A 69,472-nucleotide genomic window follows, 5' to 3' on the forward strand; every position below is an offset into this window, starting at 1 on the left:
ATTTTTCACTCACTGCTCAAGACTCTTCCCCTGAGATTTTGCAAAGGGTTTTATGGTTCTGTTCTCCCTGCCACATCTAAGGAATAAACAGGAAAATCTGTGTTTGATAGAATGATTACTGACACTAAAAGTTAATGTTCAACCCTGGAAAATGACTCTTCCTTCCCAGGAGCTTTCTGAAGCCAGGGCTGGGAGCTCCCCCCGGGGCTGGGCATTTATAGCTTTGCATGTTACAGTTCACGAAATGCTCTCAACTTCTTGAAAAGCTGGTTTGGGTTTTTTCCTCTTGGGAGGGGCTGACTCTACCCTTTATGAGAATTCCAAGTGCCCTGCCCACTGGGAAACACCTCTATCTCTGCTGCTCTATAAAGTTCCCAGGTGGCCCCAAGGGAGGACTTCTGCAGCACAGCAGCCTCCCCAGGTCGCGAGGTTCCTGGCTCGCCACCATGAGGCTTCTAATCCTCACCAGCCTGCTCTGCATCCTGCTTCTCTGCTTGTCCGTCTTCTCCGCAGAAGGTAGGACTCTCCCCTGTCCCCGCCCAGGGTGCCGGTCCCTGAGCAGGGATTCTCTGGTCTGGGATGGTGGGAATCAGGAAATGTTGGAGGGCAGGCAGTCCTGGGCCCTGAAAGACGTCACCCTTGAACCCATATGGCACCTCTATTCACAGCAGCAGCACCAGAGGGAGGCTCAGAAGCCTTAAACCCCGCAACCTGTCCACAGTGCCAGGTCCCCGCACACGCACGCACTAAGTAACAGGAAGAGGTTTTGTGTCTGTGTGGTGAGCACGCTGCTTCTACTGCGCCTAATTCCTACCTCACTGGAAGCTTTGGAGCCACTCTGATACACGTGAATAATGCAGTCAATCTGTGTTGAACGAGTGAATACATTGATTAGTAGACCATCTGGTCTGAACACCCCCAAATCTCATGCAAACACCTGTGGCAGATGGGGTGAGAATGTGGTGGGGAGGCATGTTCATTTAGAACTGGGGCACACGGCCCTTGCACCTTTACAGATATGAGTGTTTAGCGCTCCTATCTTTTTCAATTCAGATTGCTGAATATTTTGAACTTTTTCTCTTGCCTAACCCTCTAAAAACTGCTTACTGTGTGTGTGTTTTTTTTTTAACAGTTATGGTTATTTTAACATTTATCTGAATTTGGGGATATAGAAATAAATACTGGAGTGAAAAACACCCATAATTTCATTACTCAAGAATAGCCATGTTCAACATTTTGTTTATTTCTTTTCAGTATGCTTACAAGCATCTTTGTAATGGATATCTCTCTGTATGTTTGCTCTTGTATCCGTTTTGTTTATCACTGTATTATTATAGTCACCAAAAATATTTACAATTGAAATCTGGAAGCATTTACACCAGAATGTCAACAGCAGCCATCTCTGCCTGAGCAGTAGGATTATCGAAAGTATTCACTTTCTAAAGTTTCTGCAGTGAACATTGCCACATAAACACAGCCCATAGCAACATGATTTATCAGACCTCTTCTGTTGGACATGTTAGAGATCGCCAATGCTGCCTTGATGACATTTCAGTGAAGAGGAATGTCTTTCCTCATTAAGCTTCCTATCCTAGGAGTGTCTCTACCAGATTCCCCAAAATGGGGTTATTTAACTAATAATTTTAGGTATAACTCGCCACTACATGAATGTACTGTGATGAATTTACATGTTTAGATATTTAAATGATTCACAACTTTGAGCTATTTTACGTATACAGTAAAAAGCATGGTCTACATAAAACATTTCCTATATTTCGGCTGATTGTCCTAGATTGCCCAGGGGAGAGAATTACTATGTCAAAGGGTATAGATGATTCTTAAACAAACATTTACTCTTTTAGTGTGGCTGCACCAGGTCTCAGTTGCCACCTGCACACTCTTAGCTGCAACATGAGGGATCTCGTTCTTTGACCAGGGATGGAACCTGGGTCCCCGACATTGGGAGCACAGAATCGTAGTCCCTGGACCACCACGGAAGTCCCAAGGGCATAGATACTTCTGAGTGATGGTGCTGAACTGTTTCTTGGGCAGGAAGATGAGGAAGACATATTCTGAGGGCAGAGTGTCTCCCCACATTGACTTTGTTATTTATGGAAAAGAGACAGCCTCAAGGCCCACTCTCCCTGGATCCTCCTGTAGCCTGACCCATCCTGAGTTTCCCTGAATAAATATTCCCAAGCCCTTGGCCTTGGGTCCTGAAGTTCCCTCCTGTCACTCCTGTACAGACCCTGTCCCCAGTGTCCCCAAGTGTGCTAAGGGAGGGACTCTGTTCCTGTGTCCCCTCTCAGGGAGAAGTCACCTGAGGCATCATGCCAAGCCCGGAAAAGGCAAGCCCTGCTGTCCCCGAATTCCTGGCCCTGACCTGATGACCCAGAAAGGTAAGCACCGCACAACTGCCCAGGTATAAGGAAATGCTCTATGGAGGCTGTGGGACAGGCTGTGTATGTCCCCCCTGCCCACCCGCCCTCCATTCCTGGCATCAGGCCCTTTTGTGGAGAAGCCATGAGCAGACGTGATCTTGGCCTCATGGATCTTTCTAGTCTAGTGGGGGAAACTGACCTGCCCCCCCCAAAAAAAGTCAACAGATTAATCACCTTGGATTGAATACATTCCCTCAAGAGAAAGAACAGGATGCAATTAGAAAATGGGATGGAGAAGGTCCTTACCCTGGGTGGGAGGCATCAGAGGCGCCAAACTTTGTGAGACGCGAAAGACCAAGGAACTGGCAGAAGGAGTGTGGAAGGGATGGCGCAGGAGGGGAAACAGCAGGCATGAATACAGAGCAGATGGGGAGCGCGAGGTGCTCAGAGAAGCTACGAGCCAAGGCAGGGCTGGCCTGGTGAGTGAGCTGGCCCATGAGGTGGGGTGGCAGAGGGGATGGGGTGCACAGATCCAAGGAGTCCCGAGCTGCAGGCAGGCAGCACGCATCCCAGGCGGCAGGCTAGGGGTGCAGAGCTGGACTCCCTGCCAGGGTGAGGCCGCGAAGAACAAGGCTGCCCTCTCCTACAAGGCCTGGGGGGCAGGGGGATTGAGGGGTGAGGAGACAGGCCAACAGAGGGCTACAGGCTCCCAGCTCACAGTACTGGGGCACCAGGACAGGGCAGGCTGATGCATGGGAGTTACCTAACCCAGGATGCAAGGTTGGGATGGCTGAACCTTGGCTGGCCTTTGGTAGAAGGTCCTAGGGCCTGGGGCAGTCAGAGTCCCCAGGGGAAAAGCCAGCCAGGCCTGACACAAACCCAGGGTTCCTGTCCCCCATCCCCCACTTAGTCTCTGCAGCCTAAGGAAGGCCCCATCTCAGGTGTCTAAGAAGGCCCAGCTCTGCTGACTCCTCTGGGGCCATGGCTCAGGGAGCCCGTGACCAGAGCTGGAGCCTCCACACCCCGCCTGATTATCAAGAGTTCTGTGTGCCAAAGGGAGGCCTGGATGTGAAGCAGAGGGAGGGAGGCAGGCTGCATGGCTCAGCCTCGGGCCACTTCTCTGGAGAAGCTGACAGCCCCCCTTTCCAGAGTGGCATCACATCCCACTGGGGCTGGGTAAAAATAACCGGTTCTCACACCCTGAACCCGAGTGTAAGGCCCCCACCCGGGCTGGCTGACTGGCTGCAGCCTGGCTCTCCCTGGAGGCTCCAGCCTGGCAGAGGAGGGCTGTTTCCCTGAGTCTCTCTGCACCGGGAGGCCAGGCTGGGCTCAGACCCTGCAACGCCCTCCCCAGAATGGACTTGCTCAGGAGCACTTGTCAATGAAAATAATTAATAAACAATCAAAAGTAAGAATAGAAAAGAGTTTTATTTGAGCCAAACTGAAGACTAGCCAGAAGCCTGCTTCCCAGTTGACTCTTGAGAAACTGCCCAAGAGAAGCAGAGTTTTCACCAGTTTCATATCTTGTCAGAATAAGACAATTAAACAAGTCAGGGTCACATTTCTTCAAGGTTTTTTTTAGAAAAAAATAAAAAAACAGACCAACCTGTACACAGCAAATCAGTATGGCCTTGGTACCTGGGAAGTGACTCTTATCATCAGAGAATTAGCATTGGTGTCCTAGGAAGGGGAGCGTTTAATCTACACTTTAAACATGGACATTCTTTACTTCTGGTCAATGTGCCCTTTTTTAAAAATATTCAAAGTAGATGTACAATGTATGTTTGATAGGCACACAAAGGCTATTTTATTGAGCGTAAAATTCAAGTTAGCTCATGTATGAGCCAGAATGACTTCCCACAACACTGAAAGCCCAGAATCCTAACCACTAAGCCACCAGGGAATTCCCTGTGAAAATGTTTTTTATTACAATAAAGAAAAGAGAAGTTGAAGATGTATGTGCATGCACGCACACACGACTCATAGGAAACAGCAGCATTAACTCCTTGTGCACAGCACAAGGGTAGCTCTCTTTTTTTGAGTCACACAATACTTCAGAATAATCTAAGTGTGTGGCTCCCATGCTGAGTCTGGATTTCTATCAGTGTACATAGCTTTTAAATTCCACTGCAGGGATCTGCAAGCAACTTAGAACAAGAAGGGCAAGGCAAGCATTTTTACTAGGTCCCTACCATGCAGTCTCATTTAAATCCTTGGTACCATCCCAGGGCAGCATGGTCCATTTTACAGATTTGAAACTGAAGCTCAGAAAGGTTATGAGGCAGAGCCAGAAACTTGTGTCTGTCCATGTATTTCCATTGCAACAACTGCCTCCTGCATAGAAAGGACTTTCCTCATCACATTATGAAGACATGCAGGTGCCTGAGGGAGAACGCAGACTTCCGGCAAGGGAAGCTCTGTCTGCGTTGGAATCTCAGCTCCACCACTGGCTAGATATGCATCCTTGAGCAGCTTCAGCTCTGCTAAGCCTCAGTCTTCTCCCCTGTGAATGGGTATAACAATAGACTCTATGATCACAATCTATTACCCCATAGTCAGTGAGGTTGTGACTATAAAGCCAGGCACTGGCATGGCACCAGCTACCTGGTAAACTTGCTCTCTGTGGCTACAGAGGAAGTCTGAGCATGCCCAGGTGTAGTGGTTCCACCCTTACAGCGTCTTCTGGGGCTGACCCTGCGGCTCACTCAGCACTGTGGAGTAAACAGCAGGGGCGCCGGGTGTGCCGGGCTCTGGGAATTTGGCCTCTTGTACCCTGGTTCACTGACACAGGAGAGCCTGTGCCCTGTCTGCTGAAAGAGAAAGTGGCCTAGGCTGCCTGGAGGATGTCCCTGAGCTGCCAACACCAGCTGTGACACACACAGGCCCGTATCGCCCACTGTCCAGTCTAAGATGTCTTTCGGGAGCATGGCTTTGCCTAAGTGCTGTGCTAGGCCCGTGGCAGTGACATGAAGTGGCAAGCATGGGACTCTGGGTTAATTCTAGAAAGCCATCATCAAAAATCAACGTGTTGAGTGGCCAGTTTGCTGAACTTACCACAATTGGTAAATTGTTTCAGATCAGATCAGATGAGATCAGTCGCTCAGTCATGTCCGACTCTTTGCAACCCCATGAATCTCAGCACACCAGGCCTCCCTGTCCATCACCAACTCCCGGAGTTCACTCAGACTCACGTCCATCGAGTCAGTGATGCCATCCAGCCATCTCATCCTCTGTCGTCCCCTTCTCCTCCTGCCCCCAATCCCTCCCAGCATCAGAGTCTTTTCCAATGAGTCAACTCTTCCCAGGAGGTGGCCAAAGTACTGGAGTTTCAGCTTTAGCATCATTCCTTCCAAAGAAATCCCAGGGCTGATCTCCTTCAGAATGGACTGGTTGGATCTCCTTGCAGTCCAAGGGACTCTCAAGAGTCTTCTCCAACACCACAGTTCAAAAGCATCAATTCTTTGGCACTCAGCTTTCTTCACAGTCCAACTCTCACATCCATACATGACCACAGGAAAAACCATAGCCTTGACTAGACGGACCTTTGTTGGCAAAGTAATGTCTCTGCTTTTGAATATACTATCTAGGTTGGTCATAACTTTCCTTCCAAGGAGTAAGCGTCTTTTAATTTCATGGCTGCAGTCACCATCTGCAGTGATTTTGGAGCCCCCCCAAAATAAAGTCTGACACTGTTTTCACTGTTTCCCCATCTATTTCCCATGAAGTGATGGGACCGGATGTCATGATCTTCGTTTTCTGAATGTTGAGCTTTAAGCCAACTTTTTCACTCTCCACTTTCACTTTCATCAAGAGGCTTTTGAGTTCCTCTTCACTTTCTGCCATAAGGGTGGTGTCATCTGCATATCTGAGGTGATTGATATTTCTCCCGGCAATCTTGATTCCAGCTTGTGTTTCTTCCAGTCCAGCGTTTCTCATGATGTACTCTGCAAAGAAGTTAAATAAGCAGGGTGACAATATACAGCCTTGACCTACTCCTTTTCCTATTTGGAACCAGTCTGTTGTTCCATGTCCAGTTCTAACTGTTGCTTCCTGACCTGCATACAAATTTCTCAAGAGGCAAATCAGGTGGTCTGGTATTCCCATCTCTTTCAGAATTTTCCACAATTTACTGTGATCCACACAGTCAAAGGCTTTGGCATAGTCAATAAAGCAGAAATAGATGCTTTTCTGGAACTCTCTTGCTTTTTCCATGATTCAGCGGATGTTGGCAATTTGATCTCTGGTTCCTCTGCCTTTTCTAAAACCAGCTTGAACATCAGAAAGTTCACGGTTCACATATTGCTGAAGCCTGGCTTAGAGAATTTTGAGCATTACTTTACTAGTGTGTGAGATGAGTGCAATTGTGGAGTAGTTTGAGCATTCTTTGGCATTGCCTTTCTTTGGGATTGGAATGAAAACTGACCTTTTCCAGTCAAAAAAAAAAATGGGCTTTCTCTAAAGCATTTGAGAAGTTGGTAACCATCTATATGGCAGCATTGTTTTAAAGGAATGTTCCATTTGTTGGTTCTCTTGGGACTTGAGGGGTCTCAGGTTTAGGTGTGGTCAGACAGACAGCTGTCCAGGCCTCACCAGCCAGGAAACTCCGTGACACTGAGCTTCTGTCAGGCTGCGCTCCTTCCATGGGTCCTGAGGCTGTCAGCGAGGGGACTCCTGGGGAGGGCTGGAGAGGCCTTGTGGGAGGGTCCTTGGGGTCTGAGAGAGTGCCTGTACATCCTGCAGGCTTCCTAGGGCCTGAGAGCTCCATGCCACCTTCCCCGCTTTGAAGCCTCACACAGTGACTTGAATTATAGTGGGAGGCAGGGGCTGAAAGGGACACAGAGATATTCCTCCCCACCATGGGGTTTCCCCTGTCTTCAGAAAGGAGCCTAGACTACAGAGACAAAGGTTATCCACTGAAGACCTTGAGTGTGATAACATGAGGGTTTTGGCAACTTTGGAAGGTAGCAAGGTGGACACCAGGGCTCAGTGCAACAGATGGAGGAGGTGGAGAGGGTGCGCATCCTGCCCAGTGGACTCATCAGAGGGGCTCAGATTAGCGGTCTTGTTCCTTGTAATTACACCTGTCAGCCACGGCTGCATAATAAAACACCTCCAGCTTCAGTGGCCCAAAACAATATGTAGATATCATCTGCTATGAGTCTATAGGTCAGCTGAACCATTCTTCCAGTCTTGGATGGGCTCATTCATTTTTCCAAGGGTTTGGATAGGTACTTCTGCTGAGCCTCTCTGGGCTCTCTCACATGTTTGGGGGGTCAGTGGGATGAAGCTAGGATGGTCTCAGTTGAGTGACTGAACTCTCTTCCACAAGGCATGGAAGAGTCATCCTCTGACAGGCTAACTCAGGCTTGTTCACCTGGGGACTGCAGGGCTCCACCTACAGAAGGGAAGTACCTAAGGCCTCTTTAGGCCTCAGAACTGATCCATCTTCATTTCCACTTCATTCTCTGGGCCAAAGCAAGTCACCAGACCAGATTCAAGGAGCAGAGAAATAGACCCCTTGTCGTGATGGGAAAAGATGCAAAGTCACATTGCAAAGGAAGGTCAGAGAACTCTATCCTTACTTGCACTCAGTTAACGACAGAGGATGAGATGGCTGGATGGCATCACTGACTCGATGGATGTGAGTTTGAGTGAACTCAGGGAGTTGGTGATGGACAGGGAGGCCTGGCGTGCTGCAATTCATGGGGTCACAGCGTTGGACACGACTGAGCGAGTGAACTGAACTGAACTGAACCACATTATTTATTGTAGGAACCAGAGAAGAGAGTCTTGGGGCTTGAGGGTGGGGATAGGGGGTAGAGCGGAAGCAGTGGTCAGGAAATCATGGTTCTCCATCAGAAATGCTAGTAGAAAACTCTCACAATACAATATTAATAGAAAGGAGTAGTTAACACTGTATATTACTATGATTATCACTATGGGAAGGCAAAAGCACTTTCAAATAGGAAGAAAAAGAAAATTACACCAATATTAGCACTTATTTATGATTAAGACATGAAGCTATGGAAGAATTATGATAATTAAATTTATTTTTTGTATAGCTGGTAATTATATAGCAACTACGGCATGGCACTTACATCTGCTAACTCATTCAACCCTCACAATAATCCAAAGAGTTAGATACTATTGCTATTCTTATTACAGACAAGGCACCAACGCACAGAGAAGTTTAGTCAGCTGTTGAAGGTCACCCAGCTAGTAAGTAAGGGGTAGAGCGGGGCTTTGAATCCGAGTAATCTGCTCCAGAGGCTATGTTCTTAACTAGTATACCACCTTGCATATAGTAATAATCCAGAAACTAAAACAGAAAAAAGAATATTATCATAATTTAATAACCATCTCATTCATATTTCCTTTTTTCATGCAAACATGTTTACCTAGCTTTATTTTTATTATACCTTGTTTTTTTTTCAATTTTTAAAATTAACATTGTACTGTATGTGTTTTTCTTCAAGGTGCTGTATAGTCTTCATAGCCACAGGGCTTTATCCCAGTTAAACATTTTTTTCATCACAACATATCATTTAGTAATTAACCATTTCTCTACCACAGGATATTCAGACTGTTTCCAGAATTTTTTTCTGCTGCTAAAAACAAAACTATGAAGACTAGCTTAATGCGTGCAGGTTTTGCTTTCCTTATGGATTATCCCTCCCACAAATGGGACTGGTTCATCAAAAGATGCAAACCAAGCCTTGAGACACACATTACCTGAGAAAGAGGAGACAGCTGAGGGTTCAAGGGTGAACCCTCTCACCACCCCCATCAGAAACAGACCTTCCAGACCCCTCAATTTTAGTGGACTCTGCTCTTGACAGAGACGGCTGAACAGATAAACTACCTTGCCTCCATCTTCTGCTAATAAATAAGATTTCTCCCCGATGGGATAGAAATAGCCCGGGCTGGTCATGTTTGCCATGAAAGACCCCCTCTGGGCACCCCTCTGGGCATCCCAGAAAGAGGGTAAGATCTGACACTTGCTTTGATTTTTTTTTAAACATATCTTCCTATCTAAAAAGTAATCTTAATTGTGTTTCTCCCTTTCCCCCACCTTGACTCTGTCTGCCTCTCTGCCTCTTGTCTGATCTTGTCTGTTCTTGTCTGCCCGCTGCATCTTCCTAGGACACCGTACGAGAAACTGCAGACCATGCAAACTCAAGTCAAAGCACCGCTTTTGGGTGGTTCCTGGGGCACTCCCACAGGTGTAGTGCGCCCCCAAACAGGCTCCATACCCCTGAGACCCTCACGATTAATTCTTAAGGCACCCAGAAGCCTTAGGTTCCCCCAGGGTGCTCCCCTCAAAGTCGGGACTGATGACAAAGCCTCTGCCCATGAACCTGAGCTTCCTTTCTTAAAGACACAGCATTTCTTGCCTACTGTGTTGGACTGTGCTCATGATTTTTTTAGAAAAGCCTGAACTAGAATCTTCTGAAAACCACACCATAGATTCGAAAGTCCAAGCTCTGGAATGCCTGTTTCTTGCTGTATGGTTTTGGGCAAGTAACTTAGTCCCTCTGGGCTCAGGCTGGCTTCAGAGATACAAACTCCAGTGAGAGAAGACATCCAAGGAAGGCGCCAACGGGCTTCACTTACCCCTTTCAAGCCTCATGGCAGTGAGCTAAGGTGTTAGAGGGCTTCATCTCAGGCAGCAAAGGCCCTGGCATAGTTCCAGAACTCCAGATCCTGGTATCAATCATCCACCAACCTTCAGAGTCATTGTGAGCCAGGTCCAGCCCACCCAGCCTCAGTCTCCATCTGGCCACTTGCACACGGATAATCAAGACTCCATCGTGACCTGAAGAGCTGCAAATCCAGAGACTTCTGAGCCTGCTAGAGTGAAGGGTAACAGGGACCCAAGAATGGCCAACCAGCAATGCAGAGGCTCAGCTGACCCAAGACACACCTAAGCTCCTAGCTGTCCCACATCCCATGGCCCCTGCAGGAACCCTTGCCTGATTTTCTGATGTGAGTCTGCTGTAAAGAGCACGCAATGAAACAAACTGTAAATAAATAAACAAAATACACGGCACGTGGTTGTTTGAGAAAACCGGGGGTAGGACCTTTGGTAGGACCTTGGGCTTCCCTGGTAGCTCAGACGCTGAAGAATCTGCCTGCAATGTGGGAGGCCTGGGTTCGACCCTTGGTTTGGGAAGATCCCCTGGAGGAGGGCATTGCAACTCACTCCAGTCTTCTTGCCTGAAGAATTCCATTTACAGAGGAACCTGGCGGGCTACAGTCTGTGGGGTCACAAAGAGTCAGATACGACTAAGCACAGCACCGCACAGGAGGCAGGACCTGAGTGAGACACAGCTGTCTGCTGCAGGAAACCCACTCGCTGAGGCCTCTCCTGCAGGCAACACCCTCATCACAGCACAACCTAACCATGAAAGGGGGCAGGGCTGGGGAGTGAGGAACTGACAGGAGCAAGGGTCTCTGGTGTGCCGGTTTGACACACCAGCACTCCCCAGGATTTTCATGTGATCTGGTCAAGTCAGTTCCCATTTCTGTAAAATGGAGAGTCCAAGGCCTATTCAGAGAAGCTAACGTGAGGCCCCAACAAGTAGACAGATGTAAAGTGCCCACAAGGGGCCCGGCACAAACAGAGGAGCTTGGTTCCAGAAAGCCCCTCCCTGCCTTCCCTGCCCCCATCCTGGAGGGAATGTTTATGTCCAAGTGAACACGCAACTGTGGAGAGGAGGCTCAGAGGGAACAGATGGCCCACGTCTAAGAGGCTTATCCCTCAATAAATTTCCTTCTAATCTGCTTCTCCTGGCAAGGTGAGAAGCCCCTCCCTACATCATCCCACGGCTGTCTGAAAATGCCAGACCCACCAGGTGTGAGGCTGATGAGCAGAGGTTCCCTGGCACCCGGGAGTGGGGACAGTGGTCCCAGGGCAAGCCCAGGGTCCTCACCTCATCCTAGGCCAGACCTTTCTGTTCCTGCCAGAAACTTAATTTGCGAGCTCATCCACTCACCCACTCAGTCACCCATTCCTGGGGTAGGTAACTGTCAGAATGTGCTAGTTCCAGGGCTCAGAGACAAGCAGATTCAGTCCTTGAGGGCTGAGAAGCCTTCACTGCTCTGCACAGTGAGGTAACAACAGAGGACTGGGCTCAGGAGTGGACCTGAAAAGAGGAAGCGCTGATGCCTGTGCTGATTCTGGGAGAGTTCTAGCTGGAGAAGAGACGGATGTGTGTGTGTGTGTGTGTGCGCGCGCGCACGCACGTGCGTGCTGGGGTAAAGCAGGGGTAAGACTTGAGTGTTTGAGAGGAATCCAGCAACTGGACAGCAAAATGGGGAACACTGGGGAGGTTTCAGTCTGGGACCATAAGAGCACCCAAAGTTATCAGGTATTTTGAGCTTATCCTGAGGACAATGGAGCGGGAGAAAACGCAGGTAGGAAGAACCATTAGGAGGAGATGGAATGAGGTAGAACTAAGGCAGGGCAGCGAGGAAGATACAGAGGCGAGGGATTTGAGGTATTGAGTGGACAGGGAGAGTCTTAGGAATAACGCTATTCAAGGCTCTCAGGGGGCTTCCCTGGTGGTCCAGTGGTTAGGATTCCATGCTTCTAATGCAGAGGGTGTGTGTTCGATCCTTGCTTAGGGAACTAAGAGCCCACATGCCACAGGCATGGCCAAAAAAGTGGGTGTGGGGAGGGGGGAAGGCTCTTGGGGACCTAAGAGGATACAAAGAAAACCAGACATGTGGAAGTGGCTTTGCATTACAGAACTGGAATTCTTCTGTCTCCTTAATGATCCCCTTGAAGAATCCTAACATACTGGCATGTGACAGTAGTGTCACTAGAGGAAGTGTGCCGTCTCCATGGCAACTGAAGGGGCCCACGTGCCCTGACTGGGTAGGGCCCCACTGCAATTGGCAAGGCACAGGTTTCTCAGACAGACTTGGGCTCAAAGGATGACTCTGTCACGTGTCCTCTGTCATGCGACATCAGGAAGTTCAGATGACCTCTCAGAGTCTCTGGTTTCCCATCTGGAAATGAGGCTAAGACTGCCTATCAGAGGCCCATGAGGGAGAGGAAATCAGGAAGTAAAGAATGTCTGGCTCTGAAATAGTAGCCTCATTTGCTTCCACTAAACTGAACACATCCAGGACTCTCCACCTCTCCACCTCCACTCAAGACTAGGTCCTCCAGGACCAATTCCATCCCCAGCTATGGCAGAACTTCCTGTTGGAAACCACACACGCTTTACAGCCCTGCGTGCCCACTCACTCTGCTGATTCACCTGAGCTTATCTCTGGGCAGACTGTCCAGGCTGAACCAGGTTCTGGAGTCCCGGCTGGTTAATGTTCACGCTGGACCCCACATGTGACTCCCCCGACTGTGCAGCCGCTTGCCCAGTCATGGAAGCATCATAAAACTTCTAGAATCTGGGTGTGTCTAGGTATATAGTCTGGCCTCCCAAGTGGTGGCTGGACCTTGCCTGCTTACAAGCAGTCCAGTAACGTGTGGCCAGCTCCAGAAGCAGGCTTGTTATCAGTAGCTCCATCTCTGCGTGAGGTCATTGGTTTATCTGCTGTTTAATCTGTCCAATTGCCCTGCCTCTCAGGATTTGCAAAGTATGAGCCAGAGAGTGGAAGTTGTCAAGCTGTCAGAACTGAAAAGTTCCTTACACACATAAAAATGCAACCCTTTCACTTGTTCAACTCAGGGCTTAAATATGCTCCGGATATGGGCGCTTATACATGTGCAGTAGTCCCCTACAGCCTTTCCCTCAACTACTTCACACTTTTCCATGTCTTGCCTGGCTCAGCAGGCATTTCATTGTATCCCCTTTGGCTACTCCACTCTACCAGTTTATGGATGGATGGAGGGGGTGGAGCATTTCAAAGGCCTGCAGAATGTCAGCTGTTGACTAGAACCAGGAACCAGGACTCAAAATACTCTCAAGTGTCTGTTCATTGATTCATGTACTCAGTCATCATTCACCCAGTCAACAACTGCTCATTGAGGACCTCCTGAGGGACAGGTCCTGTGTGGATACTAAAGCAACCTATGCATGAAACACGGTCGCTCCCCTAAATGATTCATGGCACCCTGGGGGAGACACCAAAGCAGACAGATTACACACTGGATTCTTTCAAGGGCCCTGTCAAGGTCCTAAGGAGGGACCAGTTCTGTCTGGGGGCAGAAGCATGCCAGGGGGGAAAAAAAGCTTTCTGGAGGAGAAGACATTCTTGGGAGTGTCCTTACCCAGGCTCAGCCATGTGGCAGGCTGCGAGAACAATGGAGACTGCTATAAGGTGAAAATAGGTGACGTCAGGGCTGGAGCCTTTGCCCACCTGTGTGGATGCCACAGTGACCAAGAGCCAGCATTACCGCACAGGATCCCAGCCAGTGGGTACTAGCTCCAGCTAGATGGGGACCGGGGAAATAGAGGGCAGCCCCAGATTCCTGCCCCCTAGAGAAGGAAATGGCAACCCACTCCAGTACTCTTGCCTAGAGAAACCCATAGACGGAGGAGCCTGGTGCAGGCTACAGTCCATCCGGCCGCAAAGAGTTGGACATGACTGAGCGACTTCACTTTCACTTTCACTTTCTTTCCAGATTCCTGCAGAGTCTCTCAGTTAGGGGAACAAGTCAGGCTTTAGACAGATAAGAAGAGGAATGCCATCTCCATGTGAGAGGAAACGGAGGCCGCCACCCTACACCTGGCCTGGACACAGCAAGGGGACAGAGGGTGGCCACACTTCACAGCAAACAATGTCCAGAACTCCCCAGCCCTGCAGAACCCCTGCTGTGGGAAGCAACTCCCCAGTTTCAGCCAGCTGAGGACACCTGGTCCAGACCTGTAGAGGACTGTCCTCAGGGCTTCACCTGAGCTGAGACGGGCGGAGCCTCACAGTCACGTTCAAACAGGGTTCATCCCCTGATTCCATGTCTTCGTCCTCAGGACCAAATCCTACCTTGGACCACAGCTTCCAGGCCAGGTGTAGGGTGGCTGCCTCCGTTTCCTCTCACATGGAGATGGCATTCCTCTTCTTATCTGTCTGAAACCTGACTTGTTCCCCTAACTGAGAGACTCTGCAGGAATCTTGAAAGAAAGTGAAAGTGAAAGTGAAGTCGCTCAGTCATGTCCAACTCAGTCAGTTTTGTGGGAACTCAGCAACTGGACAGAAGAGCCCAGGATGCCAAGTACCAAGGGCAGATGTCTGTCTCTAGATGGTCTCATCCCAGACAGCTGGGATAGTAGCAGGGTGCTGGAGGCCTACCCTTCCCCCTTCCAGAGCAGGGTCATTAGGAAGATGAGCCTGGAAGCAGGCATCTGCTTCTCCCCACAGCCTCAACACCAGAAGCTGGGAGAACCTTTTACCCAACATCTCCTGGTGCACGTGTGCACATATGACCTGGGCATGCACGTTTACATGAGGAAACATGGGCGATGCACTGGTGTATTGGTGTGCACATATGTGTGCACAAATGGGACTAGAACTCACATGTGTTTGGGGGCAGCTGTGTGAATGTGTATGAGTACGGGGGAAGGCACTCAGATCAGATATGAGCAAAGAGGTCATAAGAGCCTAACCTGGCATATTGGCAGATGGGGCTAGAACACACATGTGTGCCCAGGCTGGCAGCTGGCACTCAAATTCCCACTAACAGCTGGACCAGCTGTTGTACATCTACCTGAGGAAGAGCCCTTGGAACCTGCCCTAGAGATGACTGATGAGATATTTCACAGCAGGTGCCGTGGTGGGGAGGCCCAGAGGAGAGGAGCATGTCACCCTGCATGGGGTGATGGGCATGTAGAGGACAAGGCAATGCGTGTGCCGAGACTGCCCAGGGCATTTGGGTGAGGGCCACACCACCTGTCTCAGGACAGGTGGGACCTTCCTTCCCAGCTATGAGCAACTGAGATCTCCAGGCCGTTTCCAGACTCTCGGTACCACAATGTCAAGATCAGGGTCCAGGGTGAGAATCTCCATCAAGACCTGCTGTTTTCCTTGGTTCTCGGGCACTTTGTTTGAGGACTGGTGCCAGCCCAGAGTGACCAACTCCTTCCAGTTAACCTTAAATCTTACTGGTTCTAGCACTGAAAATCCAATATCCCTGGAAATCCCTTCAGTCCCAGGCAAACCAGGCTGCTAGTCACTCTAGCAGATCTAAACAGGTACAACTGAAGGGGGACAGTCTTTTTAAGAAAAAGAATATAAACTATAAATACAAAGCTGGGCTATGGAAGGACCAAGCGTGAGCAAGGGGCTCAAGAACTGAAGCGTCAGGAGCTTCATGGTGATTGTACTCTGCCATGGAAAGAGTTTCAACTATTTTTGCAGCCAGGCTAAACTGGGCATGAACCCACACTCTTTCTCCCACTGGCTGTGTGAGCCTGGGCAAGTGACTTACCCTCCCTGTGCTTTAACTTATTCATTTGAAAGCAGGGCCACTCACACCACACACGCACACAACGTGTGGAGTATTCCTCTATCCCTCTCTAGTACAAGTCTGTTGACTGGCACTGTCTCGGCATTTTGTAACACAAAGTTGCAGAAATGTCTGTGCAATTTAAAGTGCATCTTTTCAGCAGACTCACAGATATACAGAATAAGCTAGTGGTTACCAGTGGGGAAAGAGGAGGGGGTAGGCAATGTAGCGGCAGGAAATTAAGAGGTGCAAACTATTAGATACAAAATATTGTACAACACAAGGAATATAGCCAATATCTTATAATAATTATAAATAACTTTAAAAATTGTGACTCACTATATTGTACACCTATCAGTTCAGTTCAGTCACTCAGTCGTGTCTGACTCTTTGCAACCCCATGAACTGCAGCACACCAGGCTTCCCTGTCCATTGCCAGCTCCCGGAGTTTATTAAACTCATGTCCATTGAGTCGGTGATGCCATCCAACCATCTCTTCCTCTATTGTCCCCTTCTCCTCCCACCTTCAATCTTTCCCAGCATCAGGGTCTTTTCCAATGAGTCAGTTCTTCGCATCAGGTGGCCAAAGTATTGGAGTTTCAGCTTCAGCATCAGTCCTTCCAATGAATATTCAGGACTGATTTTCTTTAGGATGGACTGGTTGGATCTCCTTGCAGTCCAGGGGATTCTCAAGAGTTTTCTCCACACAGTTCAAAAGCATCAATTCTTTGGTGCTCAGCTTTCTTTATAGTCCAACTCTTACATCCATACATGACTACTGGAAAAACCATAACTTTGACTAGATGTACCTTTGTTGGCAAAGTAATGTCTCTGCTTTTTAATATGCCATCTAGGTTGGTCATAACTTTTATTCCAAGGAGGAAGCATCTTTTAATTTCATGGCTGCAGTCACCATCTGCAGTGACTTTGGAGCCCCCAAAAATAAAGTCTCTCACTGTTTCTACTGTTTCCCCATCTATTTGCCATGAAGTGATGGGGCCAGATGCCATGATCTCAGTTTTCTGAATGTTGAGCTTTAAGCTAATTTTTTCACTCTCCTCTTTCACTTTCATCAAGAGGCTCTTTAGTTATTCTTCACCTTCTGCCATAAGAGTGGTGTCATCTCATATCTGAGGTTATTAATATTTCTCCCAGCAATCTTGATTCCAGCTTGTGCTTCATCCAGCCCAGCGTTTCTCATGATGTACTCTGCTGCTGCTGCTAAGTCGCTTCAGTCATGTCTGACTCTGTGTGACCCCATAGATGGCAGCCCACCAGACTCCCCTGTCCCTGGGATTCTCCAGGCAAGAACACTGGAGTGGGTTGCCATTTCCTTTTCCAATGCAGGAAAGTGAAAAGTGAAAGTGAAGTCGGTCAGTCATGTCCGACTCTTAGCGATCCCATGGACTGCACCCTACCAGGCTCCTCTGTCCATGGGATTTTCAGGCAAGAGTATTGGAGTGGATTGTCACTGCCTTCTCCGATGTACTCTGCATATAAGTTAAATAAGCAGAGTGACAATATACAGCCTTGATGTACTCCTTTCCTTACTTGTAATCAGTACACCTATACCTTATATAACATTGTACATCAACTATATGTCAATAAAATAAAAATTACTGTTATAACTTTTCAAAAATTAAATAAATAAAGTACGTTTTTCCAGCCACAGGGCCAAGCCCGAGGGGATTGAACAAGAAAGGTTTCGGCTAATGGGGCCTAAAAATTGCCCAGCATTCTAGGACTGCTCATTAACCTTCTCCTTGGCCTGAATCCCTATCTTGCTAACAGTAGATGGAGGGGGTCTGCTACAGGGGGATGGAGGAGGGGTAGTCTGGGCCCCCCTCCCGCCCCACTGCCCTCGCCCCTGCTGGGAGCCGGTTCCCTTCAGCTCTGCACCCACTAATTGGTCTCATTAGGAGGCGGGCGGGAGGCTCCAGCGGCGCCGATCCGAGCTGTGTCATCCGCTTAGCGCCCTTGCACTCCCGCCCGCGCCCCCTCCCGCCGCCGCCGCCCCCGTCGTCAGCTCTGCACTCGTCGTGCGCCCAGGGCATGCTCCGCGCTCCGGAGCCCGGCCTCGGCTGCGGGGAGCCGCACCACCCGCCCGCGGAGACATGGGGCGCGGCCCGCCGGCCGTCCTGGCCCCGTGGATGCTGTTCCTCAGCCTGGGTGAGTGGCCGCAGCGTCCAGCGGGCCCGATGGGGACGAGAAATGGGTGCCAGCTCCACCCGGGTGGACCTAGGGACAGCGCTGGACCTTTCGCTTCCAGAGTGGGGCTGGGGACCGGGGACGGGGACGGGGACGGGGACCGGGCGGGGGGAATGGGAACTCTCGCTGCTCTTTGCTTCTTCAGAAGCAGTTTTGGCGGCTGCACTGGGGGCTGTGGGAGGGTATCCCCACTCCCCGTGTGACCTTGGCCAGGGACCTGTCCCTCTCTGGGTCTGCCCACCGATGAGGCTGAAATCGGCCGCTGCCTAGGTCCCAGACACCCCAGATGGTGCGTGTCCCTGGCAAGTCCAGCCCAGTCCGAGCGCACGGGCGGTGGTAGCCGCGGGACCTGGTGGGTGCGCTGGGATCGGGGAGTGGGTACCGCCTGCCCACTTGTGGGGCCAGACGGCGCGACCAGCGGGTGCGAAGCTGTCCCTCCGCGTTCCCAGCGGTCCTGTGTCTGTGTTCTCTCCCTAGCTCAGGCCAACTTCGCCCCCCACTTCTTCGACAACGGGGCGGGCAGCACCAACGGAAACATGGCCCTGTTCAGCCTCCCGGAGGACACGCCGGTGGGTGAGTAGCCCTGGCGCCTGCCCCGCATAGTCTCCCAGAGGAGCGGCCCACGTTCCCCTGGACACAGGGACCGAACCCTTGACTCCTCCGAACCTATCGGGAGGCCGAGCGCCAGGCGGCAGGCGCTCCCGGGGCGCCCGGTTTGCGCTCTGAATCCCCCGGGGCTGTAGCGGGAAAGGTCTCCACGCAGTCGTGGAGACCCGAGCCCGGGCAGTTCTAGAGATCCAGCCGCCAGCCCAGAGACATGACCAGCCCCAAGAGGTAGGTGGAGGTCGCCAGATCCGGGGCTCCTGACCCTCTGTATTTATGACCTTGAACAAAGCACTTACTCCCAGAGCCCCATGGCTTCAGGCTTTAAAACGGCCCAAGAACAGTGAATTCACTGGGATCTGCAGAGATGGGGGAGGAGGAGGGAGATTCGCACTTCCTCTCCTTCACTGGATGGGCAGAACCCTGAGAATAAGGACAAGCGCCTTTTCTTGTGTAAAGTGTACTAAGTGTAAGAGGAGCACCTGCTGAGAATTCTCTGAAGAACTCGTCCAAGCTGGGGAACACTGCTGCGGTTGGCTCTCCGCTCCACCTTAATGACTCCTCCCTTTTCCCTCCTCCGCCATCCCCAGTCTTGGCTCCAGGCAGAGACCCTAGAGTTAAACCCAGCAGCCCTGAAGCCCTCCGTAATCTATATTCTAGATTACAATCTGTAAAGCAGTGGCTACTGCCTGCTAACTGATAGCTGGGAAGAATAAAGAGGAAGAGAGGGAAGCAGCCAGTGCTCAGCGTGTCCCCTCTTCTTCCAGGCTCTCATGTGTACACCCTGAATGGAACAGACCCGGAGGGAGACCCTGTCTCCTACCACATCAGCTTTAACCCCAGCGCTAGAAGCGTCTTTTCAGTTGACCCCAATTTGGGGAACATCACCCTGATTGAAGAGCTGGACAGAGAGGTAGGGGGACCTGGGAGGAACATTGCCTGCAGGTGTGCAGACGACCTCGGTGGGCTGGAAGGTTCCCTCAAGAGCATCCTTGGAGAGGTCTCATAAGTCACAGAAAATTCAGCCAGCAGATCAGCCCTGGTTTTAAGGGCAGGTCTGACTTGGGTAAAAGTACGACCCTCTGTGCGCTCTGAGCCTGCGGGGGACAGGCTGTGTTTCTCTTGTGAGACCCCATGCCAGGCAGGGGAGCCAGCTGCCTGGACCCCAGCTGTGGGGTGCTCCCAGCAGACTCCCCCAGCCCAGAGAAAGGAAACGGTGGGGACACAGCAGAGGAGGTGCGACAGTGCTGCCCCTGCCTGTCAACCCAGGGCAGGACCAGGGGACCTCGACACCCTTCCTCACTGAGGCCCCTCCGTGTCCCGGGAAGGGTTTGAGACACCACGGACCTGGATCTCTGAGGAACCGTAGGATACAGACCAGTGCAGCAGAGATGAAAGGGAGAAAGAGGAAAATTTTTAAAAGGATGAAAAACCCCTTCCTGCGTCCTCCAGCATACCAGTTAGCAACTCTCCTAGCAGGAGGGTGCAATCTGTTGGCACCCAAGCCCCCTGAGTTTATAACTCCTGATGGGTTAAACCCCAAACCTGGTCTCAAGCATGAGCGTGGCCAGAGGTAGCGGAGGAAGCTTTTGGCCACCTCGCCCTGCTCCAGGGCCCCTCTGATGTGCCCAGCTTCAGGGGTCCTCAGGGCACCTCCGACTCCCGGATCCTCACTCTGCCCTTGTGCTTCACAGAGGGAAGATGAGATTGAAGCCATTATCAGCATTTCTGATGGGCTGAACCTGGTGAGTGCACACTGCAGCAACCCCCCCCCCCACACACACACACACCCACTCCACCCCCCTCACCACCGCCCCCCCCCACCCCGCCTCTGAGCACTATGCCCTCCCCCAGGGGCTGGGGGTGGGGGCTCCCAGATGAAGTCCAACAAAATCTGCCCCAGTGAGCTCTTAGGAGAGAGGGGATGGAAGGGAGAGAGCGGGAAGAGACAGACCTGCCTGCTGCCCTTCTGACGGAGCACCCCACATTCCTCAAGCAGCGCCTCCTCTATCCTGTGCCCCCTCACTCCTCCAGCCTGGCTCTTGGCTCCATCCTCATCGCACAAGCTGAATACCTGGGCACGCATCCCTCCTCCCTACCTCTTCCTACACAGCTTCCACTTGCACCAATCCCTTTTTAGTGCTTCTCAGATAATCCCAGGGGCTCCCCTCCCTCCAAGGCTCCCAGACCCCAATCTGGAGCCACCACTGTGCAACACAGTCCTGCGTGGCCACAGTCCCCTGGCTCAGAAGGTGCTACCAGCTGCTCCCCACTACCCTCAGGATGGAATCCTAGTTTCAGACTGGCATTCGGAACACCCTCAGCCTCAACCAGCTTCTCTCCCACATTCACCCTACCAGCCGTCTGGCCCTAAATCTGCTTCCATTCTGTTCTCTGAACTCACCTGGCTTTTCACTTTGCATTTTGCCCCTGCTGCTGCTGCTTCCTGACATACCTTCCACCCCCTTTTCCCTCTCACCCGACAATGGCTTGCTTCCCAGGCCTCCCTGGTGTCCTCCACTAGGCTGGGTCAGATGCCTCTTCTCGGAGCCCCTGGATGCAGCCACCTAGACCGGTGCCTTTAGCTAGGTTGGGGTGCATGGTGCCCCCAGAGTCGTGCGGTGCAGGCCCTTGCCCTCAGCTCCCAGCATGTCGCTGTTGTCAGGCTGAATGATAACACGCTTGTACATGCTGATCTTTGCCCACCACTCCACCCTGCAAATTTCATACCGTCAGACAGAACACAGTGCTTGGCGTCAAGTAGTTGCTTAATAATAATATGTGCTTCATGAATGACCTAAAGAGGGAAGGAAGAAGGGAGGAAGGGAAGGAAGGAAGGAAGGGGGAAGGAAAGGGAGAAGGGGGCAGAGACTACACCCAGGGTGTTAGAGGACATTGTTCCTTTATCACCCAGAAAGTCTCACTCTCCCAACTTCTGTCTGCTTTGCCTCTTTTCAGGTGGCGGAAAAAGTCACGATCCTAGTTACTGATGCCAATGACGAGGCACCCAGGTTTATCCAGGAGCCCTATGTTGTCCAGGTTCCCGAGGTGAGCGAGGGGCCCCCGAGCAGTGTTGATGGACTCCCACCAACCTGTGGCCTGTCCTCCGGACTGACCTGTGACCTGGCCAAGGGGAACTGGGCACCGGAGGGAAGAGCCCCTCCATCACTCACTAACCTCTGGAGACCCCTCCCCTCTGTGTCCTCCCCGCCACCTCCATTGCCGTCCCCTCATACATTCATTATTATTCCAAAGGAATGTTTATTTACCATTTTCCATTAGAATTTTAGTGTACTCTTATTGTGGAAGTGTGAAATATACAGACAAGTAGAAGTATAAAGAAGTATAAAGAGTTTAAAAGACCACTCTTAATCCCTGCAGCTTGAGACAACATTGTTAAATTTGGGGGAATCTCCTTCTCGTCAGTTCTGTGATTATAGGCTCTTGATTTCTGTTTGTTTTACATAGTTGTAACCACTAAACATATGCTTTCTGCAGTCTCTTTTTCACTGAATTTATAACATAAGCATGAAGTTGTAATCGTGAAGTTGGGGTACCTAACATTTTAATAGCTTTCCAGCATTTACTGAACTATTGCTTTATGTCTGGATATTAAAGGTGCTTTAAATTGTTGCCATCATAAGAAACATCAAACTCTGAACTTAAAAGTTCCTTTTCTCTGATGGGAACGACTTGAAATTGCTAGGTCAAAGCGTGGGTACATGTGAGGCATTGTCAAATTGATTTTCCAGAATGGAACCTGTTTGCCTTTACCCTGGAAGGTGGGAAAGGGTATGTCTCCTGGTTCCTGGCCCACACTGGGGATTCTTGCAGTTTTAGATGTCTGCTAATTCAGTAGGAGAAAGCTATTCTTTTTGGCTCTAAGCTGCACGTATGTGACCTCTGGTGATACTGAATATGCCCTTGTTTATTAACTGTTTCCAGTCATTTCATATGTAAACCCTTGGTCTTCTGGGAGCCCTAGATTTTTCTTTGCTCTTTCCCTGAAGCTGTTTTCAGAAGGAGGATGTCTGTGTGTTCCCCCTCTCCTGACCCCACTTTGACTCGAGTGTCTCCTCCACCAAGGCGCCTCCTCCTCTTCATGCTCCCTGGGTCAATGGCCGCCTTTCGCCTGTTTTTAGCCCTCACTCCCCTGACCCCACCTTTCCATGCCCCACACCCCAGCTCCCTGAGCTCCTGTCACTGCTCCTGGGACTGACCCTCTGTGGCTGTGGCCCCTCAGGACACACCTTCTGGGAGCAGTATCGCCAGGGTCCGAGCAGTGGACAGGGACACCGGGTCTGCAGGGAGCGTCACCTACTTCCTGAAGGTAAGGTGGGATGCTCAGGAAGTAACCAGGGGCCTGGGCTGGTGGGGACACCTGGATGGCCTCCGCCTCCATCCATCAGGTCAGTGCCTCAGCGATTCCCAAAGATTATCAGAGATGGTGCGTCCCATTCCAGCGAGGTCTCTGTACACTCAGATGTGGGACCAACAAGTGGGGACACGAGACTGGCCTGAGCAGAAGCCATCTTCCCCTGACTGGCACATCCTGGCTCCCACTAAGCTGACCTGCCTTCCTTTCCCCAGATTTCAGGACCCTCACCTCACCACCGGCCAATCCCTTCCCCAGGAGATTGGGCATTTGGTACCCACACAGAGTAAAAGAAACCTGTCTGGGCCTAGAATTGTCAAGAGGAAAAAGGGAAGGGGAGGCAGCTCTCAGGAGGAGCAGAGCTGTGACACCCCCTCCCCGCCCTTGTCCATCCAATGCACTCTGTTAAAGGCAGAGACCCCACCCCATGTCTCCTGCCTCTCCCCCAGCTCCTCCAGAACCCATTGCCCTCCACCCCACAGCTGCTGTTTCCACAGCTCCTCCTCTTCTCTCCACTTTTAATCTCTCGCTTTCACAAATTTCAAGGTAGTATAGCTCAGTGGTTAGAAACCCTGGCAACACCCCTGGGCTCCACGGGTTCTGGAGAGATCCCACCACTTCCCCCACACAGGGGTTCAACCATTATGTGACTTTCCTGCTCAGCTTCCTCACGCATTGGGTGGGAAAGATGAAAGCACATCCTCATTGGATTGTGAGGATTCTGTGTGAACGTGCTAAGTCGCTTCAGTCATGTGCAGCTCTGTGCAACCCCGTGGGCTGTAGCCCGCCAGGCTCCTCTGTCCATGGGATTCGCCAGACAAGAATACTGGAGAGGGTTGCCCTGCCCTCCTCCAGGGGATCTTCCTGAGCCAGGGATCGAGCCTGTGTCTCTCATGTCTCCCGCGTTGGCAAATGGATTCTTTACCACTGGTGCCACCTGCGAAGCCCGTTGTGAGGATTAAACCCATGAGAAGCTCCAGCAACAGCTCTTGACCCACAGTGACCCCCCCTTCAGATCAAAGATCACCTCCTGTCCCCACCTGACCTTCCCCACCCCCACCCAGATGCTGCCTGGCTGACCCACAGTCACTTAATGGTGGGGTTGGAAGATCCTAAAGGTTCTGTCTCTACAGCTTTCAGCCCACACCTCCTCTAGGTTAGAGCATGCTGCTGACGTTTCCACCTGGGAACTCTGGGCCAGGGTTTAGCCCCGAGCTGGGCCCTGTTGTTTTCCAGCTGAGGCCGAGAGAAAACCTGAGGCCCTGCTGGAACATCTTGGTTGGACTGAGGGAGGGGGAGGGGAAGGCCTGAGCTCCAGGAAGGGGGACTCTGGAGACAGGAAAGCCTGAGTGCCCTGAAGTTGCACCTAAGCCCCTAGGCCGGAGTTCCTGTGACAAAGGATGGTGAAGACTCCCTTTCAGTAAGCAGAGCGGGTGTTCCTGGGCCCAGCCTGGGCCCGCCCCAAGGCCCAGCCTACCCCTCGCTCTTACAGAATCCGCACCCCACCGAGTTCTCCGTGGACCGCCACAGCGGGGTGCTGCGCCTCCGGGCCGGGGCCATCCTGGACTTCGAGAAGGCCCGGGCCCACTTCGTCACTGTGGTTGCCAAGGTAACAGACAGGGAGGAATGGGAGCATCCAGGCAGTCCTCAGCCTCCGTCGGGGGAAGCTGCCCTTGGATGGGAGCAGTTAGGTTCTACGGTGGAGGGGATGGACGGTACCACCGAGGCGGGAGTGGGGCTGCCGCTGCTCGGGATCTGTGTTGAGCAGACCCTGCCGGACGCAGACGTATTCTTCAGGGACGCTGGTGTCTGTGGGTGGGAGAGGGCGTATTCCCTCTCGGGAGAGGGCGTCCGCCCCCTCAGGACTGACAGGCCAGCCTGCCCTCTGTAGGCCCAGTGGCCACGCCCTCACATCCCACACAGCCTGGCCTCTGGGCACCTCCGTTTCTCTGTCCAGGCTCGTCCATCCTGCCTCTGCCTGTGTGACCAATTACCCACCCTGAGCCTCAATTTCCTCATCTGCCCACCCCAAAACTTGACTAAATTCCTCATATTTCTAAAGTGTGTGGTGTAGGGTTTGCAACTCAGCAAGCATTCAAATGAAGTGACTGCTCTTCCCCTCGAGGGCAGGAAACCCCAGCCTTCCTTCTAAGCCCCTGGTTTTCTTTTCCAGGAAAGTCCCTGCTGGTCACAGAGGCCGCAGGGCAGCCCCCTCAGTCTATGTCAGGAGGCCTGAGCCAACCCCGCCTGCCAGCTTCCCCGTGAGGGCTGGCTTGGTGGGTGCACACTTCTATGATGTACCCTCATGCGTGGGTCCACCTCATATTCTTTGAAGATTCTCAGGAGACTTTGCGGCTGGGCTCCTGGCTGGGAGGAGAGATTTTGGCCCTGACCCCCTCCTCCTCTGCTACTCTTCAGAGATGATCTCCCTGGAGAGAAACCTAACCCTCTTTCCAAAGGAACACTTTTGAGCACCTGCTGTGCACTGGCTGAAGACCTTCATGCGTTATCTCATTTAATTTTCCTAACACCCGTAGGAGGGGGAAAATTATCTCTAAGTGGCATAGAAGCACACAGAAATAGGGCGGGCAGCTGGCCTCGAGGCCAGTCAGTGGCAGGAGCCAGATTCCACGGGAGTCTGCTCGACTCTGGAGCCCAACCTCTCTTCCCTCTCTGATTCTTCTGCAGGATGGCGGGGGAAAGCTGCGAGGGGCTGACGTGGTGCTCTCGGCCACCACTGTGGTCACGGTCAATGTGGAGGATGTGCAGGACATGGGCCCCGTCTTTGTGGGCACGCCCTACTATGGCTATGTGTATGAGGACACCCTTCCGGTGGGTAGCTGCACCCCTCAACCCATGGCACCTCCAGATGCCTCCCGCCCTGTCCTTTGCACTGCCCAAGGGTCCCCTGGTGGAGATGGTTAGGCTCAGCCCAGGCTTGCTCGCCTCACATGGAGGCCAGTTCTGGATTCACTGACTCAGGCCACACATAGGCCGTTAAGGGGGAAGAAGAAGCTGCTCGTGTGTGGAGCACCTATTGGGTGCCAGGGCTGTGCCAGGCATGTCTTCACTCATCCACACTTACCCCAGCCTGGCTGCAAGTGTCAGCCCTTCCAAAGGGCTGTGAAGAGAGGCTGGGAGGAGAGCTGACGGTTTGGTTTAGAGGGGCCTTTCCCGCACCCTGCACAGGAGGTGAGGCGCCAAAGTTTTGCTTCCTTTCCTCCAGGCCGGTAGCCTGAGGCCCCTTGGGCCAGTCGTCCTCCCACAGTTTGCTGCTGCATCACCCTCGTCAGACATCACACGCAGGCCCAGCTCAAAGGCTGTCTTCAGCCTCTGCCCCTTTTGGCCCCTCAATTTCCAACCCTGGGCCTGGCATCCAAGGGCCAGCCTGCCCTCCACCCAGGAGCCAGCAACGTCCTTTACTCAGTCCAGCCTGTCTCCCCACCCCACTCTTTTCCCTTCTCCTGGCATGTGGCCATGGGCACAATGCCCCCTCATCTTTCTCAACTCAGCCCAGGTGCCACTTTCCCCTCTATGGTGCACCCATGTCTTACTATGCCCCCCAACCAGACCATGAGCTCCCAGCCAGCAGGGGCTAGGCTGGAGTCAACTCTCACGTAGCTGGCCGCAGTTCCAGAACTATCCGTGGAATGGAACTGCATCCTCTAGTCTCACTTCCCCAGTTTCTCATTATTTCCAACACTTGCTGAGCGCCGCTTATGTGCTGGGTCCAAGCTGAGAAACCACCTTTCCAAAAGTTGCAAGTTGAGTGGAGGAGCTGGGCAGAGAGGGAGAGAGAAAGGCCGGGCTTCCCCCATGGGGGCCGTAGGGCAGAGCCAGGGGGAAGCCCAGACTGTCCTGCTGAGGAGCTAAGGGGGAAAGAGATGCCATGAATAGGGGGAGAAGACAGTCAGGAAGCAGCCATGAGCATGGGTAGCCCTCTGGGGTGAAGGGTCTGCCTAGGGAGGTAGGAGAGGGTGGCAGGCAGGGCTTGAGCAGGGCTTGTCAGTTGAGACAGCTTTCCAAACCTTTTGAGCAGCTCCTGCAGCTGCAGGACAAAATCCTAGTTCCTGGACTTCACACTGGACCTCCTCTGCCTGGCCCCTCTCCTGGCTCTCCCTTCAGGTGCCTTTGAAGGCCAAAGACAGATGAGGCAGCAGGTGTGAGGCTGGAGATTGGGCAAGAGAGGTGAGGCCTGAGGGTGGTGTGTCGGGGAGGAGGCTTGTAAGAGGTGTGAGGAGGAGGCCCAGGCAGGAGCCCTGAGTGTCCCTGGGCAGCTATGTGCCAAGCCATGTGGGGGGCAGGCAGCAGGGCTCAGGCTGTCCCTCCAGCCCTGGGAGGCCAGGGGGCTATGAGCTCCCTGCAGAGCAAGGATGGGGCCTGGCAGAGGCCTGACTCTCGAGTGTGGTGGCACCTCCCCTCTGTGATGGGAGCAGTATCTGGGGAAGGGAGAAGCCCAGCACCCCCCACCCCCGACCCCTGACATTGGCCTCAGGCAGCTGCTCCTGTTCCTCCCAGGGCTCAGAGGTCTTGATGGTGGTTGCCATGGATGGAGATCGGGGCAAACCCAACCGTGTTCTCTACAGTCTGGTGAATGGTGAGTCTGGGGCTCATTGCTGGGCTGTAGGTACACATCCCTGGGTGAGCAGGGTGAGATCCCCAGTCTCTGTGGGTCCCAGTTTCCTCATCCATAGGCCAGAAGGACAAGGTGCGTGCAGAGGAGAGGCTGGGTCCCTCCAGGAGGCGGCACGTCTCCTTGGGCATCTGCTCTGGGCCCTGCTTGTCGTTAAGTCCAGTACAGGGAGTGGCGCGTTGGGTGGGTAGGGGCAGTGGTGTTGCTGAGCGCAGCACAGGTGGCACCAGCTCACGTTCCCTCACGCTCATGGCCGTACGCTCGTGATAGGAAACGGTGGCAAGCTTTCTTACACTCTAAATTGCTACTGTTTTTTCTCATTCCTTTAAATGTTTTGGCTTAGAGCATACTATTGAATTAAGTGAATTAAATACAGTGATGATTCAGGGTGTCCCTAATACTCACCCTGTGTATGGATGAGAAAAACTGAGGCTCAAAGAAGCTAAATCATCCCAAGTTCCCATTGGGCTTGAGTCTGCTGCCTCCTTCCACAGTTGGGCAACAACTTGGCAGGAGGAGCCAGCTCAGGGAAGGCTCTTCAGCCCTCGGTAGCTGGCACCCTCCAGGGGCCGCCACACCTGGTGCCTGGCCCCACACATGCACACGTCACCATGCCCTCACTCAGATACCGTCACTTCCTCTGACCCTGTCCCTGGGACATGCCTGCCGCACACTCCCCTTCCAGCAGCTCACACACGTGCACACGTGCACACATGCCCACCGTCACAGACAGGCTTCTCTCCCAGGCACGCAGACCCCTGACTGCCTTCCCTCCCCTCCACAGCTGCAAGCCTGCACGCAGCTACCACACACCCAGCCCACCCCGTCTCCTCTCCCATCTTCTTGCCTCTCTCTCTACTCCTGCTCCTCCTCCAGTCTTTTTCTTCCTTCTTCCCATTATTTTCTCTCCTCCCTCCCCCTTTTCTTATCTCCCTCCGTTTGTACCTCTTTATTTCTCCTTTCTCTTTCCATCACACCTACCCACACACCACACATGCATGCATGAGAGAAGCAAAATACTAGGGAACCTGGGAGCCGGAAAGTAGTGACTTGAAGTCCCAGCTCTGCACTCACTGTGTAACCTAAGACAAGTTACTGAGCCCCTCTGAGCTCAGCTTCCTCACTGGCAAGACACGGATAATAATACAGGAGACTTGAATGAAATACCCTGTGAGGCCTGGCATAACTCCCCTGCGCCACCGTGTGGCCTTGTTCAGAACTGCAGGGCACATCTCTCTCTGACAGGAAGTGATGGAGCCTTTGAAATTAATGAGACGTCGGGAGCCATCTCCGTGATGCAGAGCCCCTCCCAGCTACGGAGAGAGGTGTATGAGCTGCATGTACAGGTACTTCCCTTGGTCTTGGCCTTCTCCACCAAAGGCGATAAGACCCTGGCCGCCCGCCTTACCCCTCAGGGCCCACAGGCAGGGGGAGGAACACCTGCAAGAGGTGGCACCTGGTGTGGGAAGCTGAGGCAAGGCAGAGAAGGCAGGATGGGAGCAGCAATGCCTTGAACGTGGGTAGGACCCAGGAAGCAGAGAGGTGTGGGGAGCATTGGTTGGTTGGGGCGGGTGGAGGCATTGCAAGCGAGGGAAGCTTAGTGAGCCAAGGCTGGGTGTGAAAGCACATGATATACTAGGGGGACAATGAGGAGCAAGTGGGACTTGAGCCAAGAGGCCACATCAGCCTGTAATGCAGAAACAGTTGGACCCCAAGTGGGGGACAGAGGAGCAAAGGCTCTGAATACAAGGTATGGATTTTTCCTGCAACGGGGCCAGCTTTGTGGCCATGCAACCTGTGTGATTACACAGGGGCCGCAATTAGAAGTGTCCCACGCTGGGCTTAATGCTTTGCTCTTGCTCTCTTGAAATTCTTAGCAATTTTCTAGCAAGGGGCCAGCTCTTTTCATTTTTCACTGAGCCTGCAAACTATATAGCTAGTCCTGCCCAAGAGCAGTGAAGAGCCATGGAAAGGTTTTGAACAGGATCAGAGTCTTGTAAACGCTCACTCTGACTGCTCACTAAACTAGAGGGATTCTCAGATTCAGAGAGCTTGGCAAACAAAGATTTCCAGGGCCCACTGCGGGGGATAGGAATGTGGTGTGTCTGGGGGACACCCAGGACTCGGCATGTTTTGAGCTCCCAGGCGATTCTGGCACTAGTTCCGGGCTGGCATCTGAAAACCCTGGTCCCAACTCGGGTTTGAAGGGAATCAGATGAGGAGCAGGGCAGCAGAGCCATCAGCCCAGGTGATAGATGGCGAGGGCCCGTGGGGGTGAGGGAAGGTGGGATGGGAAAAATGGACAGGCTGCGAACTATGAAGGAGGCGGACACCACGGAACGTGGCTGTGAGGGGTCGGGGAGAGGAGAGGGAGGGAAGAAGCCAGTGTAGATCCACACCATCAGAAACACAGGAGGGGAGGCAAGTTGAATAGGACAGGCATGATGCGTATTGGTGCCTCGGGGACATTCAAGTTGAAAATCCACACCTGAGTGTACAGGTTTGAGCTTCAGACAACATCCACATGCAGGTAGCTGTGAAAGGCTAGGAGGGAATGAGACTGCCCAGAGGAGGGCTGGGGGGAGAGAGGAGCCAGTAGCTGGGAACACCACTGCTGGAGCATCCCGACTAAGAGTGAGGAAGGGGGAGGAGCAGGTGAAGGAGAGATGGGGGTCAAGGCCAACCTGCAGTGTGGAGTCACATTAGCCGAGGGGACGGAGCACGCGGGAGGGTGAGGGAGAGTGGCCACGCCACATGCGGTGTGGGGATCGGCGTGAAAGCGTCTGACTTGGGGACAGGTCGACAGCTGAGTGGGAGGAGAGAAAAGGAGGCAGAGGAATAAGTTCTAGAAAAGAAGAGTGGGGCTTCCCTGGTGGCCCAGCAGCGGGGACTCCACCCTTCCCATGCAGGGGTCATGGGTTCCATCCCTGGTCAGGGAAGTTCCAAATGCCTTGGAATGTGGCCAAAAATAAATAAATAAATAAATTTTTTAATTAAAAAGAAGAGTTATGAAGCAGCTAATGTATGACAGAGTGGAGTCCGGGAGGGTGATTAGAGGACAGTAATTTGAAGGCCAGAGCCTGCTTATAGGAAGGGGGAGGGAGCCCTTCCAGGCCTCACGTGACATTTGCTACATGCCCTTGAGGTACCTGTGGACACTCAGCCCTGGCTTGCAGGCTGAATTAGTCATCCACGCTGCATCACCCCACCTACCTTCCCTGCAGCCTCCCTCTAGCAAGTGGACACAAGGGCAGAATATGGCAGAGCTAGGGTTTGAACCTGTGTCTGGCTACAAGAAGGGGGCGGTATGATGCAGTGGAGAGGGCACTGACTAAGGAATCAGACGCATCTTCTAGTCCAGCTGTGTGACCCCTGGTGACCACCTGACCCCTCCCGCCTCATCTGTAAAACAGGACTAGTAACAGTACTAAGTTTCCTAGGACTGTTGTAATGTATTACCACAAACTTATTGTCTTCAAACAACACATATTTAAACACTGCAGCTGCTGTGGGCAGGAATCTAGGTCAGCTTAGTTGGGTCCGCAGTTTCAAGGTCTCTCACATGGCTGCCAACAGATATTCAGCCAAGACCAGGTTCTCATCTGAAGGCCCAACAAGGAAGGATGAGCTTCTGGGCCCACACGGATTTTTGGCGGGATTTACTTCCTCTCGGGCTGTTGGACTAAGAACCTCTCCAGCTGTCGACTGGAGATCACCATTAGTTTCTCGAAACATCAGAGAAGCTGCCAACAGGGCTGTCTGCTTTGCTAAAAAACAGAAGTTATGATCTAATCTAATCACAAAATGATATTTCATCACCTCCACTATATTCTATCAGTTTGAAGCAGGTTCCTAGGCCAAGCCACACTCAAAAAGAGGAGATTACAGGGACTTCTCTGGTGGTCAGTGGCTAAGAGTCCATGCTCCCAGTGCAGGGTGCCCAGGGTTCAATCGCTGATCAGGGAACTAGATCCCACATGCCTTGACTAAGACCTGGTACAAACAAATAAATTTTCTTTTTCTAAGAAAAGAGGAGATTACATGAGGGCATAGATACCAAGAAGCAGGGATCACTGGGGCCGTGCTGGAGTCAGCCTGCCACACAGCCGTAGCCACCTGTCCCTACCCAGGTGACTGAGGTCAGCTCTGCAGGGACTCCAGCTGCCCAGGCCATGGTGCCTGTCACCATCCGGATCGTGGACCTCAACAACCATCCACCGACATTCTATGGGGAGAGTGGACCCCAGAACAGATTTGAGCTGTCCATGTATGAGCACCCGCCCCAGGGGGAGATCCTTCGGGGCCTCAAGATCACCGTCAATGACTCAGACCAGGTTTGTGGTCCTGCCCTCCACCTGTCTTCCTGAAAACCGCCGGGGCCCGAGGCCCAAACCTTTCCTGCTGATGTCACCAGGGCTGGAGGGTCACAAAAGGAATGAGGCAAGAGTGGGTAACCAAGAGGGAGAGGAGGGAGGGTAGGTAACCAGAGACTAGCTGCATGCCCTAAAGATATTCACAATCAATTAAAAAGAAAAGCCAGTCAGAAAAAAGCACCTCTGGGAGTTTCCTGGTAGCCTAGTGGTTAGGATTCCCGGCTTTCGGTGCCAGTGCCTAGGGTTCAACCCCTGGCTGGGCGATGTCCTGCAAGCCATGCATGAGGCCTTAAAAACTAAAAGCACCTCTGTGTCTGACCCTCCAGACACTGTGACTGTGTCCTGTGCCCAGCGCAGGGCTGGGCTTTCTGTGCTTGTTTTTTCGTTTAGTCCTCATAGTTCACTCAGCTTTTCTGATTCTTGATCACCTCTCCTAAGAATACTTACCTCCCAGGGTCAAGGGCATGCAAAGTCTCCTTGCACAGCATGACTCTATAATGAGGTTCATTCTCATTCATCTTCCCTGTTTCTGCTCTCCAAACTGTTGCCCAGGGAGCCAATGCCAAATTCAACTTGCGGCTGGTGGGACCTGGGGGCATCTTCCGAGTGGTCCCACAGACGGTCCTGAATGAAGCCCAAATCACGATCATTGTGGAGAACTCAGCCGCCATTGACTTTGAAAAGTCCAAAGTGTTGACCTTCAAGGTAAGTGATGCTGTGCACGACCTTGAACGGGGGGAGGGGTGTCACAATAGTACCTAGATTCATCCTTGGGGGTCTCTTGTCGCCCCCTACCCCTCCTAGCCCTACTCTTTCCCTCTGCTCCCCCTTCTGACTTGGGGAGCAATGGGGAGAGGAAAAGTATGATGCGAGAGCTCCCCTCTACTCCACAGCCTCACTGAGCTCCAGTGTCTGTCTACAGCTCTCCCCACGAATGCAAGGAGGAGGGTGGTCCAAAGAAAAAACACCCATGTAATGTGCCATGTGAACAGACCGAGAGAAAAAACTCTTTGATCATCAGGAGAGATGTTTTCTTATTTGCACTCGACATGCCAATTGTTCTGTTAAAAACTTTAGCAAAGGATGAGAAAAGTTCCCTTGCATTTGGAATTATTCAAAATGATAAACACAAAAAAATAATGTATATTTACATAAATATGTAAATAAATATGGGGGTTGACCCAAAAGTTCATTCGGAATTTTCCATAAGATGTTGGATGTTGTGGAAAAATGCAAGCAAACTTTTTGACCAACCCAATATTAATAAAAAGAAAAAGTACTTTGCTGATATTAATTTAAATTGTTATAATTTATAATTATACATGCATACATATTGATAGCTAACATCATACTTAAAAGTGAAATTCTATACAACATTGTTAATCAACTATACTTCAATCAACCAATGAAAGTGAATTTTAAAAGTATTCTTTGAAGTCATAAACAAAATGTGGATACCTGCTGTTACCAATATTTTCAACACTGTTCCTAGAATTAAACGTTATTCCTAAATAAGAAAGGAAATAAAAGGTACAGTCACTAGAAAGGAAGAGATAAAGTTATCATTGTTTTTAGATGATGTGATTGCTTGCTTAGAAAAATCTAAAAGAAATGATCAGAACATTGTTAGATACTGCAAAGTGGCTAACATGATGGATTACAAAGTTAGGTCACAAAATCTAATAATTCTCCTGCATTCCAAAAAAATAGCAATGAGAATAATGGAATTAGAGATCACTTTTATAAGAACAACTAATAGATAAAATTCCTAAGAGTTACCATAACAAGACTGGACCATATAAAGAACAAAAAATGTACAAATTTAACAAAAAGATAAAAGAAGGTGAGAAATACAAAGACAAACCCTGTTCAAAAATGCAAATTCTCATCAGGTTAATAAAGAATCCAATGCCACTTCAATTAAGTCTTACCCAAAATTTCCTTAGGGGAGGACGTAGGGGACTTGACACAATTATACTGGCTTTTATCTGGAGAAACAAACCGATAAGAACAGTCAGGGAATTTGGGAAAAAAAGAGTATGAGGCAAGAATTTGCTCTAACAGATATTAAATTATATTATGAAGCAAAGTTGCTTTAAATTGAAAGCAAAAAAAAAAAAAAAGTAATATGCAAACCAATGGAGCAAAAGAAGCTGGTTCCAATGCAAATGCCAACTCTAAGGAGCCAGGCCGTCAGTTGCCCTGCGGGGTGGGGTGGGGGCGGGGGGGGCGGGGGCGGGGGGGGGGGCGGAGCGGGCGGGGCGGAGTGGGGCAGAAGAGGGGGATGATGTTTGCCTTAGAGGTGCCCCCTGCAGGTGGCGGCAGGAATAGCTGGCTGGCCGCAGAGAAACTGGGAGGCAAGGCAGGTGGGTGCCGGGTGATACCGAGACAGGATGTGACAGGCTCTCTGCAGAGCAACTGCCATCCAGACAAGTCTTCCTTTTCCTTCCTTCCCCAGCTCCTGGCCATTGAAGTGAACACCCCAGAGAAGTTCAGCTCCACGGCGGATGTCGTGATCCAGCTCCTGGATACCAATGACAATGTCCCCAAGTTCACCTCCCACTACTACGTCGCCAGGATCCCCGAGAACGCCCCCGGGGGCTCCAACGTGTTGGCTGTCACAGTGGGTTGGGGGCTGCCCCAGGGACTGGGGGTGGGGTTGTGAGCCCCACTGAAGGGGGCCCTTGTGAAGTCAGACAAACCTGGGCTCCTGTTTGATTCGATAAACCCACATTCATTGGCTGTGTCCTTGGACAAGCTACGTGCCTTCTCTGAGCCTCAGTTTTCCTTCAGTACAATGGGTATAACAGCACTTCTCAGGATGATAATGAGGACACGTAACGATAAGTAGAAGGCCTTCCAGATCTGGTTCCTCCAACGCTTTAGACCTGAGGCGAAACTAGGGCTCCAGAGCAGGCCTCCAGTTCTCCCCAGCAGGGCAATCCTCCCACCCCACCCAAATCCTCATGTGGCCATTGAAAGCAAGAGCTGCCAACATGCCCTGACAAAGGGACCTGGGCCACCGGGAGCTTTCTCTCTTCCAGGCCGTGGATCCAGACTCAGGTCCCTGGGGTGAAGTCAAATACTCCATTTATGGATCTGGGGCAGACCTGTGAGTAGATCCAGAAACGCAGTCAGGGCCTTGGGTAAGGGATTTGGGAGGCTGAGGGTGGAGGAGGATCTGTGCTGAAGGCAGATCTGGGCCGAACGGCACCTGGGCTGGGGAGGTGAGCCTGGGGACCGGGAATGAAGGGCAGCTGTAGAGAGCCCAAGGCAGAGGGGATACACCCGATGAGGTGCATCTGAGAGAAGTAAGGTCATCACCACAATCTGGAGCTGGGGCTCATGGCCCCAGGGCCAGGCAAGCAGTGCTGGGCTAGGGAGAGGCAGGCCATGGGAGGAGAGGGAAGGGCTGTAACTCGGGTGAAGTTCAACATTGATAGTAAATAGATGAGTGGCCCTGCCTCCCTGAGTCAGACCGTGAGGATGTGGGGAGGAACAGATGGGATGCTCAGAGAAGCTGCCCAATGCATCGCCGCCTCTTCTTGGAGGCGGCTCCTTACTGCAGGCACGTGTGTGCACACGTATGTACGTGTGCATGCTTCTGTACACCCTTGCTGCACTCTCTGTGCCCGGCAGCTTCCTGATCCACCCGTCCTCCGGGATCATCTACACCCAGCCCTGGGCCAGCCTGGACGCTGAGGCCACTGCCAGGTATAACTTCTACGTGAAGGCGGAGGATATGGAGGGCAGGTACAGCCTGGCCGAGGTGTTCATCACGCTGCTGGATGTCAATGACCACTATCCCCAGTTTGGAAAGAGCGTCCAGGAGAAGACAATGGTGCTGGGGACCCCGGTGAAAATTGAGGTGAGCTTCAAAAGTGGCCGAGCTGTCATTGTGGCTTGGTCACTGTGCACTTGGCCACCTGCAGGGCCCTCGGAGCCTGTCCTCTCCCTGCCCCGCCCCAGCGGGCTTAGGTAGCTTCCTGCCTTAGTATCTCGGGCCCACTGTGGGAGCCAGCCACCCGTCCAGTACTGTCCGAGAGGATCTGTGGACCCGATGCTGGCAGCTTGTGTATGCTTCTGGTTAGAGCCCCATGGGGACCCTCCCTTCAAGCTTTGCAGGAGTGACTGGCCTGGGGAAGCAGGGTCCCACGGCATTTCCCCATGTGAGCTTCCGACAGGCTAGAAGCCATGACTCAGCTTACCAGGCCGCCCAGCGTCTGGCTGTTGTATCCAGGAGCTGCTAGCCAGATGCTCAGAACCTGGCTGGAGATGCTGCTGCCTGCCGGGCCCCTCCACCCTCTCACCATGGACTGAAGGCTGGCCTCGCCCCTCCGTGGGCACCAACCACATGACAATGCCAGGCTCTGCGTGAGCCCCTGACTCTGGCCATCCTGGATCTGGCACTTCCGGAGTCACTGTGGCTAACTCCTCCCTGCTCCCCTCAGCAGCCACCAGCAACCCCCACACCAGCAGCCTGGCCGTTGCCCTGGCAGTGCCCACTCCCTTCCTCTCTGTCCTTGCTCTGCCCACCCCTGGTGTGGCACTGGCCAGGTGTGAGCCTGGTGCTGGTGTCTAAATGTCCATCATTCTTAGACCAAAAAAAAAAAACCTTTGTTCCTGCAGCTGCAAGTGGCGCTGTGGCTTAAGAATGTCTTTTCAAATATCTTGGACTCCTGAAATAGGCAATGATTTTTAAGGTACTTTATATACCCCTAGTGGTTCAGATAGTAAAGAATTTGCCTGCAATGAAGGAGATCTGGGTTTGGTCCCTGAATTAAGAAGATCCCCTGGAGAAGGGAATGGCACCCCACTCCACTATTCTTGCCTGCAGAATTCTGTGGACAGAGGAACCTGGCAGGCTGCAGTCCATGGGACCGCAAAGAATGGACATGGGTCACAAAGAATTGGACATGACTTAGAGATTAACATTTTCACTGTATACCCCCATGCCCACCTCCACCCAGAATTAACCTCTGAGAAAGAAGATATTATTGCCACTTTACAGATTAAAAAATGGAGGCTCAGGCAGGTGGCATGTTTGGTTGGCCTGAGTTCACACAGCTATCTGCCTGCTTTCACAGCACTGCTCCTCCACTGCTCTGCCTTCCCAACATGGAGGAAGCATGAACCCCAAAACCCAACAGGCTTGACTCTGGACCCCAGCTCCCCTCCTTCTCCCTCTCCATCCTTACTCAAGACGCTCAGCCTCCGGGCTTTTTGTTTCTTACCAGCACTGACTTGAAGGGGCTTGTTCTGAGACTGACAGCACATGTATATAGCCAAGCACAGACCCGGCTCGTGCACTTCCTCTCCCAGCTCCACTCACTCAAAATAGGATTAGGGCCATTTCCCATCAACCCAGCAAACCGCATATGACCTGTCGGTTCAGCCAGGGGACACAAATAGGACCCTCAGAGTCCAGCTCCGCCTATCCCTCCCCGTGCACAGGCCACAGACCAGGACGCAGAAGAGCCCAACAACCTAGTGGACTATTCCATCACCCACGCAGAGCCGGCCAACGTGTTCGACATCAACGCACACACGGGGGAGATCTGGCTCAAGAACTCCATCCGATCCCTGGATGCCCTGCACAACATCACGCCCAGTGGGGACCGCACGTGGTCCCTAGAGGTGCAGGCCAAGGACCGTGGCTCCCCATCCTTCAGCACCACGGCCTTGCTCAAGATTGACATTGTAGACACTGAGGTGAGTACAAAGCCCACATGGAGGGTTGGTCAGAGGACAGCTCAGAGCTCCCTGCAACATGGCCAGAGAGAGAAAGATCACCTTCCTCCAAAGACACACACCCAGTGCTCACAGAGACTACCTGTGCCATCCAACACAGAGGCTTTGACTCAGGTCGAAATACCAGTTTCAACACTTTGTAGCAGTGTGCCTTTGCTAAGTCTTTCCCCTTCCTGTGAAATGGGACTCACGATGCCTCCTTCACATGTGTGTTGAAAGGCAGAAGTAAAATCATGTGCGGTTCTCAGCTCAGTGTCTGGCAGGAAGTCATCCCTTAAAAGGTTCCTAATACACTTGGGCAGATATGAACCCCCCCACCCCCATCAAAGGGAAGCAGTGCTAGCTAATACAGGAGTTCCTCATCCAATCCAGCCTGCATTGTATTTTCTCTGTGTGTGTGTGTGTGTGTGTGTGTTTTTCTGGAATAAAGCCCATAGTTCTCATCAGATTCTCTAGGGGACGACTGACCCCAGAGAGCTTAAAACCATCTGGCCTAAGGGAGCTCAGGGCCCCTCCTCTGTCCTCTGGGCACCTCTCTTCCAGATGCTGTCCCGAAGCCCCATGGCCGCCTTCCTGATGCAGACCAAAGACAACCCCATGAAGGCTGTGGGTGTGCTGGCTGGCATCATGGCCATCATTGTGGCCATAACGGTCCTCATCTCCACCGCCACCTTCTGGCGCAACAAGAAGTCCAACAAGGTCCAGCCGGTGCGGCGAGTGCTCCGCAAGCGGCCCAGCCCTGCACCCCGCAGCGTCCGCATCGAGTGGCTTAAGTTCCGAAGGACCAAGGCCGCTGACAAGTTTGTGCTCAGAGAGGCTCCTCCCAATGAGAACTGCAACAACAATAGCCGCGGAAGCACACCAGCCCCCCAGGCCCCCGCTCCCCCTCCGCCACCCAGCCCGGCACCCAGCGTGGGCCAGGCCCCCTGGACGGTGCCTACCGTCTCCGGCTCACTTGCCCCTCAGCAGCCCCAACAACCATCACCAAAACCCAGGGCCGTGGCGAAACGCAAGGCCGTGGGAAGCCCCGTCCAGTCAGCTCTGGTCTCTGAGCTCAGGCAAAAGTTCGAGAAGAAGAATCTACACAGCAAAGCTTACTTCTAGACTGTGTCCTGTGGCCCCTGTCTCCCCACTCCAGTTGCCCTGATGCCTGGGCCACGCTCCGCAACTCTGCTTCTTAGGGTCACCCCTGTTTTGTACAATGGTGTAACCCCCATAACCAGGGCTCTGGACAGTGCCTTGGGCAAAGGATTTATTTCTCTGGCTACGACTGCAATTGGGAAATACTTCCCCATCACCCAACTCCTTGGCACATGTGCAATGCTCCCCGTACAGCAGAGGCTGGGCAGCAACAAGGAGCCAGATTGACGTCTTCTATTCTCCAACTCCAGACCTCACAGTGTCGCTTGGGTCCTGCTGGGGCCCCAGCTTTCTTAGTTTGGGAGCAGAGCCCTGGCCACACGTGACAAGGTTGACTGGCACCTGGATCCTGAAGCCTCCAGCTAAGAGCAGGAGCAGAAAAAGGCTCAGGGGCTAACTAAGGCTGAGGGTCAGCGAACCTTGCAGGCTGTGGGAAACCAGATGCAGCTAGAGGGTGAGGATGCGCTGAGAATTTGCCGACTGTGGGCCTGCGCCTTAAAGCCACTGGAGGGTGAGGGTGGGGTCTGGGCAGAGACTGGGCGCCCCTGCTATGCCCCCTCGGGACCAGGGGCACAGAGGTATAAGATGGACTCTGTGGGAGTGAGGGCAGCTGCCCCATCCAGGGCTGCCCTGGGCCCAGAGATGGCTGGAGCCAAGCTGGTTGCCCCAGAGACATCCGCAGGAGCAGCAGGTACCCTTAGGAGCTGTCCCGCTAGAAGTCCTTGAGACAGAGCAGGGCTGAGATCTGGGGAGACTTCTGTTTTATCCAGCTCTTCTGCTGATGTGTGATAACCTTGGGAAGGCTCATCCTCTTTCTCATCTGGAAAATGAAGAACGTGAATCAGCCTTATTCACAGGCCTGGGGTGAGGATCAAAACAAGTAGGGGTGATGAGGGCTTTAACCAAGTGCAAGACAGCACAAAAAGGAAGTGTTTTTCCCCTAGCCGGTTCTCCGGGGTGCAGCTCTTCCACAAAGTATTAGGAACCTCCCAGCTGTTCTGCCAAGCACCCGCAGGAGGCGCTGTGCTAGGGGTAGGGTACTGCCACTGATCCAAGACGGCTGGAGCTGGACCATGGCACAGCTTCCCTTCCACGTCTCCTCCCCATCCCCACCTCCCCCAACTACATCCCCCATGCAGCCCAGGCCAGCCGTTGTCAGAAAGAACCAGAGCTGGGCCGCACAGCCAGCCGAAGCTCCATCTTGCCAAGATGACGGAAACGAGTTCCCGAGAGGGAGCGTGATCGCCAGAGGTCACAGAAGTTTGGCGGCAGGAACCTGGTTTGAGGGCTCTGGGCTCCTTAGCCTGTCCCTCTAGTCGGATCGCACCTCCTCTGCTTGTGACCCCCGCCCCCACCAGACGACGTGCAAGCTTCACTTAATGCAAAGAAGTTCCATCTGACTTTAAGGACACTTGCCAAGAGGCGATACAGATACGTGCCTAGAGAGAGAAACAGAACAGTTCCTTGCATTTCACTCCACTCACTCATAACCCCTCTAGGATATGTCTGTGAATTTAACCACAGATTGTATGCGTATGTGGTTTTCTTGATTTCTGAGCTGGTGTTTGGAGGTGTTACTCAAATGTGTTGGTGTGCAAGCTCCTTGCTGGGGTTTCTGCAGTCCACAACTCAGGGTGTATTAACAGCTGGGCTCTAACAAACTAGGAGCCCAGGCTGAACAAATGGGTATGGGTTTCAAGACTAGATTGGATCATGTTTGCCCTTCACAGGGAATGCAGCATCCTTACAACTTGCATGCAGTCAACCTTTTTTGTAAATGATCAATAAAATCTGTTAACCAAAAGCCAACCTGACCTCCAGCTCCTGCCTTTTTTTAAAAAAAATTCTGCCACTCCTGCAGCATGCAGGATCTTAGTTTCCCAACCAGAGATCAAACCTGTGCCCCTGCATGAGAACACAGAGTCTTAAACACTAGACCACCAGGGAAGTCCCTCTGGATCCCTGTCCAACATCAGTGTTAGCTGACTTGCAGAGGCCAATCTTCCTGATAGCCAAGATCAGGGCTGCTGCTTGGTTCTTTTAACGGATCCATCCTCCAACCCCCAGATCTGACTGTGGAAGGCTGCAAAAGTTTTTCCAAATTGCCATGCATACATCTCCAACAAACGCATTTGTGGGGCTTGTCTCCCTGAGTAGTCATGGCCTGGACGGGGCTTTTCTCTCAAGCAGGACAAGCCCCAGCAGGGCTTCCTGGGGAGGAGTAGGGTCTGGAGCTAGAACTAATTATCCCAGCCCAGCCCAGAGAGGGCAAGTGTGGGCATGGAAGCCCACACATGGAATCAGTGTCGTCTCTGGGACAGTGGCACTGGGTTGGAAGCTCAGGAGAGCATCAGGGCCCAAGGGTGGAGAGTGGAGCTCCAGGACAAGCCCGGGAACTTGAACCAAGGCAGAGTCAATCTTTGAAACTAGGCACATGAGCAACTCTTGTGCTGGAAAGTATGGGCAGAGTGCCTCATTGCCAGCACAAGCCATGCTGAGAAAAGAGGAGGAAGATATGGTGGACCCGTAAGGGACCCGCAAAGGTGGTGGCACTGGAGGAGACCCCGGACCAGTGGGAGTGAGTGTGGGCCAGTGCCACTGCAGGGGATGGGGTGGGGGCAGGGGCAAGGGGGTGCCTGGCCAGTCACACTGGGGCAAGCACAATGTTGCACCTCAAGGCAAAGAGCTGGGAGGCAGGGTGACGGGTGGGCAGGCTGTCCCACTCTTGGGTCTCCAGGGAGTCTGTAGAACGGTGTGTGTTTTTTCCTGTGGTTGAGCTCAGACTTTCTAATTATCTGAAATAACATTGTGCTTTACAGTCTGACAGCCCTGAGTCTGAATCCTGGCTTTGACTCCTAAGTGTGACTTGGGGCCAGACACCAAAGCCTCCATGGACCTCATTTTCCTCACCAATACACAGTGCAGAAAATCACTGCTCTGAGGATGACAAGAGCTAATCTATACAAAGCACCTGCCACAGCTTTGTTTCTGCTGATGCCAGCTCAGGAGGCAGGCGCTATTCTTAGCTGTACACGAGGGCATTTGAGGCCGGCTGATGGTCCCCATGCTAGAGCATCATACCCGGACGGGAGGGCTCCTTCTGCTCATCCTTGCTTCCAGGATGTTTTCCACCCTCTGATGGGCCTGGAAACCTCTCCCGGTACTAGGAGAAGAGAGGAGAGTGGACCAGTAGGAAGTGGGAGAGGGTGGGCAGACTCCACATCTGTGACCTTTGCAGCCCTGCAGCCTGCATTTGAGCATCCACCTGCCCAGGGAGTTAGGAATTGATGAGAATGCCCCAAAGAGCACCTGTGGGACTCTGTACTCAGTGGCTGCCCCCAGAGTCTAGCTGGTCAAGTATGGCAAGAACTGGGGAGGAGCCACACTCTCCCAGTTCTCTGGGGGCTGCAGGAATTCTGTTACTCTGAGGACTAGAAGCTTTTTCAAAATTATTATTAATTTTTATTGGAGTATATTTGATTTATACTGCTGTGTTAGGTTCTGCTGTACAGCCAAGTGAATCAATTATACATATACATAAAAGCATGTATGTATATGTACAACTTTTCTTTTCCCGTATGGGTCGTTACTGAGTATTGATTAGAGTTCCCTTGTGCTATATGGTAGATCCTTATAAGTTACTTTCTTTATATATAGTAGTATGTATATGTCAATCCCAATCTCCCAATTTATCCATCCCCCACCATGAAGACTAGAAGCTTTGAGAAAATCCAGGTCGGCCCACCCAGCATGGATGTTGGCAGGCAGTCATGCTTCCCCGACAGTCTTCAAAGGCCCAAGCACAGGAGGATGGACAGGGAGGACGGGGAGGATGCCATGTGAAGACTAAGGTGAATCGCTGCCATGTGGACACAGGGAGGATCCCATAGGAGATTCATAGAAGTAACTGGGGAGGGGCAGTGCTCAGAAGGTCTTAGTTTCTAGAATGAAGAGGCAATGGCTTAAGTAACCATAACTTGAACAATAAAGTAAGTGACCTTACTTTATATCAATAGTCTAGGGATGTTGGTGATGTCATAAAATTGTAAAAATGTACCCCTTTGGCTTAGTGAGGTCCAGTCATTCATTTATTAATCAGTAATTTACTGAATCCTTCTTTCAGTGACACAAGTCTGAATATACATATTACCTGTCTCAGGCCCTCTTCTAGGTGTTAGGGATACAGGCTCTAACAAGCAAAAATAAAAGAGAAAAAGGACAAAACACTTCTCTCAGGTTGCTAACTACATATACCTAAGACTAGCAATGGCTTCCGAAGAAGGCAATGGCACCCCACTCCAGTACTCTTGTCTGGAAAATCCCATGGGCAGAGGAGCCTGGTGGGCTGCAGTCCACGGGGTCGCAAAGAGTCAGACACGACTGAGCGACTTCACTTTCCCTTTTCACTTTCATGCATTGGAGAAGGAAATGGCAACCCACCCCAGTGTTCTTGCCTGGAGAATCCTAGGGATGGCAGAGCTTGGTGGGCTGCCGTCTATGGGGTCACACAGAGTCGGACACGACTGAAGCGACTTAGCAGCAGCAGCAGCAGCAACAGCAGCAATGGCTTCACTCTAAAAGCAAGTAGACCTGCTTACCAATGTCTCCTGCATCAAAGGCACTTACCTTAAAATGACACAGTCTAAGCTCTAAACAAATTCCCGAGAGCATGACAATTGAATCTAAACCCCTGCATCTTTGAAACATGATTTACATAGAACACTACTTAAACATTCATTAAACAGAATGTGAGTGAAATTAAAAGACGCTTGCTCCTTGAAAGGAAAGCTATGACAAACCTAGACAGCATATTCAGAAGCATAGATGTCACTTTGCCAACAGAGTTCCACATTGTCAAAGTTACGGTTGGACAACTTTCAGACAAAGCGACTGAACAACAGAATGTGAAGGATATTAGCATAGATATTCTGTCATCATGTGTATATCAGTTCAGTTCAGTCATTCAGTTGTGTCCGACTCTTTGTGACCCCATGGACTGCAGCACACCAGGCTTCCCTGTCCATCACCAACTCCCGGAGACGACTCAAACTCATGTCCATCATTGTGGGTGATGCCATCCAACCATCTCATCCTCTGCCATTCCCCTCTCCTCTCGCCTTCAATCCTTCCCAGCATCAGGGTCTTTTCCAACGAGTTGGTTCTTCGCATCAGGTGGCCAAAGTGTGGGAGTTTCAGCTTCAGCATCAGTCCTTCCAGTGAATATTCAGGACTGAATATATATAGTGTGTATATACACGTATCTATCTATCTATATATTTCTACATATACACACATATGTAAGCCTAGTAAGATCCGATGTTCCTAATGACCAGTGTCTGCAAAGTCAAAGAAAACACAAATGGACACGGATGCCTTAAATGGTGATAACATTTATTGAGGGCTTACTGTGTGCCAGACATTGTTCTGAGAACTTTACATGTAAAAATTCATATAACCATCTGGACAACTCTATGCAGTAGTTACTATTATTATCTCCATTTTACAGCTGACGAAATTAAGGCACAAGGAAATAGACTCACAAAGCCAGTAAGAAGCAAAGCCAAAATTTAAGCCCAGGAAACTGGGCTGCAGAGTCAATGCTATTGACTAACCATATTGCCTGATCAGTCTGAGTAATGCACATCTTTACTCTAGGATTTTTTAAGGGAAAGTCTAAGGGACAGATTCTCAGAATTCCTCTGTGGATTGTGTTCCCTTGCCCTAAATTCCCAAGTTCATAGATTCAGCCGACAATGACCCCTGCTCAGGACATGCTCCTGATTCTCCCGCGTCCTACACGTCTCTTCTACTCCCCTTTCCTCCTCCTGCCCCTCTGTCCACGCCCACCACAAAGGTTTCATTGCCAGAAATGGAGGCCACAGCATCCACTCCTGCCTTCACTTTAGCCCCAGGCCCCTTCATGAAGGCTGCAACGCCCGCCCACCAAGAACTGTGGATGGCCTTTGATCCTACAGAATGAAGTACCTGGAGGCCAATGGAAGTACATTTTTATCCTGCTCCAACAACTTTATCATGGGAAATTTCTCATAAACAAATTCTGTTATATAACATACATGTGTGTGTTGTTTGTATACATATGTGCATATATATATATATAAAACTATATACATATCATTCAAAAATGGATGTTCTTTGGTGTGATGATGGCGTTGTGAGTGTGTCTTTTTGAAACTTCTTTATCTGTTAGGAGTAAAACTAAAATATTCATAGGTAAGCTGTGAAGCTTTGTATCTGCCACAAACACTCCAGTTAAAAAAAACTGTTCAGAGGCGTCCCTGGTGGTCCAGTGGTTAAGACTTCACCTTCCAATGCAGGGGGTGTGGGTTCTATCCCTGTTCAGGGAGCTACAATCCCACATGCTTTGTGGCAAAACAAACAAACAAACAAAAAAAAAAACCCAAAACATAAAACAGAAGCAATATTGTAACAAATTCAATAAAGATTTTTAAAATGGTCCACATCCCCCCCCCCCAAAAAAATCAACTGTTGAGAGCAAGGACTAGATGAAATAAGACTTTAAAATGTTAAAAAAAAAATTTTTTTTTTGAAGCTGACTGAAGGAGAGGAACAAGAATGTCTATACTTTTGGTATGACTGAAATTTTCCATAAAAAACTTCTTGCTCAGAAGAAAATAAATGAGAATTAACGGAGCAATTTGTTTGATATGAGAGGTGTCTTCAGTTGCTAAAAATTCATTACAACCAATATTGATTATTAACACAGTCCAGGGGTTGGATGAGTCCAGTAGTTTCAGCAAGAAAGGTCAGCCTCTGCCCCAAGGGCTTGCAAGCAACAAAAACTCACACATCCTGTTCTATTCCTTATTTCTTTTCCACAGACATGGGAAGTCCAGGAAGGCTACTTGGAGGAAGGACGTGATACTTAAGATGGATCTGGAAGGAACTGGGAAGGAAGGTAGAAGAAGGGAGGGAGAAAATATTTCTGGGGACATCACAAGAAGGCCAGCTTACCCTCGAACCTTCAGAAGGTTTTTCCTGTGGCAAGTTGGAGAAGCTGTGAAGATGTAGATGTGGGTTTAAACCCTGGGGAAGACCTCCATCAACAGAGCTGCCTGGAGGGACAGTGAGCCATCCCCGGGTTTCATGGGGATCCCCATTCCATGTGAGCGTAGATAAGAAGAAACAGTCACCTCTCAGGAGTTTAATAGGAGGGCTTGAAACATTAACTGGAAACAGGAGTAGGCATTATATCCTTATTCATGTGAAAAAACATGTGTCATACTCAGCACTGAGATACTAGGAAGACCGGGCTGAACAAATAAGCCTGAATCTCACAGTCTCAAGAAAATAGGTGGGAATCAGGATCATGTAATAGTAACAACAATAATAATAGTCATATGCTTTTATAGAGATTCTTTTCCTCCCCGACATGGCTCCCGGAAGCCATATGACTTTGGTTTCCAACAATCACTAGACATGAGCCCAGGGCTGCAGCCAGTCCCCTGTTCCTTAGTGCTGGCAATGCCAGGCTCTCAGCAGCACCAAGGACTGCTCTGCAGGACACAGACACCCACGCATGGAGACTCACATCACCCACCAGCTCTCATTTCACCCCCAAAGGCAGCTTTTTCAGAACATCAGACTCAGGTGGTTATAACTTCCTGAACTTCTGCTTCTTCACCTGTAATAAGGGATAGAAGCCTAGCTTTCTCCAGTGGGATAACATATGTGAAATGTATTATATGTTAATGTTCCATGTAAACATATAAATGTTATACAGTTATTTACATAGAAAATAACATGTATTAATCTCCAGTCACCATGGATAATAAAATGATTAATTGGACGAAGCTCCTTTGGCATCAGTTCCATGAGGGTAATAAAGACTATGTCTCCAGGACCGTTGTGTGAAGTTCAGAGCCGGGAACTGAGTCGGTGCTCGATAAACACTTCCTGAATAAATGGGTCCAGCCGAGTTGAGCGGCCACAGAGAATTAGTTTAAGGGCTGGAGGTCCACGCCAGTCCTCCCCGGTGGTCATCTCCCTCTCCAGCTTTCTGCTCGTCCCCCTCCGGCTCAGCACCTCCGGACCCCAGGCCGTCCTCACAGACGGCGGTGTGGTCTCTGTAGGGGTCGTCCCTGTGCTCTGGGACCGCCTGGGGGCACCTGGGGGCTTTCCTGCGGTGAAGACACCAGCGCTGGCCCCATCCCCGGCAGCTGCAGGGCGCCTGGGCCGCCCAGGCGTAGGCGCCCACAGGCACCGCCAGCAGCACCGCGCACAGGATCACCGTGGTGTGCAGCAGGCGCTCTCGTCCCTCCAGCCCGCCGTCGTCTCGGCCGGTCACAAAGACCACACACCGGCCCTGGCGTGGAGGCTGCCCGCCGAGGCTAAGGCAAATCTCGTATTTTGTGCCAGGGAGGAGATCATCCACGGTGTACGTGTTGATTCCCGGGCCGACGTGGACCACCTTCTTCCTGAAGGCTTCATCCGACGCAATATAGAGCGTGAACCACGTCTCAGGAGTGTCCGCCGCCGCAAACCACTCTAGCAGGATCCCGTGCACCGTCTGCTTGACCACCCGCAGGTCAACATAGGCACTGCTCTCCGAGGGGGAGAAAACAGAACGCGGTGCGAGCAGGGCCTGGGCGGGCTGGACGCGGAGGGAGATGACCATGGTACTCATGCCAATGGGGTTGGAGGCCATGCAGGTATAATTGCCTCTGTCTACCAGGTGGGCAGCAGGTATGACCAGCTCAGACAGAGTAGCATCTTCTGCAGTAAACGAGGTCAACACTGGGTGGAGAGAGAACAAAACAACTCCGGTAGACATCTCTCTGATAAACAGTCAGCTGGAGAGTGTCCAGCAATGCTGGTGTTTTTGTTTTTGTTTTGGGTGGGGGGTGGGTGTTTGTTCTTGTTGTTTTTAAAGTGGTGGTGACCATTTATTAAGCATGTGTTTGGTGCCAGGGTTTTGCCTCCTGGGCTTCCCTTGCGGCCCAGCGGGTAAAGAATCTGCCTGCAATGCAGGAGACCTGGGTGCAGTTCCTGGTTTGGGAAGATCCCCTGGAGAAGGGAAAGGTTATCCACTCCAGTATTCTAGCCTAGAGAATTCCACGGACTGTGTAGTCCATGGAGTCGTAAAGAATCAGACACAACTGAGTGACTTTCACTCACTCACTCTTTTGCCTCTCAGCAACCCTGTAAGGTAAGTAACCAATTTTTACACATGGGAAGTTGAGGACTAGAGTGATTAAGCAACTTGTCCATAATTAGAATTGTTCAGAGTCATCGATTGATCTGGAACCTTGTTCTTCTGCCTATGAAGACTGCACTCTTTCAGCTTCACTAGCTCCTCCTACCAACTGACTTTAGCCTTGCCAAGCTATCCCCTGGTTTCTAGGAGATCTCTCACAATAGTGTGATTGTACAATATCATGAGCTTCAGGAAGTGCCTTTTTACTTTGCAGAGGTAGAGTGGCTCAGAGCCCGGAGCCAAATGCCTGGAATCTATCCCTTACTAAGTAAATGGTCTTGCACTTACTTGGTAAATTAGTAAAATCCATGTACTAAGTAAGTAGAGTTGCTTAGATTCTCTTGGCTTCAATTTCCTCACCAGTAAAATGGGATGATAATAGTACTCACTCCATAAGTTTGACAGTAAGTGGTCAGTATGTGTTAGCTGTTACTAGTATTGAGAGAATGGATTGAACATGATACCAAAGAGACTGATGATAACGCATCACAAGGGATAACATCTGGATGTACCTCACCACTCTCAAAGAACCCACAACAACAAATGCTGTATTTCTCCTTCACTGGTATTTAACCTTGAGCCAATAAGATGTAATCAAAATGATAGGACAAAGTCAAAATTTCAGTTACTTAGGTATTTTTTCCAGAGTTTTGCCACCATGTATTATATAAACTACTGCACAATTGCACTCATCTCACACGCTAGTAAAGTAATGCTCAAAATTCTCCAAGCCAGGCTTCAGCAATATGTGAACCGTGAACTTCCTGATGTTCAAGCTAGTTTTAGAAAAGGAAGAGGAACCAGAGATCAAATTGCCAACATCCGCTGGATCATCGAAAAAGCAAGAGAGTTCCAGAAAAGCATCTATTTCTGCTTTATTGACTATGCCAAACCCTTTGACTGTGTGGATCACAATAAACTGTGGAAAATTCTGAAAGAGATGGGAATACCAGACCACCTGATTTGCCTCTTGAGAAATTTGTATGCAGGTCAGGAAGCAACAGTTAGAACTGGACATGGAACAACAGACTGGTTCCAAATAGGAAAAGGAGTACGTCAAGGTTGTATATTGTCACCCTGTTTATTTAACTTATATGCAGAGTACATCATGAGAAATGCTGGACTGGAAGAAACACAAGCTGGAATCAAGATTGCTGGGAGAAATATCAATCACCTCAGATATGCAGATGACACCAGCCTTATGGCAGAAAGTGAAGAGGAACTAAAAAGCCTCTTGATGAAAGTGAAAGTGGAGAGTGAAAAAGTTGGCTTAAAGCTCAAAATTCAGAAAATGAAGATCATGGCATTTGGTCCCATCACTTCATGGAAAATAGATGGGGAAACAGTGAAAACAGTGTCAGACTTTATTTTTCTGGGCTCCAAAATCACTGCAGATGGTGACTGCAGCCATGAAATTAAAAGACGCTTACTCCTTGGAAGGAAAGTTATGACCAACCTAGATAGCATATTGAAAAGCAGAGACATTACTTTGCCAACAAAGGTCCGTCTAGTCAAGGCTATGGTTTTTCCTATGGTCATGTATGGATGTGAGAGTTGGACTGTGAAGAAGGCTGAGCACTGAAGAATTGATGCTTTTGAACTGTGGTGTTGGGAGAAGACTCTTGGGAGTCCCTTGGACTGCAAGGAGATCCAACCAGTCCATTCTAAAGGAGATCAGCCCTGGGTGTTCTTTGGAAGGAATGATGCTAAAGCTGAAACTCCAGTACTTTGGCCACCTCATGCAAAGAGTTGACTCACTGGAAAAGACTCTGATGCTGGGAGGCATTGGGGGCAAGAGGAGAAGGGGGCGACAGAGGATGAGATGGCTGGATGGCATCACTGACTCGATGGACGTGAGTCTGAGTGAGCTCCGGGAGTTGGTGATGGACAGAGAGGCCTTGCGTGCTGCGATTCATGGGGTCGCAAAGAGTCAGACACGACTGAGTGACTGATCTGATCTGATCTGATCTGATATCTGAGTGACTGTATTTCTCCGGTTTGACTTAGATATTCCCAGCTGTCTTCTAGATAGTGTTGAGATACTTCTAGAAAGGCCATCCCTGGCTTCGTGACGTGCTCCAAACCTGCAGGGTCAACACTAAAGATGACTTCTGCTGGGGTGTGAAAGCAGAGCCTGAGCTTCAGGAAATGAAAGACAGGTTCGAATCCCAGCAGTGGGACCCCTGGAGGTCTCTCCCTGGGTTCCAGGATTGCAACTTCAAGCCAATAAGGTCTGATCAACATAGTGGTAGGAAGTGTAAAATTCACTCAATATCTAGGACTTCCGAACCTTGTCTGGTAAGAGGTAGCTGGAGGTTAGGGAATGACAGAGTGAGGAAACACTTGTTAAAACAAATGTTCTCAGGGTCTCCCCTGGTCTAATTGAACCAAATCTCCAAAGAGAGGTCTGAAAATTTTATTTTAAACAAGAACCTCAGATGAGTTTTCTCAGAAAAGTTTAAAAAATAAGTAATAAGTTATCTCTAGACTCAGTTCTAGCCATAAATTCTATGATTTAAAAATAGTATAGTATTTTGCATCTAGAAGGCTTTCAAAGAATATATGTGTTCACATACAATATTACAATATTTATACAGTATGTTAAGTCAACTAATATATATTTATGTCTTACATACTGTATGCTACATATATATATGTAAACAACAAATACATATGTAATATATATATACTTACATCTCATAGAGTTCTATATGCAACACATATATAAATATATTATTATATACACCTGTGTGTAACAAATATAAATATCATATTGATAGATCTACATGCAACAAATATGTAAATATATTAGTATATAGTATTTACATCATACGTCTTATAGAGATCTGTATGCACCCATTTAAAATAATGCCAATAGTGGGGCACTATCTTGGCATTCTTTCTGTCGTGGTGAGTATAATTCAGGCCTGTCCCAATCTTGCTTGCACCCCTCCTTCATGATTGATCCAGTTTAGAACTTCTCTTCTGAGGACAGGGTTGCTACAGAACTCCCCAGCCCCCCAGATACATGGAGAGGGTGCATGCACTTACCATCAAATTCCCTCCATGTGCTCAGAGGATAAGTCCAGGCAATAGTTGGTGAGGGGCTAGCCTGTGCCAGGCATCGCAGGGTCACATTCTGTCCCACCTGGACGCTGACATTGGCACTGGGGGTTGAGATCTGAGGCTTCGTGCAAACACTGAGCTCCGTTTCATGAAAAAGTTGCCCTGCCTTGAAGAGAGGACCACGGCACATGAGATAGGGATTCACCAGGATGACTGGAAGGCTGATGGACTTGATAAACTGGACAAGTCCCCTTAGGCGGCAATCACATAACCAGGGGTTGTCGTGTAGCGCCAGCACCATGCTGGAGAGCATCTCAGCCTCATGGCCAGACTGCCGGTGTTTCTGGTAGGCTGGCCAGTTCAAGAAGACATTCTTGGATACAACTGTCAGTCTATTGGAGGATAGGTCAAGGTAGGTCAGGTTGACCAGGAACTGAAGAGCCAGTTCAGGGAGTGCATCAATCCTGTTGTGTTTGAGGTCCAAGATCCTCAGGAGCGGGGTGGCACAGAATGCTGTCCACGGTACTGAACGGAGTTTGTTCCCCTCCAGTCTCAGTTCTTTCAGTTCTGACAGGTGCTCCAGGGCTCCTGGGTGAATCACAGTGACATTGTCAAAATTGAGCCAAAGGTACTCCAAAGTGTGCATGTTGATGAAAAACCCTCGGGGCAGTTCAAATACGGGTGAGTGTTCAATTCTCACTTGCTTGAACTCTTCAGAAAGGTTCCTTGGAATCTCGCCCAAAGAGATAGATATGCACTTCAGAGTCCTATACAAAAAAACAGAACAGCTTTGAGATGAACATCAAGAGTCTGGAAAGTAGGATCAGAGTCATCCTGGTATTAGATGTATGAATTAGAAGGGAAAAAATGCAATTCACTTGAGTTAGACCCATTCTGGTAAAAATGCAAAGTTTATCAAACTTCAGCACCAACTAAACCAACTAAAGTGAGTTTCAAAGAGATTTTGCTGATTTCCTGCCAAATCTTAGTCTTCTCCCACACCACATCATCCCCAAAGAAAACCCACTCCCCCACAACCTTCTGGGATCTTGCTAGCCCAGCGCACCTGCCAAAACTCTCCTCTGAGCAGGCACATCCTGGCAGACAGGATGGCTGAGCCACATGTGAATCCAGAAAGACCAGAACTAGCAGGAAATAGTGAGGAACTGAAGCCATAGCCTTCTGTAAGAAACTACCTTATGAGTTTTTTAAATAAGTACAGTCCAAGCCTCCAAGTGGCAAATCCTATTATTGGTAATCCATAATGATGTAGGTCAGCACAGCAACCGCAAAGCCCTTGGATGCCCTGAGGTCTGTAATGGCCCAAATCATAAGCTCAGTAAGAACCCAGAAGAGGGAGCTATTTCTCCTAACTAGATAGCAAATTCACTCTCTTTCTGGCTCTTCAGTCCAGAGAGCAAACTATCAGGCAGATGTCTAATTCAATCCTTATACTGCCTCCCCTCAGTCTCACATGAAAAGATCAGAGAAACAAGCAAATAACGCTTTTCTGAGCACCATGGTTCAGGTGATTTGGCCAGAATTCATCTAAAATTCATCAATCACAATTGGCTCCTGAAACCCAGAACTTTCAACCAGTCTCTAAATGCAAATTCAGATGATGGTTGACAAAGTAATTTTAGAACCACTCTTATCAGTGGCAATATCTCCAGCATGTGGTGGATTCATTTGTCTTGTGAGTTAAGACAGCTTCACCTGCTGCTTGGATGACCAGAATCAGAGAAGCATCATATACAGAGGTTAAACCACAAGATTGTTGCTTTCTGATTAAATCAAAGCATGTTTCTTGTCCTGAATCACATAACTTATCCTGAATGCAGTGTATCTCACATGTTAAATTTTTTTTAAGTGAGATTCTATGTGATTCTGGATACTTTGCCATTCTTCATTCATTCAACAAATATAAATTGGTCATCTGCTCTAAGCCACACCCTTGCTAGATGCAAGGAATGTTGTGGCTAGCAAGACTGCTATGAATCTGGTCCCATGAGGCCTTCTGTCTAGCTTATGCTTCCTAATCTTGAAATCTTTGAAAAGTGAATTTCTCTGTGCAAAGTGAGAAAATTAACACTTTTTAGTGTTTCCAGGAAATACTAGGATTATGCAAAATAAAGTATCTAACATATAGTAGGTACCCAATAAAGTTTAATTCACCTCCCAGACCAACAGACTCTTGAAGACAGTCACTTTCTTTTACTTGGGGTACTATTACTTCTGATGACTGTCAAAATTCCACGGCTTCCCCTAAGATTCATCATATATATTATACCCTATAAAAGACCTCAGGGAAGAAAATCCGCTTAATCGCTAACCAGTGATGGGGAAATGGGTCACCAACTAAGCTGATTATACCCCAGGCTTTCCATCCAAGCCAAATATATTTGCTGGAGTTTCCAGAGAACCTAACTCTACAATATGGCTAGATATCTGGACTTCCTCTCCAGGTAAAGAAAAATTAGAAAGGAAGGAGAGTGCCATGGGCACAAAGCTATGGTCGACAAGGAGATGTGCTGCCTAGACACCCTTTGAGAAATGAGTCAGTGCTTGCATGCCCTTCCCAAGGCAGCCCCACGCAGAGACTGACGGTGGTGGGGGAACAGGGACCTGGCCAGTTTGGCATGATAGGGGACAACTCCGATGGGTGGTTCTCATTCCAGAGTTCCCTAGCAGGCTGGCCAAGGTTTTGTCAGGCTTGCTTTGTGGGAAAACGTGATTCAATCCACGGGTATCACAAATGACCAGTGAGTTCTTTTCTCATCCCAAAATAAAAATGCCAAAAGAGCCCTACATCCACTACAATTTCTTCTCCGTTCATCCCATCTAGCTTTCTTAAAAAAATCCTGCTCAACTCAGCCTTCCAGTGGTCTGCCGGGAGCTTGAGAAGAACGCCCACTGGCATGTCCTCTCTGAAATCAGCCAGATCACCTTTGCACTGCTACTTCTGTCCTGACTCCTTCATCCTCTGGTTTCCTTATCTGATATTTGGTCATAGGGAGTAGCCGTGCTGTTGGCTAGAAGACTAAACTCAAGAGATGGAACAACAAAGGGAAGGGATCTGAGAATACTACACTTCCATCTCCCTTCTGGCAGGATGCTCTTAGGAACTTGTCTCTTAGGATAGAGACGGGGTAGAGACGGGGTAGAGACGGGGTAGAGACGGGGTCATGGAAGAGGAGTTACTCTATGTTTGTGAAATAATTAGATAAAATTGGCTTCTGGACAGAAGCAGATTTCCTGTCTATTCAATTGGAGAAAAGTCACTCCAACATGACCGGAACTTTTTTTTTTTTAATATTTATTTATTTGGCTCTGCTGCATCTTAGCTGTGGCATGCAGAATCTTTAGTTTTGGCATGTGAACTCTTAATTGCAGCACGTGGGATCTAGTTTCCTGACCAGGGATCCAACCTGGGCCCCCTTCATTGAGAGCATGAAATCTTGGTCACTGGACCACAAGGGAAGTCTCATGACCAGAACTTTGGAAGAGCTCAGACTGAGAACCAGACAACCTGCTGGGGAGCAGGTGTGCTATCTTTCCTCTTTCTCCAGCTGGGGTTTTTCCTTCTTTCCTCCACCTGCTCCAACCACATCTGAGATGGTCCTCTAGGCTCCCCTTGCTCTGGGGCGTGCCTGTGACAGACGCACAGAAGACTATGTCCCTAGGCCCTTTTGAAATAGGTGGGCTACATGACCAATATTCACGCCAATGAAATGTTGGAGGAAATAATGTTTCAAAGGTCCCTCCATGATTCTCCAAGTTCTCTTCTCTCTTGTTGGAACAAGCATTGCCATTCCAGGTGGTAGAGCCTTCATCAACCTGTGTCCCTGGGTGAATAAGAGAGCAGGACCCTTTCTCCATCCTTATTTCCCACTCACTCAAGTAGACTCCATGAGAGCAGGAATGTTTCTATGTTAAGCCACTGATATCTGGGAGCTGTTAACACAGCATAAGCCTAAGCTATCCTGACTACAATGCCCTTATAATCAAATAAAATATGCTCAAATAATTGTAAGTTGATTTCTGTCTCTCTTGGATTAAAAGTTTTCAGCTCTAGTCTTCTAAACATGCTGCTGAGTCTCTTGATTAATATCCTAGTTTAATAACCACATCCACTTCCCAGGATTAAATTTCGCTTGTCTGCCTTTTAGTACCCTGTAAGGTTGCAAGTCTACATCGAGTGACCTACTATGTAAATCAGGAGGAATATAACCATGTTGCATTAAAAAAAAAAAAGAAAGACATTATGGAGATGTCATGATTTCAGCCAAGCCCCAAACAAGGCTTCCTAGGGCCACATGCTGTGGGATCACCATAGTACAGGCTGGTCTTCAGCATCTGGGAGATTAGAAATTCTTTTCCCAAGACTCTAAGAAGACATTAGGTTTTCAGGGATTGACTTATACTAACCAGACTCATGTACCAACAGACTAATATATAAACAGGACATCATTTTATTTTTTACAATGTGAATGTGTTTTTTCCAATGACTTGAATATTCACGAGCACAATCCAGGATGATTCTTCTCTACAAGAGCAAACCAAGGAAGACAGAACACACAAAGAGAGGCTGACAGAAGGGTGCTGGGAGGCTGACCATCTGGGGAGCCATTCCATTCAGACCACTAAGGTAGGTCTTCATGAATCACTGGGAAGTTGAATCTTTTTTCGCTCTTTTTCACACACACATGTGCGCACGTGCCGGGGTGGGGGTGGGGGGCACACACACACATAATATTGGATAAATACTAACAGGTTTTTGCTTTCAAGTTCCTGATTTTTCTTCAAACAGGGTTCAATAAAACTGACTACATGTTAGTTGGGCCAGTAATTGTTCAATCTTGATTGGCTCAGTCATTTAGAGAAAATATCTTTATCATTTCAACAGATGGCTGCTTTAATCTACCACACTTACATTTGTTCTGATTTGGGGAGTGCCTGTCAGTCTCATACATCAAACAATCAGAGTTGAAACTTGAGTCTCATAAGGCATTGCAGAATGCCTTTACACATCTAGATTGAGGGGAAACCCAATTCAGTCTGCCACCTGTTTTTGTAAATAACATCTTCTTTGAACTCATCCGTGCTCATTAACTTGCATATTGTCTGAGACTGCTTTCACACTCAAGAGATGAGTAGCAGCAACAGAGCTTAAATTATCTCTTATCTGGCTTCCTTTACAGAAAAAAATGTTTGCTGACCTATGATATAGACAGCGGCTTCGTCATCTTCTAACCAAATAATTTCTCTAGCCAATAGCCATGGTTCTCAAATTATAGTCAGTTGGACCCTCTAGATGATGGGCAGGAAATATACATGTATGAAAATCCCATGTTCGTGTGCACTGGTGCTCTCATGGTTCTGACCCCAGGTTTAGCTTAGATCGAGAAAAACCCATTTCCATAGTAAACCTGCTATGAGTCACACTGCAGAGATCTACACTGAATAAAGACCCTCAGCCTGGCCGCAACATTATCAAAGATTCAGATCCTCCAAGAAAATTTATCACTGTCCTCCATAAATTGTTCAGCTCTTTGGGCTTCAGTTTTCTTGTCTGTTAAGTCAAATATCCCAGGCTTCAAAACAGGTCATTTTGAAGATCAAAATGAGAGAAAACAAGAAAATAAGTTGTAAGGTCATCCATTGTAAGGTCTTTTGTAAATGTCACAGGAAGTAGTTTAGAAATGATTGCATCACATTGGTTTTTATAGTCAGCAAATATTAAAGACAATACAGGTCTCAGATGACACTAACAAAGTAGCTTCCTTGCATCACTTGCTGTCCCCAGTTTCAAAAAGCTGTCCCATCACTTGCTTTCCTGAGTTGTTACCCAAAGGCCTTGGCACCAAACACCTTGGGTGTTCTCTTCCTTAGAAGACAGTTCTACAGACAAGACAGAATGCTGTCCTTCTGCGGGGAACATTTGCCTTCTCCTGTGCACAGAGACCACATCTCAGAGGTTTCCCACCTTTAAGCAAGTTGAACAGGAATCCTCCTTTGTCGTGGCTTATGGAGTGACCCAGGAGGCTCTGAGACACCTCCAGGAACTCAGGTAAGTCTCAGTTAGAATCACAAAGAGTGCTACATAGGGACAGAAGTGAGCTGTGTGCCAGACAGTGTTGGGTGTACCATGCCACCTGCTTCAGAGGATCTCTCAGATCCCTTCAGTCTCACATTCTGAGTAAATGAGCAGTAGTCTCATGGCATCATCCAAACTTCTAGAATTTACTAAAAATCAGATGATTAGAATCCATGAGTGTCCACAGTGAGGGCATGGTGTTTGTCTCTGTATGTGTATGTGTGTGACTATACAAATGTGGAAAATGGACAAAGAGATTAAATGTGAGTGCCTACCAGTTAGCATAAATGTAGTCAAGATGCAGTGTAGGAAGCAGTAAGGACTAGCAACTCCGGAAGCAAGTGTGTGGTCCGAACGCTAGAGCTGCCACTTCCTAGCTGTGTACTTGTGAGCAACGTAGGTTAGATCACTGCTCAGCAAAGTTTGCCCTGCCCCACCATTACCTCTGTGGGAGAACTGTCCCTTTCTGCCCTGTTAAAAGCTTAGTTTTGGCCATGAGACTCACTTTGGCAGACAGAATATGGGCAGAAATAGCAGTGTTAAGGAGCTTAAGAGGTATTGTACGTTTTTTCTCATTTCTCTATCATCTGACATCTCCATGAAAGAAGCCTCCTCCAGATAGCCACTGAGTCTCCATCCTGGGCCCCAAGTAGGACACAGGGAGCAGAGCCACCCCAGTCAACCCACCAGCCTGTAGACTGTGTGAAAATAAGTGCTTGCTGCCTTGTACCACTGCGATTTTGCTTTTATTTGTTACGCAGCAAAAAGTGATACAGGCAAGTTACTCCCCCTGTTCCTTCTCCAGGTAAGCTAGGAGAAGGGTGGTGCCTGCTGCAAAGGACTGTCATAAGAATTAAATGTGTTGATATATATAAAGCACTTAGAACACTTCCTGGCACATAGTAAGTGCTTTTATAAGTGTGTAAATGTAAGAGGAAGCAGGCACCCGGTAGGTAAGAGTGGGTGAGCATGGACTCAGGTGTCAGAGTGAGCGTGTGGGAGGAGAAGAAGGGGATAGGCGCAGGAGTGTAGGCAGCTGTGTCCAGGGAGGGGAAAGCACGGCCCTCAGCAGAAGTATTCGTTGATCCGTCTGCTGGCCCTGATGCCCACGGCCTGAGAGTCCAGGCTGGAGCGAGCAGAGAGGAGTCTGTCGGCTTCACTGAGGCTGTGCTGCGACAGATCCTCCGAGCCGTCCTCGCTGTGGCCCAGCCTCTCCAGGTTGACGTAGGCACCTGTGGCCTCGGCGGAGCCCCCGGCGCGGCACTTGCGCCAGCGCCTCCGGACGGCACCGCAGCAGACGAGCAGCGTGAGCGGCAGGGCGATGACGGCGGCCACGCTGATCACCACCACGTTGATGAGCCGCTGGGTGGCCTCGGCGTCCACCACCTCGTCGGTGGAGAAGATGACGCACTGCTCCTTCCGGGGCACCAGGCCCCGCACGCAGACGCACGCCACGTACTTGACCTTGGGCACCAGCCCGCGGATGGTGACGCTGGTCTTCCCGGGCTGCACCAGCACCCGCCGCATGTCGCGCTTCCCAAAGACCGCGTAGAGGACGCTCAAGGCAGTTGTGTTCCCAGCCTGGGGGGCCTTCCACACCAAGGTCACGCTCTGGTAAGTGTCCCCCACCACCTTGAGGGAGCTCACCGTCTGGGCCTCGTGGGAGCCGGCCGGCACGTCCGAGTGCTCTTCCGGGGGTCTCATCTGGAAGTGCTGGAGGAACAGCTGCTCCTTCGCATTGGGCACGGGGGGCCCGGTGGCCGGGACGCCAGGCTCAGGGACATGGGGAACGTGTCTGGCCACCATCTTGTTATACGCTGCGGCTTCCGCCCCCTCGCCCGTCCTTGCCCACCGCGCCCCTGGGCCCCCACTGCGTTCCGTGGACGTCTGGGGCTCCGTGACGACCAGGGAGATAAGCGTCTCAGAGGCTCCCAGGAAGTTCTTGGCCTGACAGATGTAGTCTCCTGAGTCCAGTTGGGACACGGCAGGCAGGCCCAGTAGAGCCCAGCTCGTGCCGTCACTGGAGACTTCCTGGTGCACTGCAAGGGGGAAGAGAGACACATGACGGAGAATGAACAGCCCCATCTGCCCCAAGCCTATTCCAGCCAAGTTCACAGCCCCTGGATTGTGTACATTCTGCCCAACACCCGAGAAAAGACTGGGCCTTATTGAACTTTTCTTAGATTGGCCAAGGGAATGGAGATCAGCTGGGATTAAATTTGGGGAGGCCCAGACTGGGGCACGGACTTCCCTGGTGGCTCAGACGGTAAAAGCGTCTGCCTACAGTGTGGGAGACCCGGGTTCGATCCCTGGGTCGGGGAGATACCCCTGGAGAAGGAAATGGCAACCTACTCCAGTCCTCTTGCCTGGAAAATCCCATGGACAGACCGGAGGAGCCTGATAGGCTACAGTTCATGGGGTTGCAAAGAGTTGGACACGACTGAGCGACTTAACGTTCACTTTTCAGACTGGGGTAGAGTGTAAGAATGGTCAGCCATCTAGATCTGAGATGTTCCAGGGCTGTCTTTCAGGGGCCTGAGTTCTGAAGAGCTGACCCCTCAGAGGAGGTGGGCTGATGTTTTGGGGATGGGGGTTTGGGTGCACCTGAGGCAGAGGCCCAGCTGCAAGAGCTCTGCACACCCCTGCCCGGGCCCACTGCCACTTCCACCAAGGCATCTCCAACTTTTCTGTTTTAGGTGAGTGGAACTCCTCCACAGTTTTGTTGGTACATTGATTTCAAACCCGCAGTCCTAGAACAACACTTGCCAACATAGTTGAGGGAAACAGAGAAGAAAGCTGGGAGGGATGGGAGGTGTTCTGGTCAGAGGCCAAAAAATGATGCCTCCTCCATCCTCTTTCTGCATGTAGGTGGGCTGTGATGCCTGAAAACCCCCTCCCTCCACTCAGTGCCAGGGATGAACCATCTCTGTCTACATAGCAAAAAGGGCACAGGCTAAGGAGCCCCAGTTCCTCCTTAGGAGCTGTGTGGTGTAGACCAAGCATTTAGCCCCTCAGGGCCTCAATTTACTTATATGCAAAATAGAAAGATAATCAGGTTGTTCTTTAAAGTTCAGTGACATTATGTACATAATACATTTAGCACATAAAGAACTCAGTAGATGGTAACTCCTAGCATTTAATTACTCCTAGTGATACTGACTTCATGTTTACAATGTAGAAACTTACTGTAAATATTAAATACACTAAGAGAGCACTTTTACCCCAAAGCCAGTGTTTTGTTCCTCTCGGGTGGGCCCCGAGAATCCACCAGTCTGTGGCTGGTGGAATACGACAGAACAGGTTGAGTGCCACTGTCATCACTGAAGCCACTGCCCCCATGCCCACCTCTGGGTGGAGCCCTCCAACTCCATTCAGACAGGACGGGAGTAAAGAGCCTTCCTTATCCCTCCTCCTGGGAAACCTGAACCCCCTCCCCGCCTGTGTGGGGTGTTGACCCACCCATCCTAGTCTGGGATCTCACCACAGTGGTCCCTGTAGGTCACACACCTGTGCCATTGAGAGGGTGCCCGTTGGCCCTACTCCAGCTCATCTCTGGCCCGGGGACCCCAGTGGCCCCACAACGTAGCAATACTCTGCTGCCCAAAGGCGACCTGATGCTGGTCATCCCCGGATGGAGCTCCGGACTCTGGCACTTCCTGAGTTCCAGCTGGCTGAAGACCACTCCAGCCAGGCTACGTGGGCTGGCACACCTCAGCCTGGCCTCTATGAAAGCCAGGTTTGGAGCCCAGCCTTCTAGGAAATGGACCAGGTCGTAGAGTCGGCAGTCACACACCCAGGGGTTGTCCTGCAGCCCTGCAGGGGTGAGAGGGAAGGCAAGAGGTAAGCCCAAGGTATTCAGATCCCCAGGTCCAGTGCCCCTGGTATGTCATGAGCTCAGAGTCAGCAGAATTGACCTCCAGGCCCAGCTCCTTGCCTCACTAGCTATACAGCCTTAAGTCTGGTTCTTCATCTAGAATGACAGCATTGGGAATTCCCTGGCAGTCCAGTGGTTAAGGCTCCATGCTTTCAATGCAGGGGACATGGGTTCAATCCCTGGCGGGGAACTAAGGTCCCACATGTGTGGCCAAAAATTTTTTATAATAAATAAATAAAATAGAATGATAGCATTGCTCCCTTTTCTAGGTGGCTATAAATACAAATAAAGGTAAATCATATTAAGCACTGGGTGAGTGGGACAGCATCATGCATGGACCCAGGAGCCCAGCAGGCTACAGTTCATAGCATCCCAAAGAATCAGACACAACCGAAGTGACTTAACACGCACGTGTCAGCAGGACAGCATGTGGACAAAATTGCCAGTTACCACTGCCGCTGCTGGGCTGATCCTCTCAGGCTCCTGGCCAGGCAGTGGGTATTTCCGCAAAACCTGAAATATGCCAAAATCTATTTCTAGAAATGCTTCATGACCCCGACCCTTGACACCTGTCCCCCCAGGATAAGTGTGCTTTGAGCATCACTCCAGCAAAGAGGGTGGATGTTCTGAGCCATGATCACAGGCTCAAAAAGACAAGAGTGAGGATGACAGGAAATCAAATCCTATGTTATATCCTCAGCCCTGTTTACCTTAAAATTGAACATCTTTCGGAGGAGCCTGGTAGGCTGCAGTCCATGGGGTCGCTAGGAGTCGGACATGACTCCGCGACTTCACTTTCACTTTTCACTTTCATACATTGGAGAGGGAAATGGCAACCCACTCCAGTGTTCTTGCCTGGAGAATCCCAGGGACGGGGGAGCCTGGTGGGCTGCTGTCTATGGGTTTGCACAGAGTCGGACACGACTGAAGCGACTTAGCAGCAGCAGCAGCAGCATAGAGCTGAATGCAAGTCACTGCACCCACCCTGTCAAAGAACCTCCAATATATAGAGAGGTATCATGTGTCCTCAATCCTAAAACACAATTCCTTTTCATATGTTTAAATTTCTCAAATACAAAATGAATAATTTAATGTGATGTCCTTCTGTCCTCCCCTGATTGTTATTGAATTTGATAGTGTCTAACCAGTAGCCATGAAATTAAAAGACGCTTACTCCTTGGAAGAAAAGTTATGACCAACCTAGATAGTATATTGAAAAGCAGAGACATTACTTTGCCAACAAAGGTCCGTCTAGTCAAGGCTATGGTTTTTCCTGTGGTCATGTATGGATGTGAGAGTTGGACTGTGAAGAAAGCTGAGCGCCAAAGAATTGATGCTTTTGAACTGTGGTGTTGGAGAAGACTCTTGCGAGTCCCTTGGACTGCAAGGAGATCCAACCAGTCCATCCTGAAGGAGATCAGCCCTGGGATTTCTTTGGAAGGAATGATGCTAGAGCTGAAACTCCAGTACTTTGGCCACCTCATGCGAAGAGTTGACTCATTGGAAAAGACTCTGATGCTGGGAGGGATTGGGGGCAGGAGGAGAAGGGAACGACAGAGGATGAGATGGCTGGATGGCATCACTGAGTCGATGGACATGAGTCTGAGTGAACTCCGGGAGTTGGTGATGGACAGGGAGGCCTGGCATGCTGCGATTCACGGGGTCACAAAGAGTCAGACACGACTGAGTGAATGAACTGAACTAAACTGAACCAATAGCATCTAATATATTTACATAGATGTACTTGATCTATTCGGAGGGGAAAACGTCAGGTGAATTCACACATGCGTGTATACCCATGACTCTGAGGCCCTTCAGAGCACTGGTTAGAAGGCACTAGTTTATTTCCCACCCCCCAACCTCATTCCATCCTGGTGACTGCTGTCCTGTGTCACTGGCTAAATGCATTTTATGATACATCTGCATCCCAAGAGTCCTCACTCCCCAGCTCTGGTAGTCAGCTCTCTGACTTCACTTGTTACGACAGAATCCCCAAAGAATAAATACAAATGGCAAAGTGCAAGGAGAGTGAAACTTTCACCAGTCAGATTGGCAAAAGTTGAACATCCTGACCACTTTGATCATTAGCCTCATGCAGGAAAAGATGTCCATCCATCTTGCTCACTGCTGTATGCTCACAGCTAGAATGGAGCCCACACATTGGCTGGCTGAGTTCCTCAAATAACCTTTCTGAGCAAACATACACATGGGTGTGGGGGGTGGGTGGTGGGTAAGAACTGGCACATTAGAGACCATGGTCGATATGAAAACATCTAACTTGTGCACTCCATGGACCCAGAAATTCCACTTCTCTCTTCCTATTCTAGAGAAACGTTTGTCTCCATGCACAAGGATGCATTGTCAAGAATGCTCTCTGCAGCACCACAGGTATTAACAAAATAAGGGAAACAATGTAAAGGGCTGTAAAAGGAGGAATGGCCAGATAAACTGCAGTATAACTGTTTGGTGGGCTTCCTCCGTGGCTCAGTGGCAAGGAATCTGCCTGCAATACAGGAGACTCGGCAGGAGCCTTGGGCTTGACCCCTGAGTCGGAAGATCCCCCAGAGAAGGAAATGGCAACTTGCTTGGAGAATTCCATGGACAGAGGAGCCTGGTGGGCTACAGTCCACGGGGTTGCAGAGAGTTGGACATAACTAGCAACTAAGCATCAACAATAATAACTTTATGATGGAATATTATGCCAAAGCTTAAAAACAATGAAGTTGATCCACTTGTAACGTACAAAGGCCTCCAAGACTTATTGCTGGGTGGAAAAGTGCTGTTTTTTATGTATAATATGATGAAATATTCCTAAAGTTTCTATGTGCATGTATGTATGTTTATGCATGTGTATGTGAATATATTGTAGAAGAGAGGGAGCATGCAAATAAACGGCTACCTTTTAGGAGACGGAGAAGGAATTATAATCAGAAGAGGGCACTACACACACACACACACATATTTATATATATTTAGTTCATTTCAGTTCAGTCACTCAGTTGTGTCCGACTCTTTGCAACCCCATGAACTGCAGCACGCCAGGCCTCCCTGTCCATCACCAACTCCCGGAGCCTACCCAAACTCATGTCCATCAAGTCGGTGATGCCATCTAACCACCTCATCCTCTGTTATCTCCTTCTTCTCCTGCCCTCAATCTTTCCCAGCATCAGGGTCTTTTCCAGTGAGTCAGCTCTTCGCATCAGGTGGCCAAAGTATTGGAGTTTCAGCTTCAACATCAGTCCTTCCAACAAACACCCAGGACTGATCTTCCTTTAGGATGGACTGGTCGCAAGAGTCTTCTCCAACACTACAGTTCAAAAGCATCAGTTCTTCGGTGCTCAGCTTTCTTTATATATTTAAAGGGCATTCAAATTTGATTTTCAAATAAACAATTTCTTTCCATGTAAGTACTACCCTATACAGTGTTCTTTACTAGGTAAGAAAATCTGTAAAGTACATAGAGTTAGAATGGGCTTTGCTGTTCCCTGCCCCACTTCCAGGGAAGTGAGGTGTCTAAATTTTCCGTTTGAGAGACATTCCCTGGCCTCAGGGCGGGAGCTGCCCTGAACCACTCTAAGATTGCTCCAGCCCCCAGTGCTGGACCCCACATGAGCCAAAGCATGTTTAGGGGACATCTGTCTCTCTGATGATACTCCTCACCCACTCCCCAAGACTCCACCAGGGCTCCCCAACCCTCCTGGGACAAGGGGAAAGTTCAGAGCTGGAATGTGAACTGAAGCAGTCTGGCTGCGAGCTTGAGCTCTTAACCCTACCTTGTCAATGTGTGCCTCTTAAGAGATGCCATTTCTTACCTAGGACCAACCTGGCATGGTGACCGGGAAGGAAGGGCCCGGTGTGCAGGTGGATCCAAGTGGCGAGCAGCTCCTGCGGGAGCCTCAGCAGCTGGTTGCTGGAGAGGTCGAGGAAAGTGAGGTTCCCCAAGAAGCGCGCGGCCTCCGGCGGCACAGCAGAGAGGCGGTTCGCCTGCAGGTCCAGCAGCCGCAGCTGGGGGGCGTCCCTGAGCGCCGCCCAGGGGAAGGCGGCCAGGCGGTTCCCGGGCATGCGCAGCTCGCGCAGGCGGCGCAGGCCCCTGAGCATCAGGGCACTGAGCTCGCAAAGGGCGTTGTAGGGCAGCCACAGCTGCTCCAGGCGGCCCAGCGTCTTGAAGGCGTCCCCGGGCACCCTGCGAATGGCTGTCCGCTCCAGGCGCAGTTTGGAGGTGTCCAGAGGGACAGATGCTGGGGGCAGAGTCATGTCCGGGTCGTTGCACACCACTGTCCTGGGCACAGAAATGGGAGTATTTCAGCAAAGGTTCTGTGGAGGGGGCCCAGTCACCTGCCTGAAGGACTTCAAGCTTGAATTGCTACGTCCCCTTACAGCCCATACCTCCTGCAGCGCACGAAGAATGAATAGTATTTAGAAATCCTGAGACTGTCTCGTGTACTGTCATATTGCATCTATGAATTGAAAGGGTTTCTTTGTTAAATTATAGCTCAGTTTGTGACTGCATTGCCTTTTCTGAAGAAGATCAGCCCTGGGATTTCTTTGGAAGGAATGATACTAAAGCTGAAACTCCAGTATTTTGGCCACCTCATGTGAAGAGTTGACTCATTGGAAAAGACTCTGATGCTGGGAGGGATTGGGGGCAGGAGGAGAAGGGGACGACAGAGGATGAGATGGCTGGATGGCATCACTGACTCGATGGACGTGAGTCTGAGTGAACTCTGGGAGTTGGTGATGGACAGGGAGGCCTGGCGTGCTGCGATTCATGGGGTCGCAAAGAGTCAGACACGACTGAGCGACTGATCTGATCTGATCTGATATAACAATGGTATCAGATGTGGAAACCATAGAAGAGACGCCTCAAGACCCTCCTGACTCTGAGGGACCTTGAGATGATCAAGGTGTTTAGCTGGAACTTTGCAGTCTCACAGGTAGATCTACCTCTGGGCTCTGTCTTTGCTTGCTGGCTGTGTGCCCTTGAGTATGTTATATAACCTCTCTTTTCCTCCGTTTCCCCAGAATACTAGACTCCTCCTCAGAGGATAGTTTGGGGGTTTTAATGAGGTCATATGTGTACCACCTCTGCAATATCTGTTACCCGTAGAAACCCAATTCCTGTTGACCGGTGTTGTAAGTTTCTGCATCTAGCACTGCAAGTACATCAGGTCAGTCTGACCAGCTCCTTCCCATGCTCCTTCTGCCCAGACAGTGACTTCTTAAACCTCATTCTATCAAGTTTGACCCTAAAGCTGAGGATAGAGAGATAGCAGGAGGCAGTCCCCACTCTGGCTGCTGCTGCTAAGTCGCTTCCAACTCTGTGCGACCCCATAGACAGCAGCCCACCAGGCTCCCCCGTCCCTGGGGTTCTCCAGGCAACCACACTCTGGAGGAGCCTCCAATTCAGGGCTCTGCTATACACTATCACTGAGAGCAGCACACCCACGTATGGTGAAGGGGAAGATGCTTAAGGGAATAAAACGTGGAGGCTGGGCCTGAGGGATCCAGCCCTTGTGCAGCCCCCGTTTCATCTGGAGGTCGGCTCTGCTCACACTGCAGGAGGTGGGGGGTGGGGGGGTGGGGTATTGGTAGTTATACTAAGAGAGGTTGTACTCTTGTAAGGTCCTAACACATTGCTCATATCATCCTTCCCGGCACCACACACACACACATACAGGCTCCACCAGCATCCTTCAGCTTAACTCACACACAGTACTCAAAAGTCTGGGCTTAGCTCGTTATTGTCAATGTGCCCACAAAAGGCCCAGTTACTTCCACCCACTCTATTCATTCTTCAGATGTACATGGAACTCCTACTGAGCGATGAGTATAGTGGAAATTCAGAACAGCAGACTCACAGCCCCTGTCCCCATACAGCTTATAATTTAGCAAAGAAAAAAAGCATTGGAGGCAATGATATCTTCAAGGTAATGGAAGCTTGGGTGTTGCAGGGAGGGAGGTCTGGATGTAGGTAGAAGGAAGGGAGTTGATGGGGAAACGTGTTGGAAGGGGGAGAAAACAGTCAAGGAAGGGATGGAAGAAACCAAAAGAGCCCAATACAGGCCAACAGCATGGCTCCTGGTGGGGTGAAAAGGCACAGAGGACATGGGCACATCTTTCCAGATGCCCAGACTCACCCTCCTCCCAGGAAACCACAGGGACCCATAAGTGCACACGATCTTTTCGTGATCGGGGAGCATGGAGCACAGGCAGGCTCACCAGGCACTCAGATGTGAAAACTGGGCCCTCCAAGAGGCCCAAAGGCATCTGAGATACCAAAGCAGCCTTGGTCTGACTGTGCCGTCTGTGCCTGTGGCCACTGGGGACCTCAGGATCCTCTACGGCCTTTCATGGCCTCATGCCCCCTCATAAAACACTATGCAGATGGCCTGGTGCCTATTAGATGTGAGACTTCTGGGCAGGTGAGAAGCTGGTGAGAGCTCTGGCTTTAGAGGAGGCAAGACTCTTGAGAGTCCCTTGGACTGCAAGGAGATCCAACCAGTCCATCCTAAAGGAGATCAATCCTGGGTGTTCATTGGAAAACTCTAATACTTTGGCCACCTGATGCGAAGAGCTGACTCATTTGAAAATACCCTGATGCTAGGAAAGATTGAGGGCAGGAGGAGAAGGGATGACAGAGGATAAGATGCCTGGATGGCATCACCGATTCAATGGACACGGGTTTGGGTGGACTCTGGGAGTTGGTGATGGACAGGGAGGCCTGGCGTGCTGCGGTTCATGGGGTCACAAAGAGTCAGACACGACTGAGCGACTGAACTGGGCTGACCATTGGCTGACTGTATGGGCCCTGGAAACTGCCCTTGGAATTTCATTTCCATCCTAAAGCCAGCTTGCTGTCAGAAGCCTTCCTTGGTCCTTGCTCATGGCAGCATCACCAGGTAAGAAGGATTCTAGAAGTAAAACTGCAGCTCTGAGTTCTAGGAGCAGCTCTGCCACCGATGCTGTGTGACTTTGAGCCCTGGGCTCTCTGTGGGTTGCAAGGGAGGGTCTTTGTCACCCTGGTCACACTGTTCTTGTGTGCTAAATCACTTCAGTCATGTCTGACCCTTTGCAATCCCATGGACTGTAGCTGCCAGGCCCCTCTGTCCTAGAGATTTTCCAGGCAAGAATACTAGGGTGAGTTACCATTCCCTTCTCCAGGGGATCTTCCTGACCCAGAGATCAAACCAGCATCTCTTATGTCCCCTGCATTGGCAGGCAGGTTCTTTATCAGTAGCGCCACCTGGGAAACCCCTGTCCTTGGCCATAAGGTATTTCCTGGGCTGCTCAGGGCTCAGCCCTGACTTCCCCTGGGGAGAAAATCCTTACCTCTGATGATCCATTTGAGTTGGAGCATCACAGACTTGGGCTGAATATGGAGCTCTTCCTGTTCTTCAGACCACATGGGGTATCCTTTCTTGGGGGTGCCTCTCCATTCTCTACCTCCCATCACACCCAATCAGCCTGACACTCACTGGTAACATCATTGAAAGAGTTGTACTGATAACATTGCTGCCCTGATCAGAAACCATCAGTGGCTCCCCAACCCTCATCTAAGACAAGGGAGAAAGGGAGGATGAAATTCCAGAAGGTTAGAAAGATGGTAAGAAAGACCCTAAGACAGGGACTGAAATCCTTGAGCAAAGTGGGAAATGGCAGCAGTCATTAATGGAGTGCTGAAGAGGTCAGAGAAAAGATAGTTTAAAGATTGCCAAAGAGAGACAGGGAATGAGCCACAGGGGAAGAGCAAGGGTCCACAAACTACGGGGGCCTTGGGAACATTCCAGAAGGGGGCAGAGGAGAAGATGGAAGTGCTCTCCAGGCTCAGATAGAAAATGGGAAAAGTCAAAGAAGAGGCTGAGGATGGGAGGGTCCTTGCTTGCAATGGAATGGGCACTCGTGGCCTTTCTGAGAGTCCATAGAATGGGGTCAAGGCTGGATAAGTGGGCCAGAGGGGACCCTAAGTGGGAAAAGCATGAGGGAGCAGGTGGTCCCATCACGGGTGGGGTGGTAAATACCTGGGATATGATTGGGTATCCCCAGGAAGTGAGGAAAGAGAATGAAAGAGTCCTGGGGAAGAAGGAGCTGGGGAGATAGCGAGGGGATAGTCGGGGGCAGGAAGGAAGGAGAAGAAGCAAGTGACGGGGAGGTTTCCTGTGCCCTGAAGGAGGGTTCTTCTCTCAGGATGCTGGCAGAAGATTCAGGAAGGATTTCCAGGAGCTGGCACCCCTGTGCCCCACCCCTGCCCCCTGTGTATAGGTACCTGGTACCCCCACCCCATCCCCAGGGTAGAGGCGCAACCTGCTGACTGGAAGAAAATGAGGCACA

At 50.3% G+C, this 69,472-nt stretch overlaps 4 protein-coding genes across 4 annotated transcripts in view; 2 read left to right on the top strand and 2 right to left on the bottom strand.

Annotated features, from left to right (window-relative positions):
* Positions 1-319: 319 nt before the first annotated feature.
* On the top strand, positions 320-10,431 carry C28H10orf99 (chromosome 28 C10orf99 homolog). Its single transcript, XM_027530903.1, has 3 exons — positions 320-516; positions 2,310-2,399; positions 9,525-10,431. Exons 1-3 carry the CDS (start codon positions 447-449, stop codon positions 9,608-9,610), a joined length of 246 nt encoding a protein of 81 aa, XP_027386704.1. The 5' UTR covers positions 320-446; the 3' UTR covers positions 9,611-10,431.
* A 7,367-nt stretch (positions 10,432-17,798) lies between these two features.
* CDHR1 (cadherin related family member 1) lies at positions 17,799-40,681 on the top strand. Its single transcript, XM_027530870.1, has 17 exons — positions 17,799-17,958; positions 18,475-18,570; positions 19,368-19,513; positions 20,295-20,345; positions 21,559-21,648; positions 22,844-22,930; positions 24,468-24,584; positions 25,664-25,807; positions 27,494-27,572; positions 28,854-28,954; positions 31,739-31,942; positions 32,534-32,686; positions 34,440-34,604; positions 35,026-35,093; positions 35,621-35,849; positions 37,436-37,693; positions 38,276-40,681. Exons 1-17 carry the CDS (start codon positions 17,904-17,906, stop codon positions 38,834-38,836), a joined length of 2,604 nt encoding a protein of 867 aa, XP_027386671.1. The 5' UTR covers positions 17,799-17,903; the 3' UTR covers positions 38,837-40,681.
* A 6,172-nt stretch (positions 40,682-46,853) lies between these two features.
* LRIT2 (leucine rich repeat, Ig-like and transmembrane domains 2) lies at positions 46,854-52,349 on the bottom strand. Its single transcript, XM_027530720.1, has 3 exons — positions 52,240-52,349; positions 51,159-51,940; positions 46,854-47,647 (listed from the first exon to the last, which is right to left on the bottom strand). Exons 1-3 carry the CDS (start codon positions 52,347-52,349, stop codon positions 46,854-46,856), a joined length of 1,686 nt encoding a protein of 561 aa, XP_027386521.1.
* Positions 52,350-55,659: 3,310 nt separating this feature from the next.
* The window catches only part of LRIT1 (leucine rich repeat, Ig-like and transmembrane domains 1), a 14,090-nt gene continuing 277 nt past the window's right edge, over positions 55,660-69,472 (bottom strand). The window contains exons 2-4 of the mRNA XM_027530826.1: positions 64,957-65,423; positions 60,778-61,083; positions 55,660-59,309 (exon numbers count right to left, since the gene is read on the bottom strand). Coding sequence (XP_027386627.1) covers positions 58,336-59,309; positions 60,778-61,083; positions 64,957-65,423 — 1,747 coding nt within the window. The 3' untranslated portion in view covers positions 55,660-58,335. The remainder of the gene's footprint in view (positions 59,310-60,777; positions 61,084-64,956; positions 65,424-69,472) is intronic.

The sequence above is a fragment of the Bos indicus x Bos taurus genome, chromosome 28, assembly GCF_003369695.1.
Source record: "Bos indicus x Bos taurus breed Angus x Brahman F1 hybrid chromosome 28, Bos_hybrid_MaternalHap_v2.0, whole genome shotgun sequence".
NCBI lineage: Eukaryota > Metazoa > Chordata > Mammalia > Artiodactyla > Bovidae > Bos > Bos indicus x Bos taurus.

Excerpts from the sequence above, each read along its gene's own strand:
- CDHR1 (XM_027530870.1), top strand. The coding sequence starts at position 17,904 with ATGGGGCGCGGCCCGCCGGCCGTCCTGGCCCCGTGGATGCTGTTCCTC. Across the intron at positions 34,605-35,025 it reads CCAACGTGTTGGCTGTCACA|GCCGTGGATCCAGACTCAGG; the intron begins GTGGGTTGGGGG and ends TCTCTCTTCCAG. Across the intron at positions 35,850-37,435 it reads GGACCCCGGTGAAAATTGAG|GCCACAGACCAGGACGCAGA; the intron begins GTGAGCTTCAAA and ends CCCCGTGCACAG.
- LRIT2 (XM_027530720.1), bottom strand. The coding sequence starts at position 52,349 with ATGGCTTCAGTTCCTCACTATTTCCTGCTAGTTCTGGTCTTTCTGGAT. Across the intron at positions 51,941-52,239 it reads TCAGAGGAGAGTTTTGGCAG|GACTCTGAAGTGCATATCTA; the intron begins GTGCGCTGGGCT and ends TTTTTTGTATAG. Across the intron at positions 47,648-51,158 it reads CACATGGAGGGAATTTGATG|TGTTGACCTCGTTTACTGCA; the intron begins GTAAGTGCATGC and ends CTCTCCACCCAG.
- C28H10orf99 (XM_027530903.1), top strand. The coding sequence starts at position 447 with ATGAGGCTTCTAATCCTCACCAGCCTGCTCTGCATCCTGCTTCTCTGC. Across the intron at positions 517-2,309 it reads GTCCGTCTTCTCCGCAGAAG|GGAGAAGTCACCTGAGGCAT; the intron begins GTAGGACTCTCC and ends GTCCCCTCTCAG. Across the intron at positions 2,400-9,524 it reads TGACCTGATGACCCAGAAAG|GACACCGTACGAGAAACTGC; the intron begins GTAAGCACCGCA and ends GCATCTTCCTAG.